The 67,307-nt window shown below is 36.5% G+C and overlaps 4 protein-coding genes across 4 annotated transcripts; all 4 read left to right on the forward strand.

Moving 5' to 3' along the window:
• The first annotated feature begins 29,733 nt into the window (after positions 1-29,733).
• LOC133870610 (putative UPF0481 protein At3g02645) lies at positions 29,734-31,368 on the forward strand. Its single transcript, XM_062307772.1, has one exon. The coding sequence runs from the start codon at positions 29,734-29,736 to the stop codon at positions 31,366-31,368; it is 1,635 nt and encodes a 544-aa protein (XP_062163756.1).
• A 16,102-nt stretch (positions 31,369-47,470) lies between these two features.
• Positions 47,471-48,283, forward strand: LOC133870612 (putative UPF0481 protein At3g02645). The gene has a single exon (XM_062307776.1). It carries the CDS (start codon positions 47,471-47,473, stop codon positions 48,281-48,283), a length of 813 nt encoding a protein of 270 aa, XP_062163760.1.
• Positions 48,284-49,749: 1,466 nt separating this feature from the next.
• LOC133870613 (putative UPF0481 protein At3g02645) lies at positions 49,750-50,376 on the forward strand. The gene has a single exon (XM_062307777.1). It carries the CDS (start codon positions 49,750-49,752, stop codon positions 50,374-50,376), a length of 627 nt encoding a protein of 208 aa, XP_062163761.1.
• Positions 50,377-54,314: 3,938 nt separating this feature from the next.
• LOC133870614 (uncharacterized) lies at positions 54,315-56,567 on the forward strand. Its single transcript, XM_062307778.1, has one exon. The coding sequence runs from the start codon at positions 54,315-54,317 to the stop codon at positions 56,565-56,567; it is 2,253 nt and encodes a 750-aa protein (XP_062163762.1).
• The last annotated feature ends 10,740 nt before the right edge of the window (positions 56,568-67,307 follow it).

A 67,307-nucleotide genomic window follows, 5' to 3' on the forward strand; every position in this document is an offset into this window, starting at 1 on the left:
TTCTTCAGATTCAAATAATATATTTAAGAGTTGAGATTTAACCTTAAGTTTTTTAATTTTATCTTTTATTTTGCAATTATTATAATGACTAATTTGACCAAATTTGTAATATAAAGTTTTAGAACTTTTTGTCTTATAAGATTTATATGATCTTATTTTCTTTTTATGAAACTTATACTTAATGAATAATGCTATTAAAGGAGAAAAACCATTTTGATTATTAGCATATTTCCTAAAATCATTTTGATCTTTAGTATATTTCTTATCATTTTTTAACTGATTAGTTAATCTAGAATCATTACACGAATTTAAATCTATATGTTTTAAAACATTAATAATTCTTTCATATATAAGACAATTATTAAATTTTTCTTTAACCTTATGGGCAAAATAATCTATAAATTTTTCTTTCCAATATGGGGCTTTATTATTTATTCTGATTAATAATTCTGAAAGAAATTCTGAAAGAAAGACATCTTTATACCACTTAAAATCTGTTGAAGTAAGGTACTTTAAATGTTTTAAATTATCATAATTATTTTCTTTATATCTTAAAACATCTTTTACAAATTGATTTGATACCATATTTGATATTAGATGATCTGATTTATTAGAACATTTATAAGTATTTGTTATTATCATTATTTCATAATCTGATAAATCATCTATATTCCAATTATACAAGGTATTAGCTATGTAAGCAGTTCTTATTCTTAATTTAGCTTCTATTCCTAATTCTTCAAATTGTATATCAGGAGGTTTTGGATACCAATTATGAATTATAGAAGTATGTGTTACATAATTTCCTTTATAATTATTCCTAAGTATTATTCCACTATCATTTCTATTTTCTAAAATCATTCTGTTTAGATCTAGATCTTTAGATTGTAACTTATCAATGACTAATTCTGTATCTACTTCTGTTTCAGATTCTTCTTGTGAATTTTCCAAAATTTCATTATTATAATTTGTTGTAGACACATGATTTTTATTCTCTTGATTTTTTATTTTAAAGGTATCTGTAATTTTAGAAATTTCTTCTAATAATTCTGTATTATTTATTTTAAAAGAAAATCGTAAATTCGGAGGAGTTTCATATAATAAAAGTCTTTCAGTTTCTTTTTCTTGATTTTTAATTGTTAATGGATTTATATGATTTTCAATTCTACTTGATTTGTCATTAAAATCTTTTATACAAGTATTTGGAAAATCATTTTGTAATATGATATTATTATCATTACTAGGACTAGCTTTTTTAAGAGGAAGAATAACTAATTGTGATTCTTTATGTATAAGGCTTAATGATTCATTAGGAGTATATTCTTTATGAATAATTTCATTAGGTAAAGGACTAATTTCATTAGGTAAATAATTTTTATCATCATTATCTTGTTGTGTAATATTATTCATATTTTTACTATTATCATTAAGACTCGTTACTTTAAAAGGAGAAACAATTATTTGTGATTCTAGATGTGTGAGGGTAGCAGATTCAGAAGGAGAGTATTTTTCATTAGTTTGACTATTTTCAATTTTATTGGTAGTATTATCTTTTCTAATATTAATTTTTTAATAATTCTATTCAAACCAAAGAAAGAAATATATATCTGTTCTTAATTCATTCATATGATTATACCATCTAGTTCTTATATTATTTTGTTCTATTTGTGAAAACGTATTAAAAAACCATTTTCTCTTATCATCATATTCAGGAGACATGAAATCTTTTTGTAATTTATCTTTGTTTATTTCATAATTTCTATTTAACTCATATTCTCTAATTCTCATCATAATTTCTGAATCTCTCATAACCCTATTCTCTTCATTATTTCTGACATTATCACTACTATCATTTGAAGAAAGCATATGAGATCTAGATGAAGAGTTCCTAAACAACGAATTCATCATTTGTTTTAACACTCTAAGTTTTCAATAATCAATTCGATCTCTATCGGGACCACTGCCGGGTCCACCCTAAACACTCTCCTGGCTAACCGGGCTGACCAACGGACTCACGCTAAACCAACGCTAGCAGTTCGGACCGACCACCTACGACTCGGAATGATGCAGTACAGTATAATAATGAAGATAATGAGTATTATGAAAGTAAAGAAAGAAGAGGATGAAAGTAATGAAAGATAATAATTTAGCAAAATAATTCAAAAACATAATACAAAGGAGAATCATATAGTGAGAATAGAGACGAAGTAATAAACATTCTTACTTGGATATATTGATGGAAAGAAATATGATACAAGCTTCAATGCCTTGATACAGAGGCTGAAGGTACAAGATTAATGATACAAGGAAAAGGAAGGGAATAGTACTGATACAAAGGATTCAAAAGCTAAAAGGATAGAAAGGCTGATAGGCGATTACAGATTGGCTCTTAAGTGGCTAACCTCTCAAAACACCTCTGTTAAAACTACCTCTGCCTTCTAACATAACTTACAAGCCTTTTATAGGCTAAAAGAAAAGGAAAACTACAAATATAAACAATAGTAAATAGTAAAAGCAATAATTCTTGATAATAATAATTCAATATTCAGCGTGCCTTCTAAACAGTAAAGCACCAATAATTCTTGAGTCTTCTGAGCAACGTTGATTATTTTGTCTTATGCGTCGGCGGATGCAAAGCAACCAATAATTCCTGAACTGTTTTCTGAGTATCTTTTTGAACAGTAAAAGTAGGTAATAATTCAATGCTCTGCATGACTTCTGAACAGTAATGCAGCAATATTTGTCTTTTGCGTCGGCTGGTAGCTAATAATTCATAAAGTCTGATTCATAAGTCAAGTCTGATTCATAAGTCTTCATTCCATTAATGCGTCTTCAAAAGTCTTCATATCATAATAAAGTTGTCATAATGCATCTTTATAAATGATTCTTCAAAAAGTCTTCTGATTCATAAAGTCTTCATAATTCTAATACGGCTCATAAAGCATCTTCATAAATGATTCTTCAAAAAGTATTCATAAAGTCTTCATAATTCTAAGTCTGCATAATCTGCATAAGGATCTTGAGAATCTGCATAAGGGTCTTGAGCATATCCTGCTAATACTGGTTCATCTTGCTTTTTAAACTCATGCTTTGAACTAGAGGAGGCTAATTTGGCTGATTAATGTTCTTCTTATCAAGAAACTGATTCGAGGCTAGGAATTGTTCCGTGCATAATTTATTAATTTTTGTAATAATATTATCATAAGTATATCAATCCCACCATTTGACTGCAGTAGTGCGGACAATGTATTTGATATTATTATTGGGAGACTGAGGATTATACACATTATTATCTGGGGAAAAGAAATTATAATCCCAAGACATTATCCAAGGAATGCTAAAGTGAAGGAAGAAATAAAGTTCTGGGGGAAAATTATTGAAAGGAGACGAAGAAGGATGAGTCTTTGAATAATCTAGAAATTTTTTGTGAAGAGGAGGTGGTAAAATACAAGTTTTTGCTCCAAAGAGCTTCTACCAATATTCAAACCATAATGGTAATGATTGGACTGGATGAATTTTGTCAAAGATAAAAAACCAGGAATGTTGATAATGATCATTCTGAAGATAGAAAGTATTATACCAAGCTTTTTGATAATCAAAATAATTATAAGTTTGGGGATGAAAGGGTTGTGAAAATTTTCTGCTTTGCCAAGGGCTATAATTCCACTGGGCTGGTGAAAGCACATTTTTTATAGTACATTTAGAAAAGGCAATTCTTTTAAGATCTGGGTCAAATTTACAAGGAGTATGAGATAAGATGACTGATCCAGAATTTACTAGGATGAATTCATAAAATTTTTGAGATTTATTTTTCTCTTCTGGCATAAAATCCCATCCTGGCGGGAACACTTTTGTTACTAATTCTCTGGCATTCTTCATATGCTGATACTCAAATTCAATAGGGAACAATTTTGGCTGGAATGTTTTGTATTTATGCAATATTTGGGATGGTTGGGCAAAAGTGGGTATTATTGGTGCGGGACAAGGAGAACTTATACTATCTGATTTTGAAGAGGAATGATCCTTTGAGGAAGATGATGTTGTCTGGGCAAAAGTGGCTAATTTAGAAGGTAAAGGAGGAAAGTTTCCTAAGACAGTAAACTTATTATGAGTTGGGACAACATTTGTTGGGGAAGTGAAAGAAGGATTATTCTAAGATGATTGCTTATTAATAGCATAATCACCAAGATTTTGAATTTTTGACCTATCTGGCTTATTCATTTTTCCTGAAAAAAGATCATGGGTTAAGAAATCAGGGACACTATTTGATTCTCCCTTTATATATTCAATTTTGAAATCAAAATAATTTAAAGAGCTTAAAATGACTTGCCATCTTGTAAATATTTGCTTAGAAGCTATATTATTAACATCTTTTTGAGGACTTTTCTGTAGAATTTCCACCGGAAATTCTTCATACTCATTCACTTTAGCCTTTCCTTTCTCCGCTGGAGTTAGGCGCTTAAGATTTTGTGGAAATTCTTTTAATTCTTGATTTAAAAAATCATTTTGAAATTCATGAATGCATAATACAATGGCTAAAATTTCTTTTTTGATAATACTATAATTTTGTGGAGTATTCCATATACCAGAATGATAACGAACTACATAGACATAATATTCCCTACCTATTTCTAAGACATTGATTTTAACAATTCTAAAAGTATTAAGAGAAGGAAGTCCTAAATATGGAAGGACTATGACATGTTTTTTATTATTTATATATATATATATATATATATATATATATAATGTTTCTTTTTTTTTTTTTACATTAATTAGTTTTTTTTTTCTTTTTTTTATTATTAAAACTAAATTAATTGATTTGGTCAGAATCAAAACTAAAACCCAAAAACAATTGAGGGATCCAACCAGCGAAAAAGAAAAGAGAGAGAGAGGATGAGAGATCCGGCACCACGCACACCGGCCGGCGATAGAGAAAGAGAGAGGAAGAGAGAACCGGCTGAAAATCCACGTATTCCGGCCGAATCTCTCTCTGTATCTTGCTAGAGATCCCGCTGGATCTGTCAAACCCATGCACATTGGCGTAGGTTTGACAGATTCGGCCAAAAACCCTTGTCGACCGTCTAGATCCCGTTGTGGGTTTGACTGATCCGACTGTCTCATTCTGTTCTGATCTTGTCGACCGTCCAGATCCTACTTGCCCGTCTTCAGTCGTTGGCTAGAGAGAGGGAGAGAGAAAGACGGTGGTTTAGTTTAAATTTAAATGATGGTTCAATTTAAAAGTTCATTGATGGCTTTTGTTTTAAAAAGAAACAAACAGCAAAAAAAAAAAAGAAAAAAGAAAAAAATACATGTTGCAGACGATTTCAGTAAAACCGTTTGAAAATTAAAAGAAAAAAAAATTGTTACATACGGTTTTATAAAACTGATTGTAAAACTATAATTTTAGGCGATTTTGAAAACCGTCTAGAAAAAAACCAACTAGAATCAGCCATTGTTTTTGTAGTGATATCCATTATCTTCCCACCCCAAAAACACATCCAAACAAAAACCACCGTCTGACTATTCGATTTACAATTTTTTTTTTTTTTTTTTGTGATTTAGATGATAGAGCGAAAAACAAAACCCCATCAAGAGGGAAAGCGTTCGCATTGTTTAGAGTCTTCTTCTCAACTTCAATCAACAAGAAGATATCACTGGCCAAAATACCAAATAGTGCATTCTCAATGATGAAAAGTTGCTCCTATTTGGTCCAAAGCAATCGCCACGTGGTCGAAAGTGACTCGCAAGTGGTGACTATATATGTTACGATCGAGAATGACTATAGCGTCGATGGCTTCGACAATCGAAGCGCATCTCGTAAGGTCCTTATGGGTCTTGAGACTTTGGTCTTGGTCTAAGATGAGGCTAAGGAAGCGGTGCTTTGTGGATTGGGATAGAGTCGTGAGGGACAAGGTTGGATAAATGAGTTATCGTGTTAGGGGGTTGACCCGCCAACCCGATTAGGCCAAGCCAAACCAGACATGATTAGTTGATTTGGTTAAAACTCAAAACCTGAACACAACACGATTAAGTTAATGGGTCATGTCGGGTTAATACGACCCGACTGTTTTTCAAAGATTTTGTAAATGGTTTTTGAATTTTGATTGATTCACAATATTTAAGAATTAGCCAAGGATGGATGTCTTTTGACATAAAAACAAATATTCATTGTGCAAAACACCGAATAGTTCACCAGCAAAAAAGCAAGGGGTAATTAAATTTTCTTTCCATCAACTACCGGCCATTGTCAACAACTTAACATGCCACCACAAATTGACACCTCGACCAAAAGAGAGTATAGAACTACAATTTTCATACCGTTAGCCCCATTCCATTATGGAATCTCGCTAAATCGGACAAAATATTTCATTTTTAGACGTTAAATTTTGTTTAAAGACAAAAATACCATAAAACAGTAATTTAATAAAAAAAAATATTAAATCTAATATATATATATATATAAAGGGAGGTAGGGGTTGGAACTTGGGTTGGCTGCGTGTGTAGGGCTGTCAAAAAGGGGTTGACATGACCTGTTTGACCCACTAACCCGTTAAGAGTCAGCCATGACTCAACCCATTTAGATAAAAGGGTTAGTCCATTCGACTCTAACATGACCTACTTAAATAACAATTTTGCACGACATGACCTGTTTGACTCATTATATAATAAAGTCTATAAAAATAAAGATAAAGATGCAAATTTAAACTAAAAAAAATCATATTGTTTGAATAATTATATTATTTCAAAGTTGAAATATGAAACATTGAGTTGTTTTATTGTTTACTTGTTCTAGTTCAACTTCTAAGTTTGAAAACTTGAAAGAAAGAAAAAAACTCTGTTCATTTTTTTTAGTCTTTGCCTTTTTTGTTAAAGTTCTAACTCAATAAGAGAAAAATACTTTTTTTTTTTAATAAGATTTTATTTTTTTTAGTTTAGTCTTTACTCTTTAAATAGTGAGAGAAAGAGAGAGGTAACATGATTGTTTAGATTTAATTTTTAATGTTGAAAAAAAAGTTTAAGTATACAGGTCAAACGAGTCGACTTACGGATTAAATGAGTTGACCATGTAATGACTCTTTAATGGGTTAACCTTTTTATGACCCCAACCCTTTTAAGAGAGCTATTTATCCTTTTCAGACGATGAATGTTGCATGCATTTCATGCATGAAAAACCACAAATGCATAAAACAATTACTGTATGTCTCCGAATTGTCTATATATACAAGGAGCCTAAACATGCATCTCTAGTTATTTTTTGTTTAATTAAATTAGTAGTAATTTTGACAGTAATGTATATGTGAGATAGCTAACATGAAACTTGGTTGCCCAAATATGTAATTTGACAGCTCAAAGTTTTATTTAAATACATAAATTTTATATAAACTTTCTCACAATATGATATTAAAATTGTTAAACAGTAAATTACTGAAAATTTCAATATAAAGAGCAGTTTCTTTGGATGCATGAGTATCGTTTGAACCAAACTACAAAATGATAGACATACAATTTTTTTTATAACTTATAAAATATGTGAATGCAGGGTGTTAGTTATTTTTTGTTAGTGGCTGATGTGGCTTCAATCACATGTTGACACATGTTAGCATGCATGTTGTAAAAAATTGTAGGTATAAGAGCATCTTGAGCAATGTTATGGATTTTAACTAATAAAAAAGTACAATTTTCTAGTTCCTCAATTACTTTTTCAATACAAACTTCAAGAGAGAGAAATGACTGGCCGAAAAGAAAGAGCTAGAAGAGAAAGAAATGATTTAAAATACAATACATAAGCTAGAGTACATGCTTAAAAGTAGCTAATCAAAAATAAAATGTGTTTTAGATAACGAGATGACAATAGTCTAGCAAACACAATCTCACGTAATAGTCTAACAAACACAATCATACATTAATCATACTTAAATTTAATTATTTGTTACATTGTACTATGTAAATTTACAAACTAATGGCACAAATTAATTGAACTTGAGATAGATTGAGCATGTTGGTGTTCTGAAGGATTAAGATCTACTCAAATTATTTATTTGAATTAGAGAGAATTCGGGTGAGTGTTTGTGAGAAATCACTTATAGAACTCACCTGAATAAATAAAAATATGGCTACTAACCACTTATTTGGTTAAATGAGTCTTATAAGTGGTTTCTTATAATCATCTACTCAAATTCTTTCAAATTTAAATAAATAATTTAAGAGATTATGATCGGTTGAGTGCCTGAAACAACAATTAATTACCTCGACCGCGAGAAAAAAAAATAATTGAAGTTGGAGTGGGAACATGTTTTGTTACGTGGCGTATGCGCGTGAACAATGATTGGCTAGTTGACCAAATGCAAAAGTTGATGGATTGGCAGCTGATCGTTTAAACTTTAAATAAAGTAAAAGGGCATAAAAAACAGGTTACACGTGTAAAATATGATATAATTACATGCATTTGGTATGATAAAGGTAAATTCATTCAAAATTAATACTTCGTTTTGTTTCGGTGTAAAATGGTTTCTGTCGTAAAATAGTTTCGGGAAAGTCATTTTTCAGAAAAATATTTTCCGTCGAAATCATTTTTCGGTATTTGGCACGTACGGAAAATTACAAATATTTTTTATATTTTAATTTAATCATATTAATTTTAAAAAATTAATTTTATTCACAAAATAAAATAATATTAATATAAAATAATATAAAAATATATATATATATATTTGGCATATACAAATTTCGGCAAAAGTTACTGGAATCCGGCACAAAACGGCCGGATCCCGACCAGTTGATCGGAAGCCGACCGTCCTGTCCAGTTTCCAGCCAGCTGGCCAGAGATTCGGCCAGAACAGCCGGATTCGGCCAGAACGGCTGGATCCATCCAGGATCCCGGCCAAATGGCTGGTGATCCGGTGTTCTGGCTGGATCCAGCCTCTCTGGCCAGTATCCCGGCTAGACGGCTGGAGATCCGGCCAGATGGCCGGATCTCCGGCGTTCTGGCTGGATCCGGGTCCGGATCCGGCCGCTTCGGCCAGTCTGGCCAGAATTTGGCATGGTATCCCCAGAATCCGGCGACATCTGCCAGACGTCGCTGGATTCCGGCTTAATTTGTCGAATTCCGGCACTGACCGAAGTCGGAATCTGACTTGTCGAAATTCGGCAATAGTCAACTGCTTGAACGTAAAAGTCGACTTCGTTGTTTAAAAGAGAGTTGACTGCATCTATCATCTACGAAAAATGATTTACGCTTTTAAAAAGTGTAAATCATTTTTTAAAATTTATTAAGCATTTTTTGTCAAACGGAAATCATTTTCCGATTGACCATTATTTTCACCCCTACCAAACATCGGAAAATACCGAAACCATTTTCCAGAAATCATTTTACGCCGAAACAAATGGAGCATAAAAGGAAAATCCTTTTAAGTCCAACGTACTCCATTATAAAAGAGGTGCCTCCACACGCTCTTTTAAACCGAGAAGCACTTCATAAGAAGAACAAAACACACTGCTCTCTCTCTCTCTCTCTCTCTCTCTCTCTCACCATGTCTTCTGAGTTAAAAGCCATGGAAACACCAAAACCTAGTTATGACCAAGAATGGGTCATACAGATAAGTCGAGCCCTAGAAGAAGACCTAGAAGACAACGATGAAGAAGGCCTTCCCGTCAAAATCTTCAGCGTACCCAAAACCCTAATATCTCTCAAACCATATGCATACATTCCACAGCTCGTAGCCCTTGGCCCATACCATCACCGGCGGCTTGAACTCTTCGAGATTGAGCACTACAAGCTCACTTCTGCTAAGAGAGTGGAAAAGAACATACAACCAATCAAATTCTGCCACTTGGTCCACCTTATTGCGGATAAAGATTATCCACATCTAAACACCAAATTATATATATGAATTAAACCATATCACATGCAGGGACGGAGCCAGACATTTGGTTGGGAGAGGGCCAAATAAAAAATAAATTAAAATATGTAGTTAAAGTATAAATACAAAATATATTGGGTGGGTAACACTACAAAAAAAAAAGGCATTTATGGACCGTTTTTTCTAAAACCGTCTAGAAAATAAAATTTGCAGATGTTTTTTTGAAATTGGCTGGAAAAAATTTATTATGGACGGTTTGATTAAACCGTCCATAAAATTCCAGATGGTTTTAACTAAACTGTCTGGAAATTTTCATTTCCAGACGGTTTTATAAAAACCGTCTATAAATTTATAGGTGGTTTTTTTTAAAGTCGTCGGTAAATTTTATTTGCAGACGGTTTAGAGTCCGTTTGGGTTTGAGATTTTAAAAAGTATGATTTAAAATCACAATTTTAGAATGTGCGATTTGAAAAAATTGATTTTAAAAACGCAGTTAAGCGTTTGGCAAAATTGCAGTTAAGCGTTTGGCAAAATTGCAGTTCAGCATTTAAAATTGCAAATTAGCCTTTAAAATTTTGCGTTTTCAAAAAAGCACCATCTTACCTGCGATTTGAAAAAGTAGATTTTCTGCATTTTCAAATCGCAATTTTTAAAAACGCAGTTCCCAAACGATTTATGTTCTGTAATTTTGTTTAAAATCACACTTATTGTCTATAAAATCGCAATTTCAAACGCACCCTTAGTTAAAACCGTCTAGAATTTTACGGACGGTTTTTACCAAACTGTCTGAAATTTTTTTTCCCGACACCATGTCATCAATCCGTATGATGCCCCCTTATTTCACCATGTCCGTCAGATTTATTTCCTAACCAAAATCAGAACCATCGATCTCTCTCTCTCTCTCTCTAGCTCTCTTTGATCTCTCGTTCTTCTTCTTCACCCAAAACTCTCTTCTCCCAAATCTCTCTTCTCTCTCTCGTCTCTCTGATCCTTCTCATTATCTTTTGATCTTATTTTATTGTTTACTTTTTCTTTTCTTTTCTTTTTTTTCACGTACAGGACGATCGATCGGACCACTCACCCCCACCTACCCGGCCGCACGACTCATCGCCACCACCCGGCTGGGGAGATCGGGCGACTCATAGAAGTAGAGATCGAGATCGAGAGAGGAAGGAGATCCGGTGACTGAGGAGGCCTCTTTTTTGGTGATTTGTGGTCCTTTTTTATGGTGAATTTTGCTCCTTTTTTGTCCTTTTTGATGGTTGTTGGAGTTGGTGATTTTTGGTTCTCTTTGTCGGTGACAGAGATGAAGGGTTAATTTTGGGGTCTTGCCAGGGAGTCTGGATCGATTTTAATTTTGGGTTGGATTTCATTTGGGGAGGAAAGGGAAGATTTTGCCGGCCCTTGAAGAAGTTTCCGGCGAGGGAGAAAAAAAAATAAAAGAAGTTTTCGGCAAGGGCATAAATAGAGCATAGCGGCGATGAAAAAAAAAAAGAAAAGGAAGCAACGAGGGAAATTCTGGATATTAATTAATGATATTAATATAAAAAACAAAAGGAAATAAATCGAAACAGGATTTTTTTTTTTTTTTAAAAAAAAAATGAAGTCTGGACCGTTTTGGGCAAAACCGTCCAGGATTTTTCTGGACTATTTTGCCCAAACCGTCCAAAAATTCATTTAGCGACATTATATCCTAGGCAATTTTAAACCATCTGAAATTAAACTGTCCAGAATTTGCTTTTTTTTTTTTTTTTTTTTTTTTTTTTTTTTTTTTTTTCTTTTTTTGGTAGTCCGGTTTGGTATCTCTTCATCTTCAAATTTTTTCAATGCCTTATTGAGTCTCTTATGTGTTTAGAAAAAAAAAAAAAAAAAAAAAAGACTCATCTTTTCTACAATATATATATATATATATATATATATATATATATATATATATATATTTTCTCAACTCTACACTACATCACCTATAACACAAACCAATATTTCATTTCATTTAACAAGAAATATCAGTTACAATATGGTGGAGTGATGCTTTTCACGGTGTGGCTGAACCGCCTATTATTTCAAAATTTCTTCATAAGATTCCAACTCCTGTAAAGATTAATATTCTCAAGGATTTTTTTTTTTTTTAATCTTCATTTTCCAAGTTAATTCCCAGCACTCAAAAACGAACTTCCAAAAAAATATGTTGAGAAATTTGCTCATCTGTTTTCGGCCTGCACCCATACTTTAATTTATTTCTATTTTTCCACAAATTATAAACCGTTTTATAAAGAACCAATCGACATAAATAAATTCTAAAAAATTTCTTCCTTCCCACTTTAACAACAAAAATGAACCAAAATTTCTATACAACAAAAATGGGCCAAAATTTCTGTACCATATCACTGCTATATATACATGCCTCCAAAGTTAGCATGATAATCCTGATCATCATTCACCTTCATCGGAGCAAAGAGTAATCTAGTAGCTTCACGCAAGATATAGGCTGCGGGTAATTAATCTCCTCTACTTCCATATTCTTCTGAAGTAAGCATCATCACTTGAGTACCCATTATTCCTGATGCTGTATCCTTCTTGATCACCATATAATCATCGGTTTTTTTTTTTTTTCTTCAAATGAGCTGGGGGGGGGGGCCATGGCCCCTACCTGCCACCCAGCTCCGTCCCTAATCACATGCAGTATATATATATATGATCATGAGGATATTGCTTACTCTTTGCAAACAGAGGAAAACATATTAAGTACTCGTGGTACTATATATATATATATATTTTTTTTTTTTGAAAAAAAAAAAAAAACCCTACAATATTATTAGACCGCCAAGTACCTCACGACATCTCGTTTAATCTTTTCACTATTTCTTGTCTCAATTTTTCTCGGATATCAAACTTATAAACAAAAATATCAAATCATCATGAGATATGCTACTAATTAGAACAATTTATTTAAAAAAACAGATAAAAGTTGTCATGTTTGTTCTTTTTTTTTTTTCATTATTTATTTCTACATTTTTATTTTATTATTATTTTATTTTTATGTCATAGCGCCTACCGAACAAGTCTTGCTAACGGGGTAATCTATCTAGGTTTTCAGATCTCTACTGACAACCTGTTTTGACCAATAAATTGAAAGAAAAGATTATGCTATAAAAATATAAAATGAAAAGCAGAATAAAGAAAATAAGAACTAAGATTTACGTGGTTCAATTTATGATCTATGTTAACCTGATAAAGCTTAAAATGCTAGATTTTTTTTGCTTTTATTCCTTGATGACTTAAGGTGCATTTGCTATTGCGATTTTATAGACAAAAAAAAATATGATTTTAAATCAAATCGTAGAACATGAAATGTTTGGGATTGTGTTTAAAAAAAAAAAAAAATTGCGAATTTAAGTGTCAAACTTTAATTTTGCCAAACGATTAACTGCATTTTTAAAAATCACATTTTTAAATCGCACATTTTTAAATCGCAATTTTTAAATCGCACTTTTTGAAATTGCAAACTCAAACGGACTATTAACAATATAGAAGACTCCTATTTATAGGAGAATTGATACAAATAAATATGGTAATCAAATTAATCAAACCTAATTACAATCAATTTCAATCTTGTAAAGGGTAAGTAACATACGTACAATATCATAGTAATATATTTCTTTTTAATATAAGAAATATATTCTTTAACATAAACATCAGAATCAAAAAATATTTGTGAAATACAAAGTTTTATCCCTTTGAGTAGGGGTGTACATGATAATATCCGCACGGTTATTTGTGATATCCGCATCCTTAAAATGTAGATATTACTTTTAAAAATCTGCACAATTTTTTACTATCCGCATCCGTGCGGTTCTTAAGATTATTATATGCAACTCACATATAAGATTGACATATGTCTCTTCACATGTGAGAAATACATTGTTGTTTTATTAGCATGTGGTTCTCACATGCATTTTTAATAATATTAATAAAAAAAATATGTGTTTCTCACATGTTTATTTAGACTAATAAAAAGAGGTATTTAATTTAATCACTTAATCAATAATTTAACACTTTCCTTTATGTATGGGCTCAAACTATTTTTTAATAGGTGAGACCTAACACGTGAAATACTTAATTGAAATAAGGTAAATGACGGAGCTAATGTTCAAACTCAATATCTTTATTGGCTTTGATGCCATGTTAAATCATCGCTTATCTTAAAAATTTAAACTTAATAAAAGTATGTCATTTAATCAATACTTTAACATTAAATATATATTGATTATTGTACTTCAAATGAGTATCAAACACATTATATAAAAATTTTACAATCAATAGATTTTTATAATAAGAGATGCAATGAAGAAGAGCCAAAATACTTTGAGGTTGTCCTTAAGAGATAGTTTAATTTGGGGACCATGTATCATGAAGCGAAAGTTACTAGTTTAAATCCATTCTCATTTTTTGTATGAAAATGTCCAACAAAGAAAAGAAAAAAAGAAAAAAAGAAAAAAAAACACTTCGAGGATAACATAAAACCTTTGATTTGATGGGTGATAGAAGTTAATAGAACGTTTTTCTTAACATAGAAATGTGAAGTCTCAACCACGACCACAGGGTCACCAAAGCAACAGTCCAAGACATCTCAACCCTCCACGTGCATGCACAGGTGGCGTTGACAGATCCTGACGTCAAGCCACATATTCGGGCCCGGGACACTGAATTTGCAAGGGCGGTGATTTCAAACAGTGTCGTGCATATGGAAAGGACACGTGGAGGAGATTTCTGCGGCACGTGGGTTTGCGGTTTTGGGGTCACGTCACGCCAAAGTGCTAGCAAAAGATGCACTCTATCATGATGAAGTGGTTCACATGGGAGAAGCTAGCATTCACAGTGGGTTATGTATAACCCATTGTATATCTATAATACATAGCATAACTGAAAAAAATCCTTCTCCATTCGATTCTCTACTTCATATCCAAAAGAGATTTGACAGACATTTGTGAATAGTGCAACATGTGGACTGTTCACACATGTATGAATATTATACCATTTTTCTTCCTTTTCTTCCGTTCTCTCTCTCTCTCTCTCTCTCTCTCTCTCTCTCTCTCTCTCTCTCTCTCTCTCTCTCTCTCTCTCTCTCTCTCTCAAAGATTCTTTCTTCTTCTTCTTCTCTGCGTGCATTCTTTGCGCGCGTTTCTCTGGGTTTTCTTCTCCTGCGGAAGCTTCGGGATTCCGACGGGGGAGACACCACCCCTCCTCCTCCTGCTCAGTTAACGACACATTCCGACAGGGGAGACTCCACCATCTCCTCGTACTGCTCGGCTTACTCTGCCAGCTTTGCCGTAATTTTCCCTGGGCAGTGAGGAAGCCATTGGAGGCTTTGGAGCGAACAGAGAGAGAGAGAGAGAGAAATTCCATCCCTCCAAGAAAAATTCCAGCCGAAGAAGAAAGCAAAAAGAAATGGAAATCTCGCACCCAATCTAGATAACAAGAAGGAAAAGAAGCTCCAAACTGTGGTGGCTCAGAGAAACACCAGTTTCACTCCTCAAATCCCAGAGAGAGCCTCAGAGGAAGAAAAATCGATTCACCGTTCATCAAGATCTCATTCGATTAATTTTGATTTTTCGGTGGGTTGTTTTTTATTTTGATTTTCTGGAAGTTTCTGGGTTTGGGTTGCCGATCTTCTGGAGTTTTTCGGTGGTCTGGTTCGGTGGTGGTGCGGTGGTGATGCCGTGATGGTTGTCGGTTGGGTGTAGTCTGTGGTATGTCCATGTGATAATTCTGATTATTCTGGTTGATTACAGTGGTGATGCCGTGGGTTGATTTTGCTCTTGAAAGTATAGTTCGTTTGGTTGATGAAATGCCTGTGAGATGATTTCGTGTTTGGGAGAGGAGTGGATATGAGGTTTTAATAAAAATAATAAAAAAAAAATATTAAAAATGATTATTTTAATAAAATAGATATAAATTTAGATAATCGAATGGATGATAGTTTTATTGATGGTTATGTAAACTAGCAAAAAGTGGGTTTTGATCATGTCAAATAGATTGAGATTTAGATCATCCGATGGGGATGCAATGTAATTCGACCTTATTGTCATCAATGTGGTCGTCTTTTATTGGTTTTTTTTTTTTTAACCGTCTTTTACAGTAATTCATAAATGAAATGATTGAACGTGAACTCATTTTAGGTTGTTTATTTTTTTTTTAAAAAAAATAATAAATGGTATATTTTATTTTTATTTTTGTTGTTGTTGTTACAATGTAATATAAAAATAAAAATAATTTTGAACATTTTATAAATATTTGTATTTTAAATTATTTGTTAATAATTTGATCTTAAAAAAAAAATTTTAGCCACCTGCTGCTCACGACGTGGATGAGGGTCATCCATGTGGCTAACGTGTTGCCACGTGGCATTAGCGACGTGGGTCCTGTGTGGCTGATGAGGTGGTCACGAAGGGAACCCATCGCGACGTGAGCAGTGGCCATGTCGCTGACGTTCTGCGACGTGGTGACTGTCCACATGGCTATGTGTCGACATGGCATTTAAGCCACATCGCCATTGTAGCCACGTGGTCAATCACCACGTCGCAACATGTGGTGATGTGACTGTTCTACCATGTGGCGGAAATCACCACATCATTTAAAAAAAAAAACCCACCCTAAATCCCTAAAACCCTAAACCGTAAACCATAAAATCCTAGACCTCAAAAACTAACTATGAACAGTTAGAACAATTTACATTTTCATAAAATATAAACAATATAATTAAAACAATCCAAAATCAAAACAGCAATTTCAACAAATTTACATGAAATAAATGTCATAGTTATTAACAAAACAGAATTAGAAAACATCTACGCAAAACGTCAACAAAAAACGTCATAGTTTTTCAATTGGCACAACGGGGGACAACTGTCCAAGGGGCGAGGGCGATGGCTACCCAAAGGGCGATGACTGCTCAACGGGCGTTGCATTACATGCAAATAATAAAAACATTAACAAAATAAGTTATATGCATATCAAAGTCCAAAGCATTGACCAAAGAGAGAGTTTACACAAACGTAATCACACCTACAGAACCACTAGACAATTTCATCCCCAAAAGCGTTGTACTATCACCAGCTGGCGCTAGGGACTGCGAAGTAACCTAGGTCGTGGGGCATACTCCTAAGGCAAGCATCGACTCAATCTGGCTCAAATGCTCCTCCAAGGCCTGACATGTTGCCTTTTGAATATCTAACTCGATCTCCATCGATGCAATCCATTCATCCTTTGTGGAGGAACGATGCCTGTGATAGGATGATCGTGTTTGTGAAGGGGTGTAGTATGAATATGTCGTCCCCCTGTACAAGCAAATTATTTGGCCCTACTTGTCGAACCCTTCCCAAGTTCTTTGGCTTGCCAATTTCCTGTTTGTACACGTCATTTGCTATCCATCACACTGTGTCTTCAGTCACGCTATGCATAACTGTAGGGCCGTTCGGTACAAGCTGTGTCATCATCTCCTATATGTTGTTGTAAATGTTAGTGCGCCTAACAGATGTTTGTAGTAAATATATAATTTATCACACACATAACTTATAAATATTAAATAAGGTGATCAGTAGCATACACATAGCTCCCTCGTACGCTTAGTCAGGTAACTCCTGTCCCTTCTTGTGTGGGCCTTGACACATGCTTTTGCTCGAGTCGGAGCAGTGCTAGACGTGCTTGCTTGTCGGCGTAAAAAAAAATATATATAAACATTAACACTTGTTGTAAAAGTACATTTAGATACAAAAATCATTACATCTATATATATGTATAGAGCAAGTTGGTGCACATATATACCTTATTGTGTGTGAATCTGGCATAGCTTTTTGATTTTAAGCAGTGGGGAGTGTTGTTCAGTTTTCGCATTCGCTTCATCTGTTCAGCATTCTCCTACACAATGAAAATTTTGAGATATTTAAGCATTGACACAATTACATTAAATATTTAAGGGGTAATTACCTTTTTTCTCTCATGAACTACCAAAAAATGCGCAATACCCCCATGAATTACCAACTCAACCAAAAAAGAGCATCAAACTATCAGCTTTACACATTTTGCCCCCTTCCGTCAGTTAGACCCATTAACATGGATAGGATATACCGATTTTGGACGTTAATTTTGAATAAAAGACAAAAACCCTCAATTGATAAAAAAAAATAATAAAAAAAAATTGGTTTATTAATTTGATTTAAATTTATTAATAAAAAATATTAAAACTAATATATATATATATATATATATATACTTTGAAAAAAAAAAAAAAAAAAAAAAAGAAGGAAAGAAAGAATAAGGGGTGGTTGTCGGAAGTGGTGGCAGCCACCCCCTTAGGTGGAGGGGGTGGCATGCGAGCCACCCTTAGAGGTGGGTCCGACAACCTCTGGGGTGGCTCACGGCCACCCTGCAACCTGGGGGGCCACGTGGCCACCCTAGGTTTCTCCAAGAGTGGTTGTGCAGCCACCCCGGCCTAAGGGGTGGCCGTGAGCCACCTCAGAGGTGGCCGGACCCACCTCTGGTGGTGGCTCGCAGGCCACCCCTCCGGCAACGCCCCTTCTCTTTTTGTTTGTTTTTTTTTTTTTAATATTTATTTTATTTAATTTAATTTTTTATTTAAGTTGAGGGCATTTAGGTCATTTTTAAATTGAGTGAGGGTATTTAAGTATTTTCACGAGTTAGGCTAACAGAAAGGGGCAAAACATGTAACTGTGGTAGTTGAATGCTCCTTTTTGGTCGAGTTGGTAGTTCATGGAGGCATCGTCCATTTTTTGGTAGTTCATGGGGGGAAAAGGTAATTACTCCAATATTTAACTAATTAAACAATGATTGAAAATATACATAATAGTAATACAAGTCATGACCTATATATGTTCCTTATTTTTCTCAGTACACCATGCCCCCAACAGATGCTCTACATTTGCGGTGTCATGTTGTGCGAGAAACTTTGCATCCACTCTTGCATGGATGCTTGATGGCGTATCACCTAGTTGAATTTCAAGCGCGTCTTTAAAAGTATGCTTCCATTGTCGGTGCTTATATCCCATATTCTGGAACATTTTATGTTGGTGACTTTTCCAGATCTACGGTTTTTGAAAGATAGAACGCCTCCTCCATAGTTTAACAATTAAGTTGATAAATTCACCAAAAACATAATTGGAAAAAAAATTACATCCACCCGGACGTGAATTTTAACATCTATTTTAAACATACTATCAACGTTGCCCGCATGTCCAACTTTATCGGCTTATCTACCTTCAACCATTCGTCCTGCATATGTACACAGTTCACGCTTCTTACTATTTTGCTAGTATGCCGCCTAAATCGGTTTGTGCTGCGTCCAACGGATTGTGTCACAGCATTGTATTCTAGTACAATCTTTTTTCCCACCGGGAGCACCCAATTCTTTCTCCGGTCCGAAATCACCTGGAAGTAGACGCTCCCATTCGGATTATAACCTAATCATAGAAAATGAAATATTTAAGTCATTAAAAAAATATGAAAAATGTATATTATTATTTAAAACTTCATATATATATATATATATATATATATATATATATATATATATATATATATATATATATATATATATATATATATATATAGATTTTTTGTTGTAAAAATATGTACTTACCAATCAACCGCATTTGGTCCGTCTACAAGGGCTGGGTCGCAGGGTCATCGGGTGCCGCATTGTGGACCCCTTCCTCCGGATGCACCCGCTAGCTCCCATCCGAGGGCGACATCTGGTTGTCGTCTGGGGGCAGCCTCTGGCTGTCGTTTGGGCATGGCATTTGGATGTCGTCCGGAGAAGACATCTGGGTGTCGTCCAGAAGCGACATCTAGCTGTCGTCGGCTGTAGGCATCTGGCTCCCTCTTGGAGGCGATAGCTGGACCCCTACAAGCTTCTGTGTCTCATTATCGGAGCCATATGGTGCGGGTTCAAACCAGGGGTATGGTTTGTATGGAATGGGTTCACAATGGTATGGAACGGGTTCAGTATAAGGGCCATTTCGATCCACGTGACCCTAGGAATTAAACCCCAATTGGGGCAACGTCGGCAGCATAGAAAACATCCAAGAATAACCAGTAAGGCTGCCCTGCCCGTGCTCGGCCTGGTACCCTGCCCCACCTGGGAGTACTGGTCTATAATCGTCATCTGCAACATCTAGCGCGCTATACTGTGACCCTTGCGACGTAAAAGGCACGAGCATGCGTGGGCCCCAAGTAACACAATGTTTACTCCTCGGTTCCATTGAAACTTGCGAAATACATTAGATACCCAAATATTTTAATTAATAAGCATAATTACCCAAATATATATTCATAAGGAAAATGCGAATTTGACAATGAGATTTATGCGAATTTGAAAACAAACTTAAAGGAAATTTAGGATATTGATCTTATCCAATCCTTAGCTAATGGAATGCTTAAAGTCTAAAGGGATTTTCCTAACATGCATGATATGAGCGCATAATTGGCGTCAACCATTACGACGACCTCGACATGAAAATACTTTCGTTAAGATGTAATCATAAAGTACCTAGTTTCACATCAAACACTTACCACATAAAGATTTAAACTATAATTGAAAAACGATTATACTATCAAAGGTGTGCGAGATTGATGCTCCCTAACTTATTACTATATAACACATCCTAATAAGCATACACAATACGTGAACACCCAAGTTAGGCCACAATGATAAGGTATCTTAGTTTCACACCGATCTATTCCATGTAAAGATTAAACTACAATGGAAAAACATTTTACACTACCAAAGGTATGCAATGACCGGTGCTCCCTAGCATACTCTATAAGATGACTCTAATAGGTAAACACACATCATGTCAAATAAAACCATTGCAAAAGACATCGTTCTATTTCAAAAACGTTGATTTTACTCATGAATCTATGAAAACTTATAGACAAGCAATATCCTTTTTTCATGAATAAATGGATTGGAATCTTGAAGACAAAACCTTTTAGCATGGGTTTTGCAATCCTCTAGCCTTTCACAATCATCAAACATCTCAAGAAAAACTCAAGAATATCAATAACACTTCATGGTTTTTGGAGAGGATTTTGATTAAACCCTAAGAAATAATTTAGCTATGCATAATTGAATATAATCTAAGCATGAAAATTAATGAAAATAGTAAAGGAACAAGAAGGAGATGAATAAAAAACAACTACATTAAAATTATGAAATTCGGATTACAAAAGAAAAATAAAACGTAAGCTAAAACATGAAGAACAAAGAAGTAAAAGACGAAGAAGTTGCTATCTGGATTTTGGCCCAGAAAACGTGCATCAAAGTAAACTAAAACACAAGAAATTAAAGTGATACACCTGAGAAAATTCGTAACCCCTAAAAGATGCATAATTAAACCCTAAACCCTCATCTTATATATATAGAGATTTAGATTTACAAAAGACTTATCAATGATCAATTCTAGCTGCACAAACAGAGCTAGTCGCCATCCATTTTTGTCCATAGAACTCAACTTTTAATTTGGATCGCACAAAGATTTGAAAATATCTGGACCTTCTGGAAGATGCGAAGTTGATCGATCGATTTTTATATGCTCTGAAAATCGATCAATCACATCTGGATCGATCGAAGTTGGGTCGACTGAAAGTCGATCGATCGAATTATTGACTATACAAATAATCGATCGATCGAAATGCCTTGGACGATTTTTCATCTTTTCAGGATCAACTTCAAATTCTGGAAATGACCAAATTGCCCTTGATGTTTTTTCAGGTCTAATTCATGTGTTTTGAACTAGATTTCAACTAGGACCTAAAAATAAGACATAACACAAAACTATAACAAAACGTTATATATACAACACAAACTAGGTCTAACAAATGCAAATTAAAGGGTCTTGAATCAAATAATTCAAGACTTATCACACATATGCCACTATTCTGAGTCCTCATTCCCACATCATGTGCAAGAATGCGAAATAGTTTGCGATTGACTACATACATTTTATACTTGACTACTATCTTCTTTGGCCCTCTACAATGCATAACCAACAACAAAACAAGATACCGCCTGCATGCTAAATCTCAAAGTTCCACATCTGAAAAAACAGTGGTAACCAAAATAGAATTGAGCATCAACAACAAAGGAAACCAACATCTAAACAGAAATAATCAAGAACATTGAATCAAAAAAAAAAAAAAAAAAATTCAAGAACACATATATACACGTACAGAACAAAAGAAAAAATAAGAAAAAAATTACAAAAAATAGAATTAATGCAAGGGGATAGAGAGTCGGCCGGTGGAGACTTACAGTGACGGTGGAGAACAAATTAATTTGTTCTTAAGCTTCAATTAGCCAGTGTACCTAAAATGGAAAGAAAAGAGAGAGATTTATAACTTCTAACATAGTTTTTAGGTTATCTATGTACCTAAACATTTGGTCATATTTATTTCTTTTTATATAATTTGTTGTGGGACGTACTCTTGAGGCAAGCATTGACTTAATTTGGCTCACCAATTGTTAAATTTTTTTTATTGGTCGTCGATCTTGTTTAATTTTAAATTGTTGATTAACAATGTTGGAAAATTAATTTTTTTTTTTTCCTCAAAAACACCAAAATTCATCTACAAACATGTCTCCTTACAAAATATCTTTAATATTCTCCCATGAATAATTAAAAAAAAAAAAAAAAAACCATAACAGAAACATAAACACACAAAAAAAAAAAAAAAAAAAAAGCAGAAAAAAGAAAAAGAAAAACTACAATCCGAATTGTCCACCCATAAATAGACACCAATATATATATATATATATACACACAACATTTTTCTAATCTCCTCTCAACATATATACTAAATAATCAACAACATTGAAACAAAAAAAAATAATAATAAATAAATAAATAAATCAAGAAGACATATATACACGTATAGAACAAAGAAAAATAAGAAAAAATTACAAAAAACAGTACAAATTTAAACATCAACACCCAAATTTATCAAGAACATTGAACCAGAAAAAAAAAAAAAAAATTGAAGAACACACACACACACGCGTGCAGAACAAAAAAAAAATTTACAAAAAAACAAATAAATTTAAGGGAATAGAGAGTCTACCTGTGGAGAACAGTTTGCCTTGTTCTTAAGCTTCAATCAGCCGGTGTACCTATAATAGGAGGAAAGAACAGTTCTTACACTTATACATGCAAGCTCCAACGACCGAGAGAGAGATGGAACTGAGAGAGAGTGAGAGAGTGAGAGGTGGTGTATTATCGGTGGTGGCGCCGTACTGGAGGTCTCGGCGTAGGGGGTTGCCGGACGGTGGGCACTTTGGGGTTAGAGAGAGAGAGAGAGAGAGAAAGAGAATATGAGTGAGAGTGAGAGGTTGAGAGAGAGGGACGATTGGTGAGATTTTTTGTAGGAGGGAACGTCGGACCTGCGGTGGTGGGTTGGTTGACGATGGCTGTGTGTGTGTGTGTGTGTGTGAGAGAGAGAGAGAGAGAGAGAGAGAGAGAGATGAGGCTTCTTCGAGAAGTCTCTTAAGAATATTTTTTTTAATTAAATTTTAAATTTTTTTCCCTAGGTGGCGCAGAGATGTCCAGCGTGCGGCAGACTTTTGCCAATTTTCTAGACGTGGCATCCTGCCATATCATGAAATAGCCACCTGGCACACTGCCACGTGGCGAAAATTGCGACGCGCATAAAGCATGGACGTCGCCATTCAGCTACACGGCAAGAAGACACGTTGCTATACTGCCACGTGTTCATTAGCCACGTCAGTAATTAATATTATATAAAATACAACCTTGATTATAATATACTATGAATATTATATGTATATTACACAAATATAAACCATAATCCTACGTATACTATATATAGCACTCAATTTAGGGTTAGGGTATATAAATAGTATATATACATTATGTTTATAGTATTAATTAAAAGTTGTCATATTTTTTTAAACTATATATTTTATATATGTGTAGTACACAAATGCAAACCTAACCACGGACGGAGTCAGCTTTTAGACTTTGGGGGGCCAAATTGAAAAAAAAATTGAGTGGGGCAAAACTAAAAAAATAAAAAAAAATTAGGGGTAAAACTTAATTTTTTTTTTTTAGCATTTTTTTTTATAGATTTTTTTAGATTTTTTTTTTGGAAAAGCTTGGGGCTTGGGGGGGGGGGGGGGGGGGGGGGCGCATGGACCCCTCAAGCCTTCACCTAGCTACGCCCCTACCTAACCCTACATATATATACTATATATAGTACTAAACTAGGGTTATGGTTCAATAAATATAATATTCTCAAAAAAGTATATATTATTAATTAAAAGTTGTATTATTTTATAAAGTATATATTTTATATATGTGTAGTACAAAAATATTAACCATAACCCTACGTATATATACTTTATACAGCACTAAACTAGGGTTTGAGATCAATAAATAGAATATACCCAAAAAAGTATATAGTAGAAATTAAAAGTTGTATTATTTTTTAAACTATATATTTTATAAGTGCAGTATAGTATACAAATGTAAACCCTAACCCTACGTATACTATATATTGCGCTAAACTGGCTAGGGTTAGGTTCAATAAATAGACTATACCCAAATATGTATATAGTATTAATTAAAAGTTGTTTTATTTTTTAAAGTATATATTTTATATGTGTAGTACACAAATGTAAATCATAACCTTACGTATATAAACTATATATAGCATTAAACTAGGGTTAGGGTTCAATAATTAAATAGAATATACCCAAAAAATGTATATAGTATTAAGTAAAAGTTGCATTTATTTTTTAAAGTATATACATTATAAGTAATAAGCTATATGTAAACCCTAACCCCACGTATATATATTATATATAACACTAAACTAGGGTTAGGGTTCAATAAATAGTATATATACATTATGTATATAGTGTTATTAAAAAGTGTATTTATTTTTTAGAGTATATACATTTTGATTATATTGCACAAATGTAAACCATAATCTTACATATACTATATATAGCACAAATCTAGTATTAGGATATATAAATATTATGCATATAGTAATACATTGAAAGTTGTTTTATTTTTTAAAGTATATATTTATGTGTAGTACGTACACAAATGTAAACTCTAACCCTACGTATATATACTATATATAGCACTAAATTAGGGTTAGGGTTCAATAAATAGTATACATACATTATGTATATAGTGTTAATTAAAAGGTGTATTTATTTTTTAGAGTATATACATTTTGAATATATTGCTCAAATGTAAACCCGGCCTAACCCCACGTATACTATATATAGCACAAATTCAGGGTTAGAATTCAATAAATAGTATATATACATTATGTATATAGTGTTAATTGGAAGATGTATTTATTTTTTAAAGTATATACATTTTGAGTATATTGCTCAAATGTAAACCTTAACCCTACGTGTGTTATATATATAACAAATATAGTATTAGAGTATATAAATATTAGGGATAAATATATTTTAGCCCCCAGACTACCACCCTTTCTCCGGATGGCCTCCCAAACTAACAATACTTAGATTCTGGCCTTCCAAACTACCACTTTCTGATTTTTTAGCGCCTCCTACACTTTGAAATTTTCACAGTTAAGGGAGGGGTATTTTCGAGTTTTTGGCTAATTTCTGTTAGAATTGACGGCATAAATAGACGGATGGGGCCAAAAAAAATTCAAAAGTGGTAGTTTGGGGGGCCAGAATCTAAGCATTGATAGTTTGGGGGGTCATTCGGAGAAAGGGCGGTGGTTTGGGGGGCTAAAATATATTTAACCCTAAATATTATGTACATAGTAATACATTGAAAGTTGTATTATTTTTTAAAGTATATATTTTATATGTGTAGTACACAAATGTAAACCCTAACCCTATGTATATATAATATATATAGAACTAAACTAGAGTTAGGGTTCAATAAATAGTATACATACATTATGTATATAGTGTTAATTAAAAGGTGTATTCAATTTTTTAAGTGTATACATTATATGTATATTGCTCAAATGTAAACTCTAACCCTACGTATACTATATATAAGACTAAACTAGGGTTAGGGTTCAATACTTCAATATATAGAATATACATATAAATGTATATAGTATTAATTAAAAGTTGTATTTATTTTTTAAGTTTTATATTTTATATGTATAATACACAAATGTAAACATGTGTCACATTATGTATATATTGTGTCACAATCTCATGTGATCTATCAATTTGGGAAATGTGTGATTACAATCTCATGGGATTGTAACACATCATTTGGAAAAAAAATTGAGAAGTCTAGCATTTTTTATATTTTTAATATGTTTTACATATTATCTAAATAATTATATATATATATATATATATATATATATATATATATATATATATATATATATATATATATATGCCAATGTGTTCAATGTAGAACGTCACCCTACGACGCTGTAGAAAATATAACATGTCTCCATGTGGGGACGTGTCCACTTAACCACGTCCGGAAATGCAGACGTGGAACAAGGTTCACGTCGCTAAAAAATTTCCTAATGTGGCCTTCATTTCCACATGGCAATTCAGCAACGTGGCACGGACCCAGTTACTGTAGCAACCTCGTGAATTGCTTATAACAAGCACAAATCTATCCTAAAAGGCATTATCAAAGGAAGAGCCCATCTTTTCAAATGAATGGTATAAATTGTTTTTTTGCTCAATCACGTTACGGGTACGTAACTAACCAAAGGAATCAAATTAATCTTTTTTGGGATTTAATTTATTGTAACGTCTCTATCGAAAAACAGAGAAACACACGGAGTATGACAATAATGAATTGTGGTCCAGTCTACGACATGTCTCGATCGCGACCTTTATGTTCATCTTCATCCAAGACCAACATCATTCTTCATGAATCCTTTGATGCTCGATCGATCGAGGGAGCAACGTACAAGATGCCTCGGTATGTTAAAATTATTTTTTTAAAAAAATAAAAATTATCAACAAATAATTCAGACACAAAACATTTTTGAACGTACTTACGTACAAAATTTAATTACTTTCATCTTTATTATACATCAAAATTTCAAACCGAAAATAAAAAACGCTCTTCAAAACATTTTAACAAACAAAAGTCCTTACGCAATTATCACGTTCAACACGGGTGAAGAAACTATATATGCACGTTCCCTCTTCTTTTTTTCTTCCACCCCTTTCTTTTTCCTTTCTCTTGATACAGCCAAAGATGCATTAAATGAGAGAAAGAGATTGATGGTGTTAGGGAATATTTGTCCCCTATCAATGTGGGGCCAGATTTGCCTTTATAATGGAATCCCGGATTTCGGACTTCGGTTTGGTCTTTAGATCTTGAGCCTCGATCATGAGCAGCCTTTAGTATTTATTAGGCCAGTCAAATCAAGTCAGAGAAGATATAAAACGTCTACATGGAGCGCTTGACAGGGGTAAAAGAGACATATAGCACATAGGGGTATAAAAAGGGAGTATAAAAATTATTAAAGGGGAATTTTTCATTATTCTCTGAGATCTCTCTGTCTCCCCTCTTCACATAAATACTGGACTGACTTGATCGTCGGAGGAGGCTCCGCCGGCCAACCCCCAGCGGGTCTTTCCTGTTTTGCAGGCCAGCATGAGGAAGAAAGGACGTCTCTGATCATGCCATGTCACCGGTTCAAAAATATCATCAACAGATGGCATTTTAAAACTGTCAGTGTCTTTCGTTTTAAGAAAAAAAAGAAGCATATATATATATATATATATATATATATATATATATATATATATATATATATATATATATATATATATATATATATATTAATTTGATATACAAAACTTTAACAAGATAAATTGAGGAGTGGGGAATTCATGTTTGGGTTAATTTGAGTTTTCATGTTGTTTTGTCTTAGCTGAGTTGCTTTCAGGTGTTTTGTTGTATCCTTGTTGATGGGAGTGCATCCAGTTTACTGGAAAAAAAAGAAAAAAAGAAAAAAAAACAGTTTGGGGTGCATTTTCAGTTGTAATAAGACTTGTTAAGATCATTGAAGATGTTAGTTAATTGCACACACACCAAGCTTTTGAACGACAATGCATGCAAGGTAAGAAACAAAGAAAGCTTAATTAAAGTGACCGGCCCATTGGTGGTTCAGCAGAGAAAGCAAAAGTGTTTGGCAAGAATAAAGTGAGCGTATCTCTCAATGATCTACTCCAAATATTGAAAAAAAATTAGAATATTATTATGTCTAAACTTTTAGAGACTGATAATTTTATTGCCCTAATATTATTGGTCCAATTGAAGATATTGTTTTACACACTCGAAACATGCACCCACACACACATATGTATATGAAGTACTGATCATGATACTGAAATATTGCCTATCATTAATTATATAGTAACAAACTATATATCACGGTCACCTTCTCTTTGAGATGAATATATACCATTAATCCATTCAAAGACGTACGCTATCCTTCTTACCATCGAAAACCTACAAAACAATGATAAACTAATTCGATCCATTCATTCCTCAACAAGAAGCTGACAAAAATCTTGAATTCTTCATGTGGACCACCAAGCAAGAAATTACGGAGGAAGAAAGCCACTCCATGGACCATCAATCAAAGCTCGATCACTTCTCACACGGAAAGGTCTATCTTGAGCATGTTTATTTACACTTTTCAAAACCGTGTTTTTGGGCAATCTTGGCAACTGACGCGTATCAAATTTGCTTCGCGAAAACGTGTGCGGTTTAACTTTTATAGTTGTGCATTTTTGAAAACAGTAATGCTAATTTTTTTTCCCCCTCATAATTATCTCATATTGTAGTTGCAGTTTCCAACCAACCATTCGATAAGTCCGTGTTAAAAATAAAAACAAAAAATTCAAGTCTTGGTTGGGGTTAATAATATGAATGATTGATTTAATAATAGGAACAAAGTCAAGAAGCTAAAAGATAAAAATAAAAACTTCGAAAGTCATTAATTAATTTGAACAATAAAACGACACTAAGTTAGCGTCGTTTTTAGTATTCAAATGATATTACACTGTTACTGTTGTTTGAGCTCAAATGGTGCTATATATCTTGGATTAATCTTGACTATATATGTTTAGCACTGTTAAGCAAAAGACACTATTCAAAAAACGCTAATTAAATAGTGTCATTTTTTGAGCCATAAACGATACCATTCAAGCAAAATTAAGCCTCCCCCTTTTTTGTAGTGTAAGTAATATTTCTTTTTTGTTTTATTTCCTTATGTTTTAAAAAACTGTTTTCAATATTACTTTCAAATACTTTTCAAGTATTTTTTTCTTTCTTTCAAAAACATTTTTCAAACACAATTATCCGAAGTTTTTGCTTATGACAAAAAATAGAAAAATTATATGAGAAATATAAGTAATATCCCTTTCTTCCCCTAGCCGAATAGCCTGAATTTATTGAAAAAAAAAGTCATTTTTACAGCTAGATTATTATCTCTCTTAGTTAATTATTTCAATCGGAGCACTAAACATTCATGTTCATGCCTGATGGCCGGTTACGTTGTTTGGCAGAACGTCGGAATATTCAAGGAAAGGGAAAAACGAAAACGGGTTAGCTTCAAATTGTTGGTATTCTTTAAGTCGAACCCATTTGGGAGTGGGAAGAATCCAATACCTTTCCTTGTATAATTGCATGCTCAGGAGAAAAATAAAAAAAATAAAAAAAATAAAACCATGCCATTATAAAAGGGTGTGCTCAGCACAGCAGTCAGTACAGAAGCACTACACATTCTTTCTCGCCTAGCTCCCTCTCTCTCTCTCTCTCTCTCTCTCTCCAAAGAGACCATGTCTGCTGAGTTAAAAGCCATGGAAACACCAAAACCTAGTTATGACCAAGAATGGGTCATACAGATAAGTCGAGCCCTAGAAGAAGACCTAGAAGACAACGCTGAAGGGGTTCCTGTTAGAATCTTCAGCGTACCCAAAACCCTAATCTCTTTCAAACCAGAAGCATACATTCCACAGCTAATAGCCCTTGGCCCATACCATCGCAAGCGGCTTGAACTCTTCGAGATGGAGCACTACAAGCTCACTTCTGCTAAGAGAGTGCAAAAGAACCTCCAACTCACCAGATTTTGCCACTTGGTCAACCATATTGCGGAAAGTGATAGCACTCTCCGCGCTTTCTACCACCGCTTCTTGGAGTTCGACCGGGAAACACTCGCATGGATATTTGCCATCGATGCTTCCTTCTTGTTGGAGTATCTCCAAACCTACTCCGCCAAAACGGAAGGCTCGCTTATGCGAATTTCTTCTAAGATGGCATATCTGATCGACTACACACGGAGGAAAACGGCACACCATGCAATCCTCAGGGATATTATCATGCTAGAAAACCAAATCCCTCTCTTTTTGCTCAGAGAAGTCCATAGTTTTAATGATCAACAGCATGAAGATCATGACCAAGTATTAGCCACAATGCTAATGGGTTTTTGCAAAGACTTATCACCCATCAAGCATAGTAATTACCAACATTTTAGAGAAGAATGTTTCGGGAGAGCTCATTTGCTAGAACTTCTCTACGACATGGTTGCGCCAAAACTGCAACTTGCACCTGATTGTGAGCAGCAGAAGCCGAAAGAGGAAGAAGAGATTGGCTGGTTTAGAAAAGCCTTGAAGTCATTCTTCACAGTACTAATTTGTATTAACTTGGCCCCGCTCCGCCTTCTCAGTAAAATTTGCAAATCAAAAGCAATCAAGCTTCTGATTAAACTACCATTTACAATCCTCTCGTGTGTTTTGCGTCCTGGACACAAGGTTGATATAAACAGTCTCATATCGTCCGCTGAGAATGTGGCGGAAGAGGTGGACTGCGCATCTCAGAAGACTAAAGACAAATTAAGTCCTTTGGTCGAAGAGATTGCAATCCCAAGCGTGTCACAGCTTCATAAAGTTGGTGTCAAATTTCGTCCAACAAAGGGTGGATTGGAATCCATAAATTTCGACAAGCGTTGCGGTAAATTTTACCTTCCCGTAATTCATTTGGATGATAACTCGGAAGTTGTGCTAAGGAACCTGGTGGCCTATGAAGCATGTATTGCACCGGAGGTGATGGCTTTTACTCGTTTCACGGAATTGATGACTGGAATAATTGATAGTGAGGAGGATGTGAGGATTCTTCGAGAGGCGGGGATCATCTTGAACCGCCTCAAAAGCGATGAAGAAGTGGCAACGCTCTGTAATGGCATGACGAAGTCTGTGAGGGTAACGAAAGTTCCCATTCTAGACAAGGCCATCGAAGGTGCAAATACTTATTATTCGGGGAGTTGGAAGGTCAGGATGAACGTGGCCATGAAGAAGTACGTCTTTGGTTCATGGCCATGTCTTACGTTTCTAGCAGCGAACATTCTGATATTGATGTCTATTCTGCAGGCTGCTTGCACGATGTACAATTGCTCCAAAATTTTCAAGGCTCTATGAGTGCATGTTTTCACTTCTTTCTTACCGGGGCAGATATCTTTAATGGTCTGGACTCTGGATCGAGTTTGATTTTCAGTTTCTAGTTTTCCAAGTCTTTCGTCTAAATTAAACGATGGACAAAACGTACAACAAGTTCTTCAAACTCGCTAAACTACTCAAGGCTAGATGTTACTTTATGTTTTTGTCGTACTACTTGTTTTTTCTTTTGGCTGAATGATGAAGCCAACAATTTCTTTATCATACATATGACTCTCATGCGTATTTCTTTATCAGTTTTGTTCGTGGCCATGTCTTACCGCATGAATCTTTATTATGCCGATTTTAGAATTAATTGCAATACAGATAACAACAGTCAAACCACAATTTCATTTTATTTTACGCTCTTATTTACAATTAAGGATTTATTTCCTTTACTTAATTATTACGTAAAACTCAATCAATTAAATTATTATTAAATCAAATAATTCTCTCTAAAATAATCTACGAAGTTTTATATTTCTTTTAGCCTATGAACTTATTTTTATCTTTTTGAGTAGAAGACGAAGATGTTTCTTCTTGCAAAATCAAAGATGCTGCTCTTTAATTAGTTACGTATCTTAGTCTTCTGCTACTTCAGTTGATATCAAAGTAGGTTTTATGAATCTCCAAATAGAAAACCTATATATGTGCAGCCACAACAATTAGTTACAACAATTGTACCAGTGGAAGAATATCCACTACAAGCACAGCTCATCATGATCACCACAGATTAAATATCAATGGTGATTCATTTGAAGAAAACAATAAAGTTGAAGATGACGTCAAAAAAAAAAAAAATTTGGAGAAATTTTTATGGAAGGAGATGAAAAGGAAAAGTCGTGTCTTAGTGCTATTTACGTAGATTTCTCCAAGTATTTTTCTCCGGAAGAGCCTCGCGTGGCATTTCGCAAAGAAAACTCGAGAACGAGTTTTTTTCAAGTGAGGGTGTCTGATGTAGGACATAATTTACTAATATTTTCAGAGAAAACGAAAAATAGAAAAAATGTCAAAAATAATATTGGAGAAGCACCGTTTGATTAGAAGTTTACCTACTCTCAGACAATAGAATTACAAAAGAAAATACTTGATCGTCAAGCCAGGATTTTATTTTATTTTACTCTCTTATTTACAATTAAGACTATTTTATTTACTAACTAGGACTGGATTTACTTTATTTATTTATTTTCCTTACTAGGATTAGAATTACTTTTACTGCTAGGAATAGTTTACTTTCTCTACAAGTATTCCTCTTCTATAAATAGGCTTGCTTATTATGTAAAATTTAATCAATTGATTTATTATCAAATCAGAGAATTCTCTCTCAAATACTCTGCGGAGTTTTATATTTCTTTTAGCCTGCGGGCTTGTTTTTATCTTTTTGGGTAGAAGACGAAGACGCTTCTCCTTACAGAATCAAAGACGCTGCTATTTGATTAGTTACCTTGGTCGTCATTGTAGTACATTGCTAATTTTTAAACATTGAAGGCAAAAAAAAGAAGAAGAAATAAAAGTGGTGCAACTTAATTCGAAAGGTAAAATGTATGTTTCCAGGGAAATTAAGAAAACAATAGTCTAACATTTTACATTATATTTAGTAAATAATATAACCTCAAACAATACAACTCATCAAAAGATCGAAAATTTCTTAACATTATATGGAGTGTATATATATATATATATATATATATATATATATATATATATATATATATAACCTCAAACGATTTCTTTGGCCTCTCTTTCTTCCATTGTGTGACTCCTTGGGAATCACCTTTTGAAAGATCCAAATAGGGGGTCTTGCTAGTCTTCTTAGTACTTTTGAAGAATTTCAGAAACTTCTTAGCCAACATGGCTAAGAGCATGTATGGATAACACTTTTTATTATTATTATTATTATTATTATTATTATTATTATTATTATTATATTTTCTTATTTTTTAGAAACATGTTTGGGTTATTTTTTGAAATTCAAATTCTATTAAGGTTTTATTCAACTTTTTCTAATTTTGTCTCAGGTTCTCTAAACCATCCAAACATAATTTCAAAAAACAAGTTTTTTTCAGTATTCATAATTTTAAATATAGTACAAAATAGTAAAATATAATAAATAAAAAATCGCACATCACAACGAACCCAAAATATTCCTCAAATTCTATAGATTCCTTATCAGAGGATTCTACTACCTTCTTTCTTGAGGACCTCAAAGTCAATTTTTTATTCTTTGGCTGAGGCAAAGACAACTCATAAGTTTGAAGAGACCTAACAAATTCACCCTTCAAAGCATCAAGATCCTTGCCTTCCTCTATAACAGTCACTTTGGGTCTAAACTTCTCAAGTGAAGATCTCAAGATTTTCTTTACAATCTTATTGTCAACAATCTGCTCCCAAGATTAAAACGCGAATGACAATATCATTCAAATGAGCATAGAACTCATTTAATGCCTCATCATCTTTCATTTTAATCTCCTCAGACTTAGATAACATATCAAGTTTGGAGGCTTTCACACCCTTAATGCCTTGATCGATCAGTTACCTCTAGCATAACCCATGCCTCTTTGGAACTCTCACGCTTAGAGAGTGCTGGACTTCTCGTATGTTCTGGCAGATCTTTCTGTTAGAGGATCTGCAAAAACTTGAGAGAAGGTTGCTTTGCTAATGGAAAATATAATGGAGGCCACCTTGGATTCTTATGAGTTTCAGTGAATGTTTGCGTCGTACCCATGCAAATTATGGTAATATTTATAGAGTCTTTATGGTGAATTTTTTATAAAGAAACAATTATATGCATGAATTTGGGCTCCTAGTTCTTCAACAATGAATAATAGATTTTCTCATAAGCTTTAATCCCACATGAGATTACAAAATTAAGTGTACATCCCCATCTCTATCTCTATCTCCGAGGAGGACGTTTAGAATATTAATTAATTTTTTTTTTGGTAGCTATTTTGGAAACAATTTTTCTGTTTTCAAAATAGCAAAACATATTTCTATACCGTTGATGTGCGTTTGGCAAACTGTTTTAAAAACCAAAACAAGTGAAAACAAAAGCACCAAAAAACAAAAATATGAAAACAAGTTATGCATGTTTCCAAAAACAGCTTTTGGTGTTTTCATTTTTTTTATCTTCTTCCATCGAGAGAAATATCATACATATTATTATATACTATATAGTACTTATGCATATACACATATATAATATATTTTTTAGTATTGTGGTGAAATGGCTAAGTTTGTTGCAAATTTTCTAATAAATCAATGTTTGTGAGAAGATAAATTGTTTTCAGAAAAATTGTCCAAATGAAATTAGACCGGTTTTTTTTAGCAAAAAAACAAAAAACAAAAACCAAAATATTGTTTTATATTTTTTCTTTTTCTCGAAAACAGTTCTAAAAAACAAAAATTGATTTGCCAAACAAACCCAATTCAGATTTTGTCTCTATCGTTTACCTCTAATAATATTCTTCGGAGGCATCTTCTTAAAATAGATCTTCCATCCTCTATCATTCTGGTCATAAAGCTTCGAATCTTAAACCATTATCGTCCCTTTTTGATTTTGTGATAAAATAGAGATATATTCCATTCAGGTCATTCAACTTGAAGTCAAAGAAGTTGCTTTCAATACTCAAGAGGTGAAGGACCTGTTGACTTCGTCATAAAGGGGGCCACATTGGCCCGCACACAACGCTATGGGCTCAAGGTATCATGTTGCATGCCTTGATATAGAAAAAAAAAAAAGAATTAATAATATAAATTGTCGCGTCAATTTGTAAGAAAATTTAATTGTTCAAAGCCTAAATCTTAGCATATAAAGAAAAACAAACATGTCCTCACAAAGAGGTTTGATATTACCAAAAAAACAGCCTTCTGACGTGCTTTTTCTATCATCCTCATGAAAACCTGCGAAAACTTCTTTTAAAGTACCAAGTGAAGTATGAGAATAAAAGGAGTTCCAACCAAAGACGCAAAGTATGAGCAGAAACATATGACAATAAAAGCAAGATGCAGTGCATAGAACCCGACATGCTTTAGGATAAGGAACCATGATCCTAAGCATGCCAAGTACTCACCTACCTCTAGGTAGTCCACTTCCCCTCAAGGGGTAAATGGTCTTATCCTTCCTTACCTTTACCTTTTTGATCCTAGCTGCAGGGTTTTGAACCTTGTCCAGCTTGTCCAATCTTCTTATGACATTTTGCATCATACTAAATAATCCTTCATAAAGGTGGTTATCCCTGGGCTCACTTGGCTTCAACTTGAAACAATTGGCTTTGTTATGGCCAGTCTTTGATAGAACCAATGCTATAGATTGAGCTTCATCATAAATTATAGGAGAAAATATGCCTTTGGTTTAGGAACCTATTAGTTCTAGAATATTACCTCACTTACCATATGTTGGGCTGAATGTTACTGTTAGGGATATTGGAGATACATGTTGCCATATAGCTAAAGACCTGATGGGCCCACCTTGGAGATATTGAAGATTGATGCATGTTACCGTTGTGTGTGCGTGGCCTTTTGACTTATATGGGTTTGGAAATCCTGGTGGACCTTCTACATTAATATTGCATGACCGTTGCAATGGACTCTTACCTTTTATGCTTGCAATCTCTCCTATACAATATTGCATATATGACCGTTGTAACCTTTCCATTGTTATGTATTTTCTATTCAATATATAGAAGAAATACACGGCTGGAGCAACTCATGTTTTTGAGTAGCTCTTTGTCATTTCTAAATCAATTGCTCTTATTTTCTTCATGGTATCAGAGCCTTGAAGCTCTTATCACATTAAGACAAATGGCTCAATCATCAACATCCTTTACCCTTTCTATGTGCAATCTTCATAGCCTCATCACAGCAGTCTCAACCAAACTCAATTCTAAGAATTATCTTGTATAGCGAATGACCTTCCTTTAATCCAAAATCTCAAACTGATGAATCATCTTACTCATGGTCCGCCTGATACAACAACAACAGATGAGTCAAATAAAGAAGTGCCCAATCCGAAGTATGAAGAATGGCAATCCACTGATTTATTGCTACGCAGTTGGATCATAGGAACATTGTCAGAAGAAGCTCTTGGACACGTTGTTGGCCAAAATACCGCACGTGAAGTGTGGGGCTGTCTTGAAGAAACCTATTTTCAAGCAACCAAAGAAAGAGAAGTTCAGTTAAAACGCCAACTTCAGATGCCCAAACCAGAGTCGACTTCCTTAGGTGATTATCTCATTCTTTTTAAATCTATTTGTGATAATCTTGCAGCTATAGAAAAACCAATTTCTGATGAAGACAAGACCGTGCAATTGTCTCATTGTCTTGGCAAAAAATATGACGTATTTGTCACAACCATGCTGTCTAAACCTCCATTTCCCACATTTAGTCAGTTTGTCATAGCCTTACAAGGCTACGACATGAGGTATGGTTTCGAGACTAGTGCAGAAAAAGAGGGATTTAATCCCAATCCAAATCTTGCATTTTTTGGTCAACGAAATGATGGAAGAGGTCGTGGATCAAATCGTGGCAGAAATCAAGGTTCATTTTTCAATTCCAAAGGACGTGGATTTGCTCCAGCAAACCAAGCCCCCACTCAATATGGCCGCGGGTTCACTCATGGAACAAACTGATCATCTGGACCGTTTCACAACAAAAATATTGTTGGTCAGTCTGTGCAACAAAAAGACCATTCCACTCAACCCAATTCTTCGTGACCAAATCCACAACAATCTTATTCAAATTCAGCCCCTCAATGTCAAATTTGTGGGCGTACTGGACACATCGCAGTAAAATGTTGGTATTGGCATGACTACTCCTATGATACTAATGAAAATCTCACTAAAGCGTTTGCTGCAACTACGGTATCTTATCCACATGAATCTGATCCAAATTGTTATGCCGACACCGGAGCAAATTCTTATATGACTTCTGATCCAGGTAATCTTGATGATCCTTAAACTTACATTGGTAATGACCACGTGATGGTTCACAATTATCTATTTCTCATATTGGTAACATAATATTAGACTCTTCCCATGGAAAATTAAAACTTCAAGATGTGCTTGTTGTGCCTGAAATTAAAAAAAAAAAAAAATTTTGTTAGTAAACTAACTAAAGATCTCTCATGTGCTATTGAATTTATTTCTTCTAGTTTTAAGATCAAGAACAGAATCAAGGGGCTAATCCTAGCAACGGTACGTAAGCACGGTGGCTTATATGCACTTCATGAAGGGGGAGCAATCACTGCTTGGGTAGCAATAAAATCTGGACGTGCACCCGAGCCTCTTTGGCACCAGAGGCTTGGCCATCCTCATTCGAAGCTTTTACACAATTTAGTTTCAAAAAAAATTATTGATATCTGTAGTTGGTTAAAATCTCAAACTATATGTAGTAGTTGTCAAATGGGAAAAAGTTGTCGTCTTCCTTTTTCTTTGCATAATAAAACTGAAACTGCTCCTCTCAAAAAAATTCATTGTGATTTTTGGGGGCCAGCCCCTGTTGCCTCTGTGCAAAATTACAAATACTATGTCATTTTTGTCGATGATCATACTCGATATACATGGTTATATCCTTTGAAAAAAAAAATATGACTTTTTCCACACTTTCTTGAATTTTCAACGCATGGTGGAAAATCAATTTGGGTCAAAAATTAAAATTTTTAAGTGTGATGGAGGAGGTGAATTTGAATTAAAAGAATTTTTGTCTCACTTAGAAACAAATGGTATCGTACGGCATGTCTCTTGTCCAGGTACACCAGAACAAAATGGCGTTGCCGAATGGAAGCACCGGCACATTGTCGAAACCGGCCTCACAATGCTTTTTCATGCTCAATTACCCAAACATTTTTGGGTTGATGCTTTTATGACTGCTGTCTATCTCATCAATCGCCTACCATCCTCAGTTCTCAAACTGAAGACACCATTTTTTAAATTACATGGCACTCATCCGGATTATAACTCATTAAAGGTTTTTGGATGTAGGTGTTTTCCCTATTTACGTGACTATGCCAAGAACAAATTCACACCCAAGTCATATCCGTGTGTGTTCCTTGGTTATAGTCCTATGCACAAAGGTTATAGATGCCTTCATCCACCCTCCAAGAGAGTATATTTATCTCGCCATGTAATTTTTGTTGAGACAATATTCCCTTATGCTAACCCAACATTACTTTTTTCTCCTGCAAAACAAAATAGTATTTTTTCTACATTTACAGAATTTGCAGGTGGATTCTTCATGCCTTCTTCGTCTGGGCTCTCGAATGCACCCACTAATCCAGAAATATTACCGTGTAGCAGACCTCCAATTACCACCACCCAGGTCACCTCAAATTTTTCACATACAACAATTTTGTCTCCCTTGGTGGACCCGAGTAGCAGCCAAACAATGGCAACCAATCAGCCCGCTCAACCTGTAGCAGAAGCCACCCCTTTACCCAATCATGCTCCAGACCGCACCACGTCACTCTTGGACGCACCATGTAGCACACAAGCAATGACAACCACCCAGCCCACTCCAACCGTAGCAGACCCCACCACTTCACCCAATAATGCTCCATTCTATCCAGATGACAACGCTGCTTCTCCACTTGTAGAAAGCACGGATCCTAAACGTGGTGACAGTTCAAATGACTTAACGAATCACACTTTAATTTCCCTCGACGCCAGCAGCTCTGATCCTCAGTGTCCTTCCTCTGCCGTAGCAATCCCTATTCATCCAGGTGAGTTATACATTGAGTTGCCTCCAATTCCCGTGGAAGCAAGACCTAGTGCTCCTTCCTCACTTAATGTTCACCCGATGGTAACTTAGCGTAAAGCTCGTGCACATCTTGGCCTCGTCAGTTCCTGATCAACACCTCCAATGGAACCTCGTAATCTTCCTTCAGCCTTCCAAAGTCCTCATTGGTTCCAAGCTATGAAAGACGAACTTGCTGCCCTGCTTCAGCAACGCACATGGGATCTGGTTCCTCGTAACAACTCAATGAATGTCATAGGCTCCCGATGGGTCTTCACAACGAAACTCAAATCTGATGGCTCCATTGAGCGCTTTAAAGCAAGGTTAGTTGCCAAAGGGTACAATCAATTGGAAGGTATAGACTTTACTGAAACTTTTAATCCTGTAATTAAACCCACTACTATACGACTTGTACTCTCTTTGGCTATCATTCATGGCTGGCCCATTCGACAACTCGATGTTAAAAATACATTCTTACATGGCCACCTTAAAAAGGTTGTCTATATGGAGCAACCCCCTGGTTTTCCTAATCCTACTTCCCCTACACATGTTTGTCGCCTTCGCAAGGCCATCTATGGGCTCGAACAGGCACCTCGTGCCAGGTTTGATCGATTTAGCTCGTTTCTCTTACATCTTGGTTTCACCTGTAATAGAGTTGACTCATCTCTTTTTGTCTTTAGATCTCATACTGCTTTTGTTCTACTTTTAGTTTATGTAGACGATATTATTGTTACTAGCAATCAAGCTTTTTTTTTTGCTAACCTTATCTCGCAGCTCAATTCTGAATTCTATATGAAAGATTTGGGACCTCTCCATTTTTTCTTAGGGATTGAAGTAATTCCATTTTCGGGTGACCTCTTTTTTTCCCAACAAAAATATGCCAGAGACATTCTTTCCAAAGCATCTATGTCAAATTGCAATCCTACTGGCACTTCTTTTGAACAAAAGGTCAAGCTACACAATAAGGATGACTCTCTCGTTGATGCTACCAATTACCGCAATCTTGTTGGTGCCTTACAGTACCTCACCTTGACACGACCTGATCTTACAAACCCTGTGAATCTTGTCTGTCAATTTATGCATCGCCTTGGCCTATCTCATCCTCAAGCTGTCAAACGCATCTTGCGTTACTTATAGGGTACACTACATTATGGGATACGACTACTTTTTCGTTCATCTCTTAATATTTATGGCTTTTATGATGCCGATTAGGCTGGATGCCCTGACACGAGCCGCTCTACCACTGGATACTCTATTTATTTGGGTGCTAATTGTCTTTCTTGGACCTCCAAGAAGCAGCCCACGGTCTCCCGTTCTAGTGCTGAAGCTGAATACCGATCTATGGCTTCGACTGCTGCTGACATTGGTCTTCCCTTGCATCAACCTCCTACTTTATTTTGTGACAACAACAGTGCACTTCATATGACTGTCAATCCCGTTTTTCATGCTCCTACCAAGCATATCGAATTGGATGTTCACTATGTTCGTGAAAAAGTCGCAGCAGGTTTTCTTATTACTCGCTATGTTCCTTCTTCCATACAAGTGGCTCATATTTTTACCAAGGCTCTTCCCAAATACCATTTTCATACTCTTCGAACCAAGCTTGGAGTTCTGCCTCCGCCGCCCTCCAGCTTGAGGGGGAGTGATAAAACCAATGCTACAGATTGAGCTTCATTATAAATTATAGGAGAAAATATGCCTTTGGTTTAGGAATCTATTAGTTCTAGAATATTACCTCACTTACCATATGTTGGGCTGCATGTTACCGTTGGGGATATTGGAGATACATGTTGCCATATAGCTAAAGACCTGATGGACCCACCTTGGAGATATTGAAGATTGATGCATGTTACCGTTGTGCGTGTGTGGCCTTTTGACTTATATGGGTTTGGAAATCCTGGTGGACCTTCTACATTAATATTGCATGACCGTTGCAATGGACTCTTACCTTTTATGCTTGCAATCTTTCCTTTAAAATATTGCATGACCGTTGTAACCTTTCCATTGTTATGTATTTTCTATTCAATATATAGAAGAAATACACGGCTGGAGCAACTCATGTTTTTGAGTAGCTCTTTGTCATTCCTAAATCAATTGCTCTTATTTTCTTCAGTCTTGCCACAGTAACAACAAGTGGGAGCAAACATCTGATAATCTTGTCGCTTTTGCCGTGGAGCATGAAGAATCTTCGAAGGTCTAGTGCCAAATTTACCCTTCTTTGGCTCTTGCTTCTTGATCTGAGGCTTCTGAGAGTGGGTCTGTAGACATTGTGGTCTAATGTGACCAGAAACGCCACAATGGTGGCAGGTAGGCAAGTTTTTTGATTTGGAATGCTTCATGACAGGCAGTGCATGTTTAATGTTAGCATTCTCACAAGAAATAATAAATGTCTTACCTTTATCCTCACAAGCATTATGGGATTCAACAACTTCAGGCTTCACAAAGACAGTCTTAGAAGTAGAAGTAATGTTAGAAACAATAGTTTTATCAAAGTTAATCCAAATTTATCAGATGAACATTTTTGCCCCTTTAACATTTGAACCAGATTATCATTATAAATTTTTTTTAATTGTACCTGTGATTCAATTAATTCTTATTCTAGGCTATTGATTATTTCAATCTGCTTACTTCTCTCTATCTTATAAAGATTAAGCTTCTGAATATATTATGTTGGTTTGCTTCTCTTAATTTCATGAATTTAATATAAAGCTTATTGTAAACCATTTGAAGCTTATCTTTTTCATTCTCAGAATCACTATTTTCAGAGTAATATTCATTTGAGTCTTTAAGACTATCATATGATGAAACAAAAGGCAGAAGATTAGAGTCCTTACCCGTAGTCTCTTCATCCTTAAAATCATCACTCAGAGTGGTATTGAGAGCCTTGCCTTTTGCCTGCTTGAGGTTTCTACAATCTGCTCAGATGTGCTCAAAACTTGAACATTTAAAACACTTAGGACCACGGTCCATGAGGATCCTTTTTATTAGATTCATCTTTTTCTTGTTCAGTACCTTTGGGGTTACTTTTAAAATTATCAGAAAATTTCTTATTTTTGAACCTTTTAAAGTTCATTAATTTTCTGAAATTCCTGGTAATTAAACATGGCTATTCCATCCCCATCATCAGTTTCTTCATCAAAAGAAATTTTGCTCTTACCTTTTGCAACTTTGAGAGCAATGGATTTAGCCTTCTTGATAAGGGCAAGGAAACTCATAAGTTTGAAGAGAACCTACAAGCTCTTCAACTTTCATCTCATCAAGATTTTTGCTTTCTTCAATAGTTGTACCATTAATTCTAAACCTTTCAGGCAAAGATCTAAAAATCTTTTTAATGAGTTTTGCATAAGATATTTTCTTACCAAGATTTATCATAGAATTTATCAAATCACTGATCTTGGTGTAAAACTCACTAAAAGATTCATCCTTTAGCATCTTAATTCCTTCAAACTGGGAAACAACCATTTTAAGTTTGACAAATTTTACAAGTTTTGTGCCTTCATATATAGTTTACAGGATTCCCCATGCTTCTAGAGTAGTTTCACAATGAGAAATTCGTGAGAATTCAGAAGGTGAAAGTGCTTGGCGCATGTCATTTAAGGCTTTGTCATTTGAAATACGAGTTTGAATGATAGTCCATTCAGCAGTTGGTGTTTTTGGTGGGGTCCATCCAGATTCAAGTATGTGCCAAATGTCTATAGATTTTAGAAAAAATCTCATTCGTGCTTTCCAATAGCTATAATTAGTACCATCAAAATGAGGGACAAAATTAAGATTTAGAGACATGATAAGAGGAGTCAAGGATAGCCTCAAGAAATTAATCCAAAAACGAGTGAACCCGCTCTGATACCAATTGAAAAATAAAGACTCCTAAAATTCACCGCAACCAAGCAAGCAACCAAATTATAAAAGCAGTAAAGAGATATACACAGATATTTTGGTTACGAAGTGGAAACTTTTTGCACCAAAGGGAAAAACTACTATAGGGCAGCCAAACCCAAGAAATCAACTAACAGAAGAAATAACTAGTTACAAGATAGTAGTACTCACAATACCCTTGTAGTAGTCGTACCTTGAACTCTAACAAGTACCTATACTTGAGCGCCTCTCTACCAAACTCTTCTGGAGAATTATTCAATTGATCCCTTTAACTAGAACTCCTCTATAGTTAGGTTTCAAATAGTTGAACGGTTACAACATAAATATTCTAAGAGAAATAGTACATAAAACAATTTCTGCCTAAACTCTATTCTCTTAGCACACTTGGAATTCTATTTAGAATCCTCTTTAAATAGGCCTAAAAAATGCCTAGAAGCCTCTTTAAATAGACCTCAAAAATCCTAATTTTATACAAATTTGGATTTCCATAGGCGATGTCTGGATAGGTAACAACAAACTCTATGATTTTGCTGAAGTGCGTCTGAACAGCTTGATCTAGAGTCCGGACGGTTGCAGGGAAAGTCTTCTCCGTCCACAGTCATCACTTGAGCGTTCGAACATCCTTGTAAACAGGTGTTCTCTGTAGTTCGAGTTCCCTGGGTCGTCCGGACAAGTTGCGAACAGGAGCTCTTGGTGGTTCACATCCGTTGGGCTGTTTGAACAGGTATCGAACATTAACTTTCTGTGACTTGCGTCCGGACGCTGCTTTTGGCTGTCTGGACAGTCTGCATGAAAAACTTACTTTCTGAGCTATAAAGTCTTCCAAAATATTTCCTTGATCAAAACATTGCCTTCTTAGTGATATTCCATTCGGATATTGCTTTGTTCAGCCATTTCCATTTTTGATTAATATTTATGCAATAAGTCTTCTGTCGGTCTTCTGGAATTACGGTGTCCCTGATATGGCAGTGTTTTTGTCAACAGAATGTAGCCAATAAAAATAAATCAACAATGAAAAACCCTAAAGCTTACACATGAAAAACGCTTCAGGAATGTGCAAAAAATTGCACGATGTCAGGATGTGTAAATGCTCTGCCAAGACATCTCTAAGGTTTCTTCATAAAAAAACCTTGAAAATTGAGCAGCGTGAGGACAGTTTGTTGACGATCTTCCTGACGGTGCTCTCAGGCAGGCTCTGGAATTCATCTTCCATGAGTAGCGCCAAGACATTCTTTTGATGATCCTTCTAATGGTGCTCTTGGGTAGGCTCTAAAATTCACCTTCTACAAGCAGTGTTAGGACGTCTATCTGACAGTCTTCTCGAGTAGGCTTTTGAGTTCATTTATCATGCATCTTGTTAGGACAACAATTGATGGTCTTTCTGATAGTAGAACAAAAACCTCAATTCTATTACTAAATTTTTATACCAAAACACTTTTAGGTGTTAAAAAATTTTACAACACTTGTTTCGATCACCAAAATGAGACAATCTCTAAAACCTAGCTAGTAGACAATAATTTAAGATTACAAAATCGACCGCACATAATAACTAATTAATAAGTATATATTATTTATTATCTATTGAAATTTTTTGGAAGTTGGTAATTTGATTATGCTATTATTGGTCCAATGATGACTATGTTTTCAGTCAAAACATGCACATAGACACATATATGGAGTGAAAGTGATTAAACTCAATGAGTAATGTTAGAAATTATATTTTTATCTCACAATTATCTCATAATGTTAATTATGTGGCAGTCTCAACCAACCATTATATATATATAATGGTTGGTTGGGACTGCCACATAATTAACATTATGAGATAATTGTGGAATAAAAATGTGGTATGAAACATTTCTCATATTGAATTGGTATCAGTCTAGAGTGACGTACAATCTATTACGGTCACCTATATATGAGATGATCAATATATACCCTCAATAGCATGCGAGGGATTAGCTCAAATAGTTGACTCGTTTGGTTAATACCATTAGATCGGTTGTTTAATTTCTCGCTTAGTTAACTAATACACGGTTCTTACATACTAGGTCATATATTCAAAGTTTACCTGACAGATAAAGATCAATCACAAAATAATCATACCTTGATAGGGTTCCACATCATAAAAATAATATACATGCACATGATTATTAATCCATTCAAACACGCTATCCTTCTTACGATCTATAAACCTAGAAAACAATGATTGAACTATACTATTCGTCAACAAGAATCCGACAAAAAACTTGAACCGTTGATGGACTATTTATATATCCAACAGAAAACTACGGGCGAAAGAAAACTAAGTACCCTTCGACTGTTGATGGACTATATATATACCACGATGACAAGTATGCACGTACGGAGAACATGCATGGTTTTAATGGCTTCGTACATGCATGGTTTGAATTAAAGCTCACCCTGTTTGAATTATATATGTTTGGCAGATTCAGGGAAAGGAAAAGGAGGAGTACTAAAAGAACCGAAAGGGGAAAAAGGGGCTGGAAAAATGTGTTGGCGCTGAGTACGTGGAATCTTGTTGCATGCCCTGTCGACCATCAAGAGAGGTTGGCCTTGGATGATAATCATGAACATGCTGGTCCTCGATGAACAACGTCAAGATATGTCGGAGACTGGACCTTAATTTAGGGCACGTTGTTGATCGTCACTACTTTTTCAAAACCGTGTTTTCATTGTTTGAACCCTCGTACGTAATTAATGCTTTTCACGCGCACGTAATTATCCAAACAGTACGTATCCACTTTTTATATAAAAAATAATAACAATAAATAAATAAATAAATAAAAAGGAGAAAAAAAAAAGTAGTGGTTGGCTTTCCATAGGGTGGAGGCCCCCTTTCACCCCAACCACGTAAGAGATAGCAAATAAATTAAACATCGGGACATATCGAGCATGCATGTTCATGCGTGATGGTGTGCCTGGGACAGAATTGCTTAATTGGGACAAGGATTTTCAGAAATTTATTATTCATTTTTTTAGTAATTTGGGTAGGGTCTAAAATATTAGCAATTTAAATAGTAAACGTGAGAGAGTGTATATGAAAATTATATGTTCAATTATGCATGTGGTTGGATAACTCAAAAATTATTTATAAAAAAAAATAAAAAAAAATCAATTCTTATAATTTAATTACTTGATTCGCAATAAACTCCATTTATATGGTATCAAAATTTACTACATTAACTAATTTTATATTTTTTTTGCAATTATTTAAGCTAGAGAGCCATACAGATTAATTGGTAGATGCGAGTCCATTGCGCCAACCTAAGTTTCACAAAATTAGGCAAAAGTTGCTTTGCCAGAACGGCGGATGGTCTGAATCAATTAAGGAAATTAAAGGGAAAAACAAAAACGGGTTGCACGTGTAAAATCTGATAGAATAACATATATACCAAATTGTTGGTACTCTTCTAAGTCTTCAACCCTTTATTAAAGGGTGCCCGGCTGACAGGTCGGCTCAATAGATTTTAAGCTATATATAAGAAGACAAGTTTAAGCGATTTTTTTGTTTAATATTTAAATATTAATTAAATCAATTTTATTTTAATGTTTATATTATTATTTTTATTTAATATGATAATTAGGGCATTTTTTCTATTTGTAAAATATACTTTAAATCTTTTTTTTTTTTAATAACTAATTAGATATAGAATGAATTATTACTTGATTCAAAGAACTGAAATAATAAGACTTAGAAGAAAAAAATAAAGAGAAAAATAGAAATAAGTTATATAAAGAGTCATTTGTAATGAAATATAATGCGAAAAAAAAATGTTGGACGTTGAAGACTTATAACTTATTGATGGTGTAATTCTATCTATATGCACAATGCAAACAATGAGAATTTATGCATTTTCAAGACTTTCCATTTTCTTCTAAGCATTTAGTTCAAATAAATGTTGGACAAAAAATTATGTTCTTTGGACTTTCATAAGCATAAAAATTGGGATTTTAAAAAGAGTACTAAACAAGTGAGACTTTTCAAGAATTTATGGACATTAGAATTTTTTGTAAATGTGAATAATGAGATTTTTAATTTGTAATTACTTTTTCATAATTGAATGCCTTAATTAGAAATTATTTATTAATTTTTTACCATATATATTAGAGTCTTAATTCTATTTTTTTAAATAATTTTTATTGTACAATTATTAATTAGGGGCCTACCGTATGTATTAACTTTTTACTGCATTATATTAAAACCTTAATTTAATACTTTTATAAAAAATATTTATGTTATAATTATTAGTTGTCACTGTCTTCTGACAAGACCAACAACCTTAATCAACTTAATCTAATGCTCGTGATTCGTCCAAGACCAACAACCTTAATCTAATGCTTGAGATAGGAATTTCCACGTTGATCATGCGCGAAGCAGCTATAAACGTTACGCTCCCCCTCTTCTTATAAAAGGATTCCTAGCTAGCTAGCTTCAACACGTACATTCATTAGAGAAGCCATGGAACCACCAAAACTTAGTTATGACCAAGAATGGGTTATACAGATAAGACGAGCCATAGAAGAAGGCCTAGAAGAAAGCGATGAAGAAGGCGTTCCCATTAGCATCTTCAGTGTTCCCAAAACACTAATCTCTTTCAAACAAGAAGCATACATTCCACAGCTAATAGCCCTTGGCCCATACCATCACCAGCGGCTTGAACTCTTCGAGATGGAGCACTACAAGCTCACTTCTGCTAAGAGACTGCAAAAGAACCTCCAACCCATCAAATTCTGCCACTTGGTCAACCATATTGCGGAAAGTGATAGCACTCTCCGCGCTTGCTACCACCGCTTCTTGGAGTTCGACCAGGAAACACTCGCATGGATATTTGCCATCGATACTTCATTCTTGTTGGAGTATCTTCAAACCTACTCTGCCAAAACGGAAGGTTCGCTTATGCGAATCTCTTCTAAGAAGGCACATCTGATCGACCATACAAGAAGGAAAACCGCACAGCACGCGATCCTCAGGGATATTATAATGCTGGAAAACCAAATCCCTCTCTTTTTGCTCAGAGAAGTCCACAGTTTTTATCTGTTGCATGAAGATCATGACCAAGCATTAGCCACAATGCTGATGGGTTTCTGCAAAGATCTATCACCCATCAAGTACATTAATTACCAACATTTTAGAGAAGAATGTTTCGAGAGAGCTCATTTGCTAGACCTTCTCTACCACATGGTTGCACCAAAGCTGCAACTTGTACCTGATTGTGAGCAGGAGGAGCCGAAAGCGGACGAAGGGATTGGTGTAACGACTCACCCCCAATGATACAATATTGTCCGCTTTTGGCTCCTCAAACAGAACTTCCCAGGAGGTCACTCATATTGGGATTGCTCTCGCAGCAGCACGCTTAACTACGGAGTTCTGATCGGTTCATGGACATCACGGCTTTAAAACGCGTTGTGTCATAAATGGTACATTTATACGTATAAGCACATCCTCATTCCCAAGCGATGTGGGACGTCACAATCACCCCCTTTTTGGACCCAGCGTCCCCGCTGGCGTCCCTCATTGGGCTTGTGCACGCTCCCACCATCTCAGGCTGGGCAATGGATCTGATACCATTTATAACAACCCAAGGAAAGGGTTAGCTACATTTGTGCTATCACTCCAAAAAGACTTCAAGTTGCAATTAGAGCTTCCTATAATCATTTATAAAGTTCAGTCTCACTTAGTAAGTAACCAATTTGGGACTTATTACTCATGAGCACCTTTATATTTCACCCACTCAATGTGGGCAGACCTCCCACCCAATGTGAGACTAACTCTCTTAGGTGTCATAGTCACCCACTTCTAACCTGTTTCAGGCAATGAAAACATTTTTGTATAAGACTCGTCTTGAACCTTTTCTCTATTAACTATCATTTGAAGATATTAATTTTTTAAAATTAAATAAAAAAACAAAGACATTTTCATATATGGTAAATTGTTCAAATTTGATTGTGACGTCCCACATCGCTTGGGAATGAGGATGTGCTTATATGTATAAATGTACCATTTATGACACAACGCGTTTTAAAGCCGTGATGGCCATGAACCGATCAGAACTCCGCAGTTAAGCGTGCTGCTGCGAGAGCAATCCCAAGATGAGTGACCTCCTGGGAAGTTCTGTTTGGGGAGCCAAAAGCGGACAATATTGTGTCATTGGGGGTGAGTCGTTACAAATGGTATCAGAGCCATTGCCCAGCCTGAGATGGTGGGAGCGTGCACAAGCCCAAGAGGGTTGCCGACGGGCACTCGCTGGGATGCCAAGAATGGGGTGATCCCATGAGGGTCGCCAGCGAAGACGCTGGGTCCCAAGGGGGGGTGATTGTGACGTCCCACATCGCCTGGGAATGAGGATGTGCTTATATGTATAAATGCATCCTTTATGACACAACGCGTTTTAAAGCCGTGATGGCTATGAACCGATCAGAACTCCGCAGTTAAGCGTGCTGCTGCGAGAGCAATCTCAGGATGGGTGACCTCCTGGGAAGTTCTGTTTGGGGAGCCAAAAGCGGACAATATTGTGTCAATGGGGGTGTGTCGTTACAATTGGCTGGTTTAAAAAGGCCTTGAAATCATTCTTGGCAGCACTACTTTACATTAACTTGGCACCGCTCCGCCTTCTCAGTAAACTGTTCAAATCAAAGGCGGTCATGCTTTTAGTTACACTACCATTTACAATCATCTCATATGGTTTTCATCTTAAAAACAAAGGTGATATAAACAGTCTCATATCATCGGCAGGGAGTATGGCCGAAGAGGTGGAAAGTGCATCTCATGAGATGAAAGACGAAAGTCCTTTGGTCGAAGAGATTGCAATCCCAAGTGTGACACAACTCCATAAAATTGGTGTCAAATTTCATCCAACAAAGGGTGGCTTGGGATCTATCAATTTCGACAAGTCTTGTGGTACATTTTACCTTCCGGTTATTCAGTTGGATGATAACTCGGAAGTTGTGCTGAGGAACCTCGTGGCCTATGAGGCATGTATTTCTCCGGAGGTGATGGTTTTTACACGTTACATGGAAATGATGAATGGAATAATTGATACGGAGGAAGATGTAAGAATTCTTCGAGAGGCAGGGATCATCTTGAATCGCCTCAAAAGCGATAAAGAAGTGGCAGCGCTCTGGAATGGCATGACGAAGTCTGTGAGGGTAACGAAAGTTCCAATTCTCGACAAGGCCATTAAAGGTGCAAATACTTATTATTCGGAGAGTTGGAAGGCCAGGATTAATGTGATCATGAAAAAGTATATATGTGGTTCATGGCCATACCTTACGTTTTTAGCTGCTAACATGTTGATATTGTTATCTGCCCTGGAGACTGCTTGTTCTGTGTACAGTTGCTCCAAATGGGTGGCGGCCGCTTTATGAATGTTTTCTCTTTCTGTTGTTGTTTAGTGTTTGTATTTAATTGATTGAGAGCATGCATACTGAGTGGCATATATGTTATCAATTCTTTATTGCATTCTTTAATGAAGAATTCTTTGTCTTGTTGTATTCTTTGGTATGGAAGCCTTAACTTCATGATTTTGCTTTTCTTTATTTCTTACCGCAGGCCACGTCTTTGGTTTGGTGTTTGACTACTTTTAAGGGATAACTTTATAAAAGGGTGTTGAAAATTATACGCCATTTTGAAAAAATAGTTTTGAACTATCAAATGTCTCAAACTAATGTATCCAAGTTTTCAAACATCTCACTTAAGGATATTTCGTCAGGATTTGTTGTTAAATCCCACCAAAATTTCTAAAATACTCCCATTTTTATTTTTTAAAAAAAAATTATAAAATTTTTCATTAGATTCAGACATTGGTATTTTTGTGAATTCCATTAAATTTTAATCAACATCTAAATCCTAACATTTTTTTTTTTTTTTTTGTAAAAAAATGGATATTTCGGAAATTTTTGTAGGATTTAATAGCAAATCCTAACGAAGTATCGAGACATTTGAAAACTTGGATACACTAATTTGAGACGTTTGATAGTTCAGTACCCTTTTATGAAGTTATCACAACTTCTAATATAGATGTGTGTGTGTGTGTGTGAGATATCAACTCGGGCCGCCCAGTTTGAGATTACAGGCTTGGGAGTCCATAGTTTGGGCCAAGTCAATCAAGCCTAAGCCATTGGCCCTTATCGAGCCAAGGAAGTAAGCCTGCCTGCCCGACAATTGCATAAGAAGCGTAAGGAATGGGGCACAGACAATGGCCACCCCCATTCTTGTCCTATAACCATTAGCGAACACATAAAATCCAATGCATCATCAAGTCACCATGACAACCTTACAATAAGCCGTACTTGTGGGTCACATCAAGCCAAGTCCGTCGTTTGGCGTCACGCTTGGTCAAGGCTGTATCCCATTAGGGGATGCTCCGCATAAGAGGAAGATACGTCATCATTTCAAGTATAAAACAAACTGAAAAATTCACTTTAGATGCTAAAGTTGTTATTAATCAGATTATCAAATAAATCAATTGTTAAGCAAATTACCATAGTTGATATCACCGCATCCAAATTAAGCACAAAATAAAATAGACACAAAGATTTAGTGATGAAGTGAAAATTTCTTGAAAAATTCTTCAAAAGTATATCAATCTGGGAGTCAACCAATCTCAAAGATATCTACTATAGAAAATATGTGTTATAACTAGTCAACTTACAAAACATTTGTAAACCTTGACTCAACTTGCAATTTGACAAACTTCCTACTCACCTCTTACCGCAATGGCTCTCTAAAACTTTTTGCCTTCTTTTATAGATTTAGCATCGAGTAAAGAGGCTTTCATTTTGAGATTAAGACTAGATTATAATATTTTATAGATAAAGCAATAATTTTGGAAGAAATTAAGAGAACACGTGGTTATTAAGGAAATGAATTGTGGTTGATGAAATTTAATTTATAGGTCCTGGTTTTTTTAATAAATTTATTTTAGATTTTAATTTTATCATTGGGAGAAATTTATTTTAGATTCTAATTTTTGATCAAAACACTTAATTAGGTGTTTAAAAAGTTACGACCCTTATTTTGATTACCGAAATAAACCAATATATAAAACCTAACACAAATTGGTTTCGTGCTAGGAACAAATTATTGATCCTCCTCCTCGAAGGCCCTACATAATTCTTTCTCCCTCTACTATGATAATGATGAGTACATAGACTACATCGATTGATTAATTGCATGAAAATAATTGTAGACGATATGATGCAAGATCACCACGAATCAATAAGAAAGATCCAACCGACTTATAATTGGTTCAAAGAACTCAATTTTGACCGAAACTTCCCAACGTATACTTTATTCTCGGCGTGGAAATAATTGGTTCAGAGAAACAATGACATTACACCCCATGCACTCGCTGCTAAGAAGAATCAAGAATCTTAATTAATTGCAAACCCACCTTCCAATAGAAAGTTATTAAAATAGTTTTGGCACCTTCCATCCTTCAACTCTGTTTAAGACTTTGTCCACAATATCTTGAAAAGCCTCTTTTTTTTTTTTTTTTTTTTGCCAAACAGTAATAGCAGACCAAGGTGCTTTGTATATATCATTAATTTTGTGTAGTTCTGAAAGGCAAGATGGCTTGAATACTGTTTTTGATTGACAGCTGGGCGGTATATATTTTTACCAAAAAACATGGATGATTTTGATGTGTTTATATCAAGACAATAATTGATAGAGGATGCTGCTGTGGAAGTAGCCTTAGCAAAAATAATGACATCATCTGCAAAAAAAACATGGATGATTTTGATGTGTTATATATCAAGACAATTGATGGAGGATGCTGCTGTGGAAGTAGCCTTAGCAAAAATAATGACATCATCTGCAAAAAAAAAAAAAAACAAAAGAAAAACAAAGGAGTTATTAGGTAACAGTTTCTAGCAATTTTGATACTTGAAGAAAGGATCAATCCATCTCTCTGAAAAAGCCGAGTGAGAACTTCAGTGCCCATGATAAAAAGAAAAAGAGAAAGAGGGCCTTATCGCTGCAGTCCTCTAGCAGGGGAAAAATGGCCGAAAGGGCTTCCATGTTATCAGCATACAGAAAGATATATGAAGAGGAGATACAGATGCAAACCCTAGTTGATAACTCGCTATAAGAGGTTTGGCCCAAATAGTATTCTGTTTCATAATCTTGTGTAACTCCTTCTAAAGAGGTTGAGTTAAACGAAAAAGCACCGATAAATTAATTTTAGGAAAATTGCACTATTGGACTTTGTGGTTAGCCTAAATTACATACGTACAAATTACTCCCCGTGATATAAAAAATAATTTTAAGATCCTTATGACAGGTAAAAATTACAAATTATTTTTTGAAGTTTTTCATCTACAAACTTAACAGATACAGTTAGGTTGCTAACTTAGTCCCAATAAAAATACGACACATGTCAGTCGGCTTCCTAATTTTTTATTTTTTTTAATGTTCACTGTCCATATTTATAATTGATTTGAATTAAAATGATCCGTCTCCTCTCAAAAAAAAAAAAAATGATCCGTCAACGATACAAATAAGTCAAAAACATTACCCAGTAAGACTAAACACATGGAACACGTACGTACTACTTTTAGAGTTTCACACTTCGGCCACCAACGTACGATGATAATTGTTGGGAAATAATCCCGATCTTGCCCAATGGGCCAGAATCACAGCCCATCAGAATCATTCTCGGCTAATTTCCAAGAATGCGTACTTAAAGTCGGTAATTTACCGGTTCCACGTTAAGGTCAAGGACGGTAAATGACCGACTTCGTACCAACCAAGGAAGAAAGCCCACTACCTACACGATCGCTACTACTTAGGAAGGCGTCCCCACGATCTAAGAGCAGTTGAGGACCGACTTGGCCATGATCGTGAGGGCGGTTGAGAATCGATTCCAGAAGTGGTCGTGAAGCACTACTCTCCACGATCTCCAGACGGTTGAAGGCCTACCTGGCCACGATCGTAAAGCGTGTGCCTTAATCCCACAATTTGAGCGGTCGACAAGTGCTCCAAACCTGACACGTGGTCCAATGAAAGAACCAGATCGCTCGCAACATGACATCTATAAATACCTCACTACTGAACAGGTAATTTAGATTGCTCATTGTGATACAAGGGTGATATACACTTAAGATAAAAACTGATAAAGGCATCGGAGTGGGATTGTCGGATTCCCCCCGACGTAGTTTGTTTTATTTGCAGGATAACGAAGATAGGCTCTTCTGGTTCGTCAACTACCATATCAGAAACTGTTCTAACAGTTTGGCGCCGTCTGTGGGAAACGACTAGTACGTGTGCGTCGTTTACTACGCAAAAACAAAAATTATCTGAAATGATACGAACAAGAGCCACGACCAAAGGAGCAAACAACCCTCACCACGAGACGGGAGGTGGGTCTCACCAGAATGCAACTGAGATGGAGGCACGAATAGCCCAGATGTTTAGGGACATGGAGGTCCTAACTCAAGAGAACCTTCGTCTGTTAAGGCGATTAGCGGATGAACGAATTCTTGAAGTGGCTGAGGGAAATGAAGAAGAAGAAAGCAATACCCACAATGAAGCGGACAGGGAGAGCAGAAGGATCACAGAAAGAACTCAACAAGAAGACCAACCCCGGACAGCTGAAGGAATCGCAAACCCTCCTCCTGGTGAAGGTATGGTGAATCATCAATATGAAGAAAGAAGACTTAACGAAGCCATCGCCACACTCGATGAGAAATATGAAGATAAGTATAACCGACTGCAACTCGAAATCCAGCAAAACCACAAAGGGAAGACTTCTCGGGTGGATAGCCTGTTGAACAGGTCTTCCCCATTTACCGAGCGTGTCATGGCAATTCAGCTCCCCGAGAAATTTAAAATTCCGGCCATTCAAGCTTATACCGGGATTGAAGATCCCACTGAGCATCTCGACAACTATAAGATGCATATGGATCTACATGGGACCCCTCAGGAGATGGCATGCCGAGCTTTTCCACTTACCCTGTCTGGTTCAGCTCAGGATTGGTTCCGAAAACTCCCGCCGAATTCCATCACATGTTTTGATGATCTCGGGCGGAAATTCGTAACTCAATTCCTGGCTGGGTGCAAGAGGAAGAAGCCCTCTGGGCAACTGATGGCGATGCGCCAAAAGGAAGGCGAGTCTCTGAAAGACTATGTGGCCCGATTCAATCAAGTGAAGCTCACAGTCGATAATCCAACTGAAGAAATGGTCTATGCTGCCCTATACCAGGGCTTACGGGTGGAAGGGCCCTTGATGTCGGAAATTGCTCTCAATCATCCTGAAAATTTGACCGACTTGACAGACGTGATTGAGAAATATGTAAACCAAGAGGAAACCCTCTCAGCTCTGAGGGAATCCCAAAGGCAGAAGGTTGCGGAGTCGAACAACTCCGTAAAGAAGGAAAAAAAGAATCAGAAAGAAGAAAAGCGGACAGAAACCAAACCAGCAAAGTATTACCAGTTCTCCATAGAGGAATGGACTCCCTTGAATGCTCCCATTAACGAGGTATTGATGGAAATCAAGAAGGATCCGCAATACGAGAGGCCTTTTCCCCTTCACAACAAGCAGGTAAGGGAAGAAAATAGAAACAAGTTCTGCGCGTACCATGATGCTCGGGGTCATGTTACCGAGGAATGCAGAAATCTCAAAATCCTGATCGAGAAGTTTATCAAAAATGGAAAATTACTCCGTTTTATAGCATACAACCAGGGCCTGCCTCGGCAAAATCAGAGGCCTCAAGAGCGTAGAGACCGAGAGCGTTCTCCTCAGAGACATAGAGAGCGTTCTCCTCAGAGACATAGAGGGCGTTCTCCTCAAAGACGTAATGAGGGTCACCGAGACAGAAAGGAGGAACCTCAGCGAGAAAGAAGCATAAGCAGAGGCGCACAAGGTCATGAACCACGGAATGGGCCGGTCATCGCCGACATCCGAACTATATTCGGAGGTTTTGGCGGAGGAGGAGAAACAAGTGCGGATAGGAAGGCATACGCTTGGTATCATAAACATCAGGAGGTGATGGCTATAGAGAGACCCCACAAATCCTACCGGAGGGAATCTATGGTGGTGGGGTTTTCAGATGAAGATTACGCGGGAGTTTCACTTCCGCATACCGACGTGATCGTGGTCACGCTGCAGGTGGCTAACCACCGAATCCATCGAATGTTCATCGATAATGGGAGCTCGGCTGATATCCTATATTGGTCAGCCTTTCAAAACATGGAGATCAGTCCGGAAAAGGTAATCCCGGCTACCTGCCCTTTGGTAGGATTTGCTGGGGAACAGGTCTTGCCGATCGGGTCCATTGAACTCCCCGTGACTGTTGGGGATTATCCGACCACAAAAACTATTATGGTTAAGTTTTTGTTGATTGATAAACCCTCGACCTACAACGCAATCATTGGAAGAACAGCACTTAATGATCTGAAGGCGGTCACTTCCACTTCACATTTGAAGATCAAATTCCCAACCGAGAGAGGTGTTGGAGAAGTAAGGGGAGAACAGGGAGTGGCACGTCAATGTTACAACATAACGCTGAAAGGGACCCCTTCACAGAAGAGTTGCAGGGAGAAGGGCGAGCAATAGCAATCACAGCAGGGGGAACCAACCGAGGAGATGAAAGAATTTGAAGTAGGAGGTAACGGAAAAAAAGTTAGGGTCGGATCCCTGTTGTCTCCGGAAGTCGAAGAATCCTTGGTAGCTTTCCTTCGGAATAATACCGACGTGTTTGCCTGGTGCCATGACGATATGCCAGGAATTGATCATTCGGTAATTTTGCATAGGCTAAATGTCAACCCTAATCACCGACCCGTTAAGCAAAAAAGAAGATGCTTTGCTCCAGAAAGAAACCAAGCCATACATGAGGAAGTGGAAAGGCTATTAAAAGTCGGTTTTATCCGAGAGGTGGACTACCCTCAGTGGTTGGCCAAAGTTGTCTTGGTGAGAAAGTCGAGCAGAAAATGGAGAATGTGCATGGACTTCACCGATCTCAACAAGGCATGCCCAAAAGATAGTTTCCCTCTTCCCCGGATGGATGTCCTAATCGACTCCACCTCGGGGCATGAGCTTCTAAGCTTTATGGATGCCTTCTCGGGGTATAATCAGATACACATGAGCGAACTCGATAAAGAAAAAACCTCTTTCATCACCGACCGGGGGCTGTATTGCTATAATATGATGCCATTCGGCTTGAAGAATGCCAATGCAACCTATCAACGGCTAGTCAACAGAATGTTCCGTGACCAGATCGGAAGGAATGTAGAAGTATATGTGGATGACATGTTGGTGAAAAGCCGAAAAGCGTCCAACCATCTGACCGATCTCGAAGAAACCTTTGACACATTAAGGAGATATCAAATGAAGTTAAACCCGGCGAAATGTGCTTTCGGTGTCTCATCCGGAAAGTTTCTGGGATTCATGGTCTCGAGTAGAGGAATCGAGGCAAACCCCGAAAAAGTCCGAGCTGTACTTGAAATGCAAGCTCCTCGTATAACAAAGCAACTGCAACAATTGACCGGGAGAATTGCAGCCCTAAACCGGTTCATCTCTCGGTCAATAGATAAATGCTTGCCCTTTTTCAAGATACTCCGGAAGACGTTTGTTTGGAACGACGAGTGCGAAGTGGCTTTCGGTCATTTGAAAGAATACCTAGCCAACCCACCGCTCCTAAGCTCACCAGAAGAGGGGGAAATTCTCTATATATACTTAGCAGTGTCACCATCCGCTGTTAGTTCGGTCTTGGTTCGGGAGGAGTCCGGACTGCAAAAGCCAATATACTTCACAAGTAGGGCGCTACACGGGGCCGAAGAAAGGTATCCCCGGATTGAGAAGTTAGCTTTTGCCCTTATTACTTCCGCCTGAAGGTTGCGACCATACTTCCAGGCACATGCTATAAGGGTACTTACAGAGTATCCTTTGAAGAAAGTATTGCAAAAGCCCGACCTCTCAGGAAGGTTAGTAAATTGGGGTCTCAAAATCCAAGTTAGGCTTAAACATTTTTTATGGAAATTTGCTTGGGATATGTTGCCTTCACGTGCAAATGTTGGTCAATTTATTATCTATGAGGAGATGGATGCTTGGGTTTGTACTTTCTGTAAGAATTCTCTTGAAACCTTATCTCACATTTTCTTGGAATGTGATTTAGCTAGAATTTTATGGAGGAGCTCTAGTTGGCCTCTTTTTCCCTCAGCTTTCGCCTCTAGACATATCTCAGATTGGATTCTTGCTATTATTTTTCCTGTGATGATGCTTGCTATTCCTAAATCTGAAGTTAGGAAATTCCAATTGTTTGCTTCTCTCACTTTAGACTTTATCTGGATGGGTCGGAATAAACTTATTCATGACGGAATTCAACCTTCTCTTGCAAAAGCAATCAAGAAGATTTCTTATACTTTGGGCTTGCATTGTGAGGCTTGGTCTGATTCTATTTTACCTTCTCTTTGGACTCCACCTTTTGTTGGATGTATCAAGAGAAAAGAAACACGACCCCATTGATCAATAAAAATCTCATGCGTAGATTTCATTGAAAATTGCCCTGAAGGAGACACTACAAAAAATTAGATGTTTTGAGCCCTTTTTTAGAGCTGTTTTAAGGCCTTAAAACGGCTCAAAATTGTTGGAGACTTTTTTTTGTGCCGTTTTCAAAACGGCTACACATATCAAGTATTAAAGTTTCGGTTTGAGCCGTTTTAGTCCAAAACGGCTCTAATTTGAGCCGTTTTAACAAAAACGACTCCAACCATTTTGAACCGTTTTAGCAAATCGGTTGGAGTCGTTTTGGACCAAAACGGCTCTAAATATATATATATATATTTTATTTTTATTTTTTTTTAAAAAAAAACCATTATTTTTTTTAGAGCCATTTTAGGGTCCCTCTAAATAAATAATAATAAAAAAACATTTTTTTTGAGCTCTAAATAAAAAAAAAAATTATATATATATATATATTGGTAATACCTGATATAAAGTTCTAAATTATAGTTTGCAACAATTCCTGATTTTTGCACATGAGCAGGAGACGCTGCAGTTGATTACTCAAATCCAGGAAGGATTGTTTTACAATTAAAATCATCTCATATCAACATATAATTCAACCTAATTTAAACTTATAAAGAACCCATTGCATCGATTATATAGCAAATAGGCCAACATGAATGCTTAACATATACCGATATACCAATTTATAAAATGTGGGTCTTGCAATTTGCTATTTTCTCAAGCCAATACCAACAGATGAAATTGTATTAAGCAGTTCATTGTCTTTTACCATAGACAGCAACTCAAACTCACCCAAAAAAGGATAAGAATACACAAATTAAATCATGGAAGTCATTGTGCAGAAACTAACCGGAAATCAAAGGTTCCGAAAATCGCCGGAAATCATGGAAGTCATTTTTTTTTTCTTTTGATGAACTAAAAACTTTATAACCAAACACAACAAACTACACTCCAGTCCAAAACTGGATTCGAAGTTCAACAAGAAACAAAACCTAGATGCTTGCATCAAAACAACAAACCAAAACACACCCAGCTCAACAGCAAAGCAAACACCACAACACACAACACAATACAATCAAAGAAGCAAGAAGCACATAGCTCCACAACTCAAGAAAAATCAAAACAAAGTAACAGCCACTGCCAACAGATTAAAAGCGATGAACGTCCGAATGGGTTCCGACTCGACCCCTTGCCCAGTTGCCGGAAACTGCTTCTAATCGCCGAAAATCAACTTCTGGCTCCACCGGTTGTCGATCTATGGAAGATCGGGTCTTTGGGTCACGGGTTCGCCGAATCTCCTCTCTACTCCGACCGGTGTTTCTCCTGGCTCCCAGCTCTCTCTCTCTCTCTCTCTCTCTCTCGAACTCCCTCACTCTTGGTCTCTCCTTCTCCGTCTCACCCTCTCTCAGACTCTTCTCTCTCAATCTCTATCTCTTAGTCTCACCCTCTCTCAAACTCTCTCTTTTCATCTCTCTGGGTTCGGGTGAGAAGAGGAGATTCAAGAAAGAGGAAAGAAAAAGAAAGGAGAAAAAGGAGTTGCGTGGGGGCAGTGGCCAGTGGGTACATTTTATAAGAGAAAAAGAAACAAAAAAATTTTTGAACAAAAAGATGAGGGGCGCACAGGACACGAAAATTTTCATGTCCCGCACGCCCCCTTCAAAACGACTTGGAGTCGTTTTGGGAGAAAACAACTCTAGTTGGAATCGTTTTCGCCCAAAAGGCCTCCAACAAAAATAATCTTTAAAAAAAAACTAAAAAACTAATATTTTTAAAAAACAAATTAAAAAAATTAAAGAAAGAAGGAAAACAAAATTAAAAACAAATTTTTGTTTAAAAAAAACCTGAAAATTAAAAAAAAAAATAAACAAATAAACAAACAAACAAAATTAAAAACAAATTTTTGTTTAAAAAAAACTGAAAATTATAAAATTAAATAAACAAATTAAAAAAAATTAAAACCAGTTTTTTTTTTATTTTTATTTATTCTATAATTTTTTGTTATCTTGTATTTTTTTAAAAAAAAATTAATAATTTTATGAAATGTATTTTTGTCATTAGAGAGAACATTAACATTTATTTATTTATTTATTTATTTTGTAGTTTTAGGGGGAACATTTGACACATGATGGATCGTGGTACGATCTATGTGGTCGATCGTTGTACGATCTAAGTGATCGATCGTTGTACGATGTATGTGATGGAACGTGGTACGATCTATGTGATCGATCATCTTACGATATATGTGATCAATTGTGGTACGATCAATGTGATAGGTCATGGTACGATCTATGTGATCGGTCGTGGTACAATCAATATGATAGGTCATGGTGCGATCTATGTGATCGGTCGTTGTACGATCAATGTGATAGGTCATGGTACGATCTAAGTGATCAGTCGTAGTACGATCAATGTAATAGGTCGTGGTACGATCTATGTGATCGGTCCTGGTATGATCAATGTGATAGGTCGTGGTACGATCAATGTGATCAATCGTAGTACGATCAATGTGATAGGTTGTGGTATAATCTATGTGATCGATCGTGGTACGATCTATGTGATCGATTGTGGTACGATCATGCGTGATCGTTCGTGGTACAATCATGTGTGATCATTCGTGGTATGATCATGTGTGATTGATCGTGGTATTATCTAAGTGTGATAGATCGTGGTACAATTTAGGTGATCGATCATAGTACTAATTTGAGCCGTTTTAACTAAAATGACTCCAAATAATTTTGAGCCGTTTTAACAAAAGCGGCTATAATCTGAGTCGTTTTAGTTAAAACGGCTCTAATAATCAAATGAAGAGAAGGAGCCCAAACCCATTTATCAAATGAAGAGATGCGAGGAATATGAATACTTATGATATTCTGAACAGTAGTAGGATCAAAAAGATCCATCAGCAACTGAATATTCCACACATGATCTTTTGTAAGTAACAGATCATTAACAGAAAAAGAAGGTAACACAATCAGATTTGCATTTGGTCTAGGTCTGAAATTTGGCATTAAAGGAAACCATGGAGAGTCCCAAATATCCACATTCAAACCATTAGAAATAGAACTACAAGCTCCCAATTCAACAACTTTACGATTTTTCAATAAACCTTTCCAAAGCCAAGAAGAGCGAGGGTTAGAAGATCATGACCAAGCATTAGCCACAATGCTGATGGGTTTCTGCAAAGATCTATCACCCATCAAGTACATTAATTACCAACATTTTAGAGAAGAATGTTTTGAGAGAGCTCATTTGCTAGACCTTCTCTACCACATGGTTGCACCAAAGCTGCAACTTGTACCTGATTGTGAGCAGGAGGAGCCGAAAGCGGACGAAGAGATTGGCTGGTTTAAAAAGGCCTTGAAATCATTCTTGGTAGTACTACTTTATATTAACTTGGCACCACTCCGCCTTCTCAGTAAACTGTTCAAATCAAAGGCGGTCATGCTTTTAGTTACACTGCCAGTTACAATCATCTCATATGTTTTTCATCTTAAAAACAAAGGTGATATAAACAGTCTAATGTCATCGGTAGGGAGTATGGCCGAAGAGGTGGAAAGTGCATCTCATGAGATGAAAGACGAAAGTCCTTTGGTCGAAGAGATTGCAATCCCAAGTGTGACACAACTCCCTAAAATTGGTGTCAAATTTCATCCAACAAAGGGCAGCTTGGGATCTATCAATTTCGACAAGTCTTGTGGTATATTTTACCTTCCGGTTATTGATTTGGATGATAACTCGGAAGTTGTGCTGAGGACCCTCGTGGCCTACGAGGCATGTATTTCATCGGAGGTGATGGTTTTTACATGATACATGGAATTGATGAATGGAATAATTGATACGAAGGAAGATGTGAGAATTCTTCGAGAGGCAGGGATCATCTTGAACCACCTTAAAAGCGATAAAGAAGTGGCAGCGCTCTGGAATGGCATGACGAAGTCTGTGAGGGTAACGAAAGTTCCAATTCTCGACAAGGCCATTAAAGGTGCAAATACTTATTATTTGGAGAGTTGGAAGGCCAGGATGAATGTGGTCATGAAAAAGTATATATGTGGTTCATGGCCATACCTTACGCGCGTTTTTAGCTGCTAACATGCTGATCTTGTTGTCTACTCTGGAGACTGCTTGTTCTATGTACAATTGCTCCAAATGGGTGGCAGCCGTGTTGGGGAAATTATCATCCCCTAGGCAAATGGGCCTATATCCGAACTTGGGCCCAGTTGATCTTGCTGGCCCAAATTGACCCGCTCAGTCATTAGGATTTAACATAATCCTATAATACCTTGAAAGCTATATCTGGAACACATGGAGTAAGATACATGATTAAGATATCCTATGAAGAGTAAGTGTCCCACTCTCCCACTTAACCTCTATCTCAACCCACTAAGGGTCCCACTCAGCCATGACATGAAGGTGGAACAATACGGTTGATAATCTATGCCTATAAATAGGCTACTACCCCAAGTACAAAAGACACTCTGATGATATACAGAAAATATACTAAAAACTCTCAACTTTCAATACTCTCCAAAATGGCCCATTGACTTAGGCATCAGAGAGGGGACGTTGGGAGACCCCCCTCTGACGCATTGTTTGTTCTTCCTTGCAGATTACGAAGAACACGGCGAATCAAAGATCCACATGTCACCAGACATAAAACTGTTCTAACAATTTGGCCCCGTCTGTGGGAAGCGGCAAATCGTTTCTTGCCAAAAAATAAATTTAGAATCGTGACTTGCGGATCACGCCTTATGTCAACAAAAGCAGATTTACACAGATCTATGCTATGCCTACATGGGATAATTTTGACAAATCACATCTCACTCCAGATCAACTACTTTGACGCGCGTTCAGTTCGGCCATGAACTGAAACATATGATGGTTGCAGTACTGTCAAACCAGTTGGTGGGGGTCCTACCTCTAGTGCTGTCACTCATAGTCCAGAGATCACCTTCGCCAAATTCACAGATAAGTTCGCTACTTGTTTCGCTATTCACAACACTCGATCATGCTTCATAAATGTGGCATACGTAAGTGATTTTGTTATTTCTTTCTTTTAAAGACAAAAACAAAAAGAAGAATCATGGTGTCAAGAACTTTTTTTCAATCCCAATTTTTAAAAAAGAAACAAAGGAAAATGGAGGAGAAGACCACGTCATGCCATGGTCTTAAAAGCTTCTTTTCAGTTTTTATTTTCTAAAAAGAAATGATGTGATAAGTGATATGGAATACACATGTCACGTATCAAAAGATAGTTGACCATGTCCTCTTCAAAGATGGACAAAAATTTACGTGAGATTTTTATAATTAAAACCTCATTGAAACAATATAATTGTAAGGCAATGGAGTAGTTCACGATGCTTACCAACAGTTACCTGAGCCTCTTGTGAAATCTCAGATTGGGCTCGGGAAATCGGTGCCAGAACACAAACACTTCTTCCAGGCACTAAACAACAAACTATCTGTACAGAGTGTGAAGCATGGACCATGCAAGATGGGCCCCGTTCGTTCCAGTGCAAAATCCACATATGATGATTTCACACGATTGGCTGTCGTCTGGCGAGAAGAGCTATGATGTGGCCCTTATTAGGCCACATCACTAAACTTGCATTATGGAAGCATCTGATCAAGCTGGAAGAAACGTGCCCAAGCGGAATACTGCTATCTTCCAGCCAACACAAGCGCAGCAGTGCCGAGGAGAACTGACATGTGGTCCTTATTCGGCCACATCGCTCAACCTGTAGAAACCAAGGTCAATGGCTAGGGCCACCGAATGCTCCAAAACAAGAGCAAAAAGTGTTACTAGGAAGCCCCGAACTATGCCATTATGCGGTCTTCATCCTCGAGCTTTGCAAGCCGTGGGAAAAGGCCGAGAGATCCACATGTGAGTCGGGGAGATCGGTGAATCACCGATCAAAAGGCGTCAATGGTGTTTTCGGACGGGTTTTGACATGGGTCAGCGAGATCGTGATCATCCCAACAAGGACACGCTCGTCTTAACTAGAATTCCTTCCTGCTCAATTTTTCGAAGCTCAGAGAACACATGCTGCTGTCGGTGTTCCTGCCCAGACAATCTGCGTGATTCCTAGCACTATCCGCAAGGAAGTAAGGATCAGGGCTGAGCAATGGAGTCCATGGCCAAGCTCAAAGTGCAGCAACGCAACCGCCCAGTGCTGTCAATGTTGAGACAACACCTCCTCGGCCGGCCTCTTGGTCCGTCATTTCTAAAACGCCAAGAACGTGGAGCGGCTATAGCATCTCGATTTTCACCGAGGATCATTGTCCGACAATCATGTCCTTCAGACATGGCAATGTGGTTGAAGCAACAACCAAAAAATGGCTCGGCTTTCTCAACTTTTGATAAGCCAAATTCTAAAGGGAGTTAGCCTCAGTGACTTACACACATGTACGCCAACGGGATCGGCACGTCATTATTTATTTTCAAGATCGATTTTTCCGGTGAACAGGGATCCGGTTACATGCAGGTGGTGGCAGTATTCTCAAGGCCCCAAGTGCCTCGGTCCGTGGAGTTCCCATGTATGCATGGCGAGGTTTCACGTCCAAGCCTTCTTATCCAATTCATGTGGATTTTTGGCTTCTAGTACCAGCCACCAATCGATGATTATACCTAGTCAAGGAACACTGTATTTTGACATCTATTCGACCTCTCCACTGATCAATGATTCATTGCAAGGGATACATAGAGGAATGAGCTCTCGGGCAAACGCTAGACTTACGTTACTAAAGTCTCCCTGAATCTGGATTCGACTAACGACAGTGTCCAGATCATGGAAATTCTCGAGACCAAGTCATCGATCAAAGGGCGGATTTTTTGAAGACTTAGCATCAATCTAACTGCACGCCTCACATCTTCCACGGAGAATTAGATAGAGTCAAGTGCAAGATAAGTTTATCATGTTCATTTGTTAGCTCGAGTCGCTCAACATTTAGAATATACTCATCCTGGTATTAGCTTTAAGAGAAAGCACGAGTAGAAAACAAACCCTCTATGTGTTTGATTCTCTTTTCTTGTTGGCTGAAGTGCCAACGGCTAGAAAAAGAAAAGAAAAGAAAAAGGTGTTACTGGAAAGGCCAAACCCAACGAGTAATCTCAACAACCTGCAAGATGGAAACGTCCGGTCCAGCTGAAATAAATGTGCCCAAGAGGGAGTACCGCCATGCTGCCAATACCGAAACGACGCCTCCTCGGCCAGCCCCAGGTTGGTCATTGCTGAAACTCCCAGAAGCGCAGGGCTCGGTCCTAGATCTTAGGCCCGAGCCAAAATTCAGAAGTGGCTCACTGTTCCCCCGACCTTCAGCACCACCGAAAGCAGCACTGCCAAACCATCCCAGCATTGCTCAACCATCGGGATGATGCCAATCACCACTTACGGTCTCCACCCACAAGCTTTACAGGCCATAGGACATGACCATGAGACCCACAAGAACGGGGCCCCAAATGACACCGAGTTCAAGCCCACAGGATTCTCGAAGCTGATGCAGATCAAACCAGATCCGACTGTTTCAGCATAGTCACCGCTTTTGATTCGTCTTCCGCGGGCGCCACTTGATGCGGGTTCCACCTCCTGAGCACCTTAACTCTTGCAAGACACTCAAAGTGCCGAGGGTTACTCGAGCCAGGAGTCTTGGGGATCTGACTTTCCAGCCAAACAAAATCAAAGCCGACTCTTATCTAATCTCAGTTTCAAGCACAGACCTAAGCTCCAGGGGACTAAAGGCTGGTGCTGTGAACCTGGATCCTAAAGCCGAACGATTTTGAGACATGCAGAGAACACTCTCTGAAAAAAAAAAAAAAAAAAAAAAAAAAAAAAAAAAAAAAAAAAAAAACCGAAGCAAGGGTAGAGAAGAGAAATTTTCTGAAGCTCCAATTTTCCAAGCTGAGTACTTATTAAATGCCGACCAATTCAGAATATCGGCCGAGCTTCCCACCACGAGGGACTCCTTCCTGTTGGATTTTCGGGGTCTTTCAACCACCATGACAAATTCCGAGCCAAAGATCCCGAGGAGAAACTCTGAGCGGAGAAGAGATTCCAAGCCGAGGGTCCAATTTTCCCAAAGAGACCTATCCTTCCAAGATCTACTTCTGGAGCAGGCTCCGACACACCTCACTGAATATAAGATAAGTTGCTAATCCAAAATGTAGAACACACTTTGTCCTTAACAAACCCATATAAAATGCCTACCTAGGCATTAGTCTCAAATGGAGGCATGGGTACAAAAGTACACACTATGCGTGTCTGCTTTCCTTTTCTTTTTAAGGGTAGGGTCAACAACTAATAAATAAAAACAAGCAAAACATTTTTATTCTATCTCCATATCTTTGGCAAAATATATTGACAGGCTGGCTTGAACATTAAACGAGGGATTTGCTATCCAAAAGCAATATTCCCATCAATTGATAAATGTCGAATATGAAGAGTTTGGTTTACTCATAAATTTCCTTATAATATTCTCTATTTGGCCCGAGACTTATTCTTTGAACAGGTCAGAGTTAAGGATGAAAAATCCGAAGCTGTGAAAATCGAAGCCAAGGATAAATTCGACCAAGGCTCCAATTTTCCCGAGGGTGAAATCCGAGCCGAGGATCCAATCCGAGTCAAGGATCATTCCGAGCCAAGGATAAATCCCGACCCAAGGGTAATATCCGAGCCAAGGATAAAATCCGAAGCGGGGATAAAATTCGAGCCAAGGATAAATTCGACTGAAACTCCAATTTTTCCTAGGGTGAAATCCGAGCCGAGGATCCAATCCGAGTCAAGGATAAATCCCGACCCAAGGGTAAAATCCGAGCCAAGGATAAAATCTGAGGTG

This window comes from Alnus glutinosa, chromosome 6, assembly GCF_958979055.1.
Source record: "Alnus glutinosa chromosome 6, dhAlnGlut1.1, whole genome shotgun sequence".
Taxonomy (NCBI): domain Eukaryota; kingdom Viridiplantae; phylum Streptophyta; class Magnoliopsida; order Fagales; family Betulaceae; genus Alnus; species Alnus glutinosa.

Bases quoted from the DNA above. Each gene is read 5' to 3' on its own strand.
- LOC133870612 (XM_062307776.1), top strand. From the start codon at position 47,471: ATGGAACCACCAAAACTTAGTTATGACCAAGAATGGGTTATACAGATA.
- LOC133870614 (XM_062307778.1), top strand. From the start codon at position 54,315: ATGATACGAACAAGAGCCACGACCAAAGGAGCAAACAACCCTCACCAC.
- LOC133870613 (XM_062307777.1), top strand. From the start codon at position 49,750: ATGGCCGAAGAGGTGGAAAGTGCATCTCATGAGATGAAAGACGAAAGT.
- LOC133870610 (XM_062307772.1), top strand. From the start codon at position 29,734: ATGTCTGCTGAGTTAAAAGCCATGGAAACACCAAAACCTAGTTATGAC.